Source organism: Setaria viridis, chromosome 9 (assembly GCF_005286985.2).
Source record: "Setaria viridis chromosome 9, Setaria_viridis_v4.0, whole genome shotgun sequence".
NCBI classification, from domain to species: domain Eukaryota; kingdom Viridiplantae; phylum Streptophyta; class Magnoliopsida; order Poales; family Poaceae; genus Setaria; species Setaria viridis.
Window position 1 is genome coordinate 37899909 of NC_048271.2, and position 56139 is coordinate 37956047.

Consider the following 56139-nt stretch of genomic DNA (forward strand, 5'->3'; position numbering starts at 1 on the left):
AAGTTGAATATAATGTTTTTCTGGAATTAATATGTTGTATGACTTAGTTCCATCTGGTTGCTCAAAAATGTTTTATTCACCTAGAACGGTTAGGCAAAAACCAATCTCAAATAAAATAATAAAATTAATGGTCCACTAATAGTAAGCTTTCCTGGAAAATGTAAGTAAACTATTACACCATAAAGCTATCATACAGTATTTTAAATCTACCTACATTGGTTAGTCGGGTCAATTTTGCTAAGTACCCTCGTACTCAGGGGATCCCTTGTTGTTGTTTTCAGAAGCGCAGCAATGGTCAACTAAAGAGGAAGGCCCAAAGAACTAGGGTATTTTACAAGTCTCAAAGTACCCTAGAGTTAAACTTAGATGTATAATTACTTTACCCCTTGAACTTTGTTTTATGTTCGAAACTCTTAGAAATGGTCTAACTTGCATTGTTAAGTTTGTTTCAATCTATGGTTTGTAATAATTCGTACCTCCTGTATGTATGTAAAAATGTAATATTTGTTGATGCTTTCCCTTCGTGGAAGCAATTCTGATGTATGGCTATGATTCAAGTCATGGATGATTCAAGGCGTCCTAGGCACACTCGACGGACTGCCGGACTTACACTGTTTTAAGTGCATTTAGTACAATTGCTATTCCGACAGCGATTAGGCACACTTAAGCCAGTTTAAGACGGATGGTTCCATGACAAGATCCCCTTATCAGATCCGTAGTAGGGCCTGGTAATCACATCTACTCCACAAGGCAGATTCGTCTACTGGCCCGACATAAAGCCATCTGTTCTCGTCAAGGATGACGAGTCACGCCTTGTCGCGTACCTCGATACTCTCCCTTACTAGGAGGGTACTCCTCTGTCTCCTATCTACGAAGAAGATGGCCCTACAGAGATTGTCACGTCAAGCTCGGCTAGTTTTTCCCTAGACCAGGAACTACTCGCCATCGTCACTCCTCAAGGGGCCAACGGCGACGGAGCAGAACAACTTGAAAGGCATCCGCGAAGCGAGCGTCATCCAGACGACGTATCGCAGGATGAGCTCACCGCCAATGTAGAAGGAGAAGAGACAGAAAGTAAAAGGACACATCGATCAGCAAGGAACACGTCGCGAGAAGATCGTCGATGCCACCTTACAAATGATCCACCCATCATGAATTTGGATCACGCATTTGAAGCGGTTCAATCATGTCATCATCACACTCCTCTTGCCACCATCGCATCCATTAACCTGCTCACTCGTGCAATGGCACAAGACAAGTACATTAGACAACTGGCTCTACTAGTGGAGCATGTGCATGAGCAACTCGATCGACAGAACCCGATCAGCTCGGTCCGGCGCACCTCTTCCCACCATGGCAGCAGTAGCAAGCATACAAGTCACCTCAAAGCCACCAGAAACAAGGTTTCCAGAATTGAGAACCCCAAAACAAGTCAACATAGACCAGAAGGTAGTCGGATGGGTCCCGAAGGGTTCCCCGCCTTTTCAAGATGAGTATGCAAGATGGTTCTACCCGACAAGTTTAAACTTTCGGGTATTAACAAATACGACGGCAAGCAGGAGATGCTGCATGCTAACAGTCCAAGCAGCGGGAGGAAATGATGATACCAAAGTCATCTATTTTCCCATCTGCATGGAGGCTGGGCTGCTCACTTGGCTCGAGTGTGTAGAAAGGAACTCGATCGACACGTGGAGTCAACTAAAGGCGGCATTCACAAACAACTTGCCGGAGCAATGCAACGCCCTGGCAACAGGATCGACTTGTCGCAAGTCAAACAACAAGAAGGCAAAACCCTGCGTAGTTACCTATGCCACTTCTTCAACAAGAAGGCCACTATCACGGATATCACAGAGAAGGATGCCATAGAGTGCTTCCAGAACGATCTCTATGACTGCTGGATGTTCCAAGACTTTGGCAGAAGATGCCCGAAAGACATCAAGTCCCTCAAGATTATGACCCAAGCCTGGGCAGACGAAGAAGACAAAGAGATCGAGCTGTTCGAATCTAGTCGTAACAAAGGCCAGAACAACAACAATCAGAGCAATGGCCAAAGTAACAGCAAGAATTGCAATGATCGCCCCAACGACAACTGAGGCAACTACTCAGGAGGTCAAAACCGCAAGAGGAAGCCAGACAATACTATCACAGTGTTGTTCCAGTCCTCCAAGAAGAGTGATGGAAACCAAGAGAGGACTTCGCTCAAGGAGCTCCTAAAGAAGCAGTGCCCGTGGCATCCACACTCTAAACACTCTGCGATGGATTGCTATAGCCTTCACAGAGTCATGAAAGATCTGCCGGAACCTTCTGGGGCAAAGGAGAAGGGAAAGGTCAAAGAAGACGAAGACGAGGATGACAACGGGAAATTCCAGAACCCGTCCAACACCATCAAAGTCATATTCAGCGGCACCCGGGTACTGCTACCAAGCGGTCCTAGAAACTAACCCTTCGGGAAATCATGTCCATTGAACCAGCCACACCTACGTTCCTCAAGTGGTCCGAGGTGCCAATTACCTTTTCAAGAAAAGACCAGTGGACTAGTTTCTCTGACCCAGGACACTAACCTCTCATCCTGGATCCAGTAGTCGTAGGCTCTCGACTCACAAAAGTACTCATCAATGGTGGCAGTAGCCTCAACATGCTCTTCGCCAAGACTTTGAGGAAGATGGGCCTCGACGTTACGAATATGCTCACCCCAACGAATTCTCCATTCTACGGGATTGTCCTAGATAACACGGTTGTACCCCTTGATCAGGTGGTCTTGCCAGTTACTTTCGAGACCAAGGATCACTAGCGGACCGAGTACGTTCGGTTCGAGGTGGCTGACTTCGAAACATCGTATCATGCCATCCTTGGAAGACCAGCACCGGCCAAGTTCTTGGCTATCCCGCATTATGTGTACCTAGTACTCAAAATGACGGGACCCTACGACTGCGACACAGAAGCTGTGGAATTGGCAGCGACTACTCAGGTGCCAAACTCAATGATGCAAGTCTTTGCTACCTCAAAGAAACTATCCTCAACAGAACTCAAGATCCCAGAGAAGAAGTCGGGGGCAACCAAGGTCAAGCCAGCAGGGGAAGTCGATATCAAAGCTATCAACCTTGAGATCGGCAACAGTTCCATGACAACTCTGATTGGCTTAGGGTTGGATCCCAAATAGGAAGACACGCTTGTCAGTTTCATCTGGGCCAACTAAGACATCTTCGCATGAAAGTCATCTGATATGCCAGGGTTGCCCAGGGAGTTGATCGAGCACTCACTAAATGTGGGTCCCAAAGCTACGCCCAAGCAACAACGACTACGTCGATTCGCCCAAGATAGGAGAGAAGCCATCAAAAAAGAGTAGGCTAAACTACTCGCGTCTGGCTTCATGAAAGAAGTCTATCATCCAGAGTGGCTGGCCAACCCCGTCTTGGTACAAAAGAAAAACAACAACGAGTGGAGGATGTGTGTCGACTACACGAACCTCAACAAACACTATCCAAAGGATCCCTTCGGGCTCCCTAGGATTGATCAAGTCATTAACTCGATGGCTGGGTGCGCTCTACTCTGTTTCCTTGACTGCTACTTGGGGTATAACCAGATAGTTCTCAAGGAAGAAGACCAAATCAAGACTGCGTTCATCAACCCGTACGGGGCTTTCTGTTACACCGCAATGTCCTTTGGGTTGAAGAACGCAGGCGCCACATATCAACGAGCCATCCAGGAGTGCTTCAAGAACTAGCTACACCACAACGTAGAGGCGTACGTGGATGACGTGGTCATAAAGATTAGAAATCATGACGACCTGATTGTTGATCTCGAAGAAACCTTCGCAAGCTTGCGAGCATGCCGGTGGAAACTGGACCCAAGAAAATGTGTGTTCGGTGTACCCTTTGGAAAACTACTCGGGTTCATCAACAGTCATCAAGGAATCAAGGCTAATCCTGAGAAGATTGCTGCCATCACCAACTTGCACGCTCCATCATGCATCAAGGACGTCCAGAAGCTGACCGGATACATGGCGGCCCTCAACAGATTCATCTCAAGACTTGGAGAAAGGGGTCTACCCTTCTTCAAACTACACAAGGGGCAAGACAAATTCCAATGGGCCAAGGAGGCAGAACAAACTTTTCAACAGTTGAAGGACTTCCTATCAAAGCTACCGGTCTTCAAACCACCTACTCCCAATGAAGACTTGCTGCTCTATATCGCCGCGACTACTAATGTCGTCATCACGGTGATCGTGGTCGAAAGACCAGAACCAGGCCATATATACAAAGTATAGAGGCCTGTCTACTTCATCATCGAGGTGTTGTTAGACTCCAAAACTAGGTATCCGCAGGTATAAAAGTTGCTATACACAATACTACTCACCTTGTGGAAGCTACGACACTACTTCCAGGACCACAACATCTCCGTCATCACAGACTTCCCCTTGGGAGACATACTCCATAACAGAGATGCAACATGAAGAATCTCCAAGTGGGCAGTAGAACTCGGAGCCTTGTCTCTGGAATTCAAGCCAAGGACTGCCATCAAGTCGTAAGCACTATTTGATTTCATGGCAGAATGGTGGGAAAACCTAGTACCCGCATCGGTAGAACACCAATAACATTGGGTCATGTACTTCGACGGATCACTCAAGCTTGAAGGCGTAGGCACAGGAGTACTCTTAATCTCTCCCAAAGGTGAATAACTCAAGTATGTGTTGCAAATCTTCTAGGAGATATCCAACAATGAAGCAGAATACGAAGCGCTTCTGCACAGGCTCTGACTGACAGTTTCGCTGGGAATCAAGCGACTGTTGGTCTACGGCGACTCACTAGTAGTCATCAACCAAGTCAATGACAAGTGGGATCGCCACAAGGACAACATGGACATGTATTGCCTTGAAGTATGCAAGCAATGAACAAGTTCTCTGGTCTGGAGTTCCATCATGTGGCTCGTGACAACAACATAGCCGCAGACGTCTTGTCCAAGCTCGGATCTACTCGTGCCTAAGTCCCAGCTCGGGTCTTCATCCACGAACTATACAAGCTATCCATAGTGGAGCTGGCACCATCTAAAACCATTGATCGCGTCAATGATGCGCCGGACCGGGAAGTTATGATGATCGACGTAGATTGGAGAACCCCCTTCATCTACTACATCAAGGAGCACAAGTTACCTCTAGATAAGACAGAAGTAGAGCAAGTCTCATGGCACGACTAAAACTACGTTCTAGTTGGGGATAAGCTCTCTAGACAAGACGCATCATCAGGAGTACTCAAGAAGTGCGTCTCACATGAAGATGGCAAGGACATACTAGAGGAGATTTACAAAGGCATCTGCGGCAACCATGCATCTTCAAGAATGATCGTGGAAAAAGCTTTCAAAGCAGGCTTCTATTGGCCTATAGCTCTCAAGGACGCTGAAGAACTAGTCCGCCAGTGCCAAGGTTGTCAATTCTTCACCAAACAACATCACGTCCCTGCCTACAAGTTGATCACCGTACCGCCCTCTTGGCCCTTCACATGCTGGGGGCTAGATATGATCGGCCCTATACCTACAATGCCAGGGAGCTTCAACTGAGTACTCATGGCGATCGACAAGTTCACCAAGTGGATTGAGGTAAAACCAGTAACCTGTCCCAAGGCAGACGGGTATTCGACTTCCTCGACGAGATCATCCATCGCTATGGCTTCCCCAATCGCATCATCGCAGACCTGGGCTCGAATTTCAACAATCGTGAGTTCTGGGAGTATTGCGAGAATAGAGGGATCAATGTCCAGTACATCTTCGTCGCTCATCCGTGGGCCAACGGCCAGGTTGAGCGCGCCAATGGGATGGTGCTAGAAGCTCTCAAGAAAAGACCACATGACATTGGCAACACCAAAGGTGGCATGTGGCTCAAGGAGCTACCCAATATCCTCTGGGGGCTTCGCACACAGCCGTGCAAGCCTACAGGGTACTCACCCTACTTCCTAGTCTACGGATCAGAAGCCATCGTCCCCACCGATGTCATGTGGAAATCTTCAGTAGTTGAGCGGTACGAGGATGATGCGGTTGAAGAAACAAGACGTCTAGACTTAGACAGCCTTGTCGAAGCTCACTGTGCAGCACTCATCTAGTCAGAAAGATACCTTGAAGGAATTCGCCGCTATCACGATCGCAACGTCAAAGAACATTCGTTCAACACAAGCGATACGGTCCTCAAGGGTATTCAAGACATCAAAGGGCTGCACAAGCTAAACTTGCCTTGGGAGGGTACTTTCATTGTCTCCAAGATCACTGGACCTAGGTCGTATAGGCTCCAAACTCTCACTGGCGAAGAAATTGACAACTCGTGGAACATTGAACACTTGTGTCGATTCTACCCATAGTCTACATACTCTTGTAATTTGGCCATCGGCCTTAGTTGTATAATCACAATTCAATAGAGCAGAGTTATTTTTTGTCACAAAAAGACTACTCTCTCTCTCTATTTGTGGCTTACAAAAAAGCACTGTTTACTGAGCTATTCAGCTCCTCCGGGTACGATCACCCAACTCACGGCTTGTATTCACAAGTCCGCAAAATAATCTATCAGGCTATTCAACTCGTTGGATAGCAGCAACTTGCACAATGCAAGCTTGCGCACACAATCTTGACCTAATCAGCTCCTTGGACAAATCTATCCATGGATGGCCTTCACAAAAAGAAATCGTCAAGCAACTTGAGAGTTATCTATACTACCCAAATACCTAACTAGACAATTATGTCTAGTCGCGGCTTGTAAGAACAAGTTTGCAGTTTCAGGTCTTTGGAGCACAACCCAGAGAGATTGCAAAAGTAGGCTCTAGATGATGAAGTCTTGAAGAGTCTACTCGCCTGAAGAGTTTGACTACCTAGATACACGAGTATTGGCGTTCCACAAAAAGGAGTTAAATCCAAAAGGTACTCTACATAGTGTATCTGAAGAGGCTCACACGAGTAGCCTTGTGCGTAGACACTCACGGCTACCACATGAGCAAACATCAGAGTAGCTCATGAGATGCACTAAACCAAAAAGATTTACACAAGTCGACAAGCAAACAAAAATTGTGACAAAACTTCAAAATAATTTACATTTCATATTTATGACTTGTTTATATTACAAACAATTATTTTTTGTAGATTACTCAAGGTCTATTTGATCGGCTACTTCTTGAGCAATAGGAGCCATCTCCTCCAGATACTGCTGGAACTGCTCATGAGAGCAGTCCTCGGCAATGCCTTCTGCCATAGGGGCCAAGTTGGCTTGTGGGTAGAATGACTTCACCATCGCCAGCAGCTACTTGGAGACAGACTCTGCCGTCTTCTTGATGTAGCCGATGATCTTGTCGGGTACTTCCCTGAGTATTTCTGCCAAGGGACGGGGCTCCACGCCTTGCTCTGGTGGCTCCACCATGTCAGCAACGGGATGAGTGGCTTTTTTAGCTCCTTGAGAGCAAGATATTTGGCTGCCAACTCAGGTTGCTGCGCTCAGAGTTTCTCCATCAAGTCAACAAGATGGAACTCCCCATCGACGCACAACTTTTTCTCCTTCTCGAGCTTGTGCTCCAGGGTCTCATACTTCGAGGTCAGCTTGTCATATTCATTAGTAACTCGTTAGTACGCGTTATGCCAGTCCATGGTGCTACTCTGGAGATCTTTATTCTCCTTGGTGAGCTCTGCAAGGACAAAGACAAGGAGCAATTAGCATCACCAAGGACACACCAGTACTCGAAGACAACGGAGGATCACAGCCTACCTTCATTTCGATTCCTCAGGCCTTTGTTGAGTTTCTAGAGTCAGTCCTTTTCTTCATCAGCTTTCTGCACAAGGTTCCGATACTCGGTGGCCTAGCCATCATACTTCATAAGAAGCCGGGAGGAATACTGCTTCTCCTCAGGTAGTTTCTGCTCCAGCGCCTCAGCCCGTAGGATGATGTAACCATACCCTTGGATCATCTCTGATTTCTCGCGAGAGCGCTTGATCAGTTTCTACAAATTAGAGCAATTACTCGTATCAGTATCGAGTACCACTTTCCAAGTCAACAATGAAGGCAGGAACATTGCTTACCTGCATGAATTCGCCTATACGGCAATGCATCTTTATCACCATGGCCTCCATCTCCATGGTGGACAGAGGGTCCGCTAGCAGCTGAATCTTCTCTAGGATCACCACGGGAGGAAGCAGAGTATCATCCACATGCTCCTCGGTATCCGGTGCATCGAGAGGGACCAGCGCCTGGCTAGTCGATGGACCAGCCTCTGAAGGCAAGGAGGAGGTCACCCCAAGACTAGTCGACGGCCCCACCTTGGATGACGGGACAACTGGCAACACTTGCAGCACCCCTGCAGACTCCACATCAGTCTCTGGCTCGGGGGCTACAAGTGCAGCCTTGACTTCACCAGTGGTCGCCACTTCCACCTCAGCCTCTGGCTCCATCTCGGCCTCTGGATCCAGCATCAGGCTCACCAACTCCGTCACCACCGTGGCAGTACTCTTCGTGATAGGCTCGGCCTCTGGCAGCACGGGGGCTGGTACTGTAGACATGTTAAGCGATGACAACACATCGTGCATAAGAGCTGCAACAAGGGATACCGCATCTGGCACAATTTCGAGCATGGACTGCTCCTCCGGTAGTGGAACTGCAGGCTCCAAGGCGAGCTCGGAGGCTGAGCGGCTACTGCCATCAGCACCAGACTTCGAACTTGGTGTAACAACCCTAGTTTTAATTAATCTTGTCAAAGCTTAAGTAGAGTGTTTAGAAGTTAACCTAGCACTTAAAAGGACCAAAATGCCCTTTAAAAGCTTAATTTGGAGGCAATTCGTAATTTTAAAATTTTATATAACAACTTCAATTTTTGCCAATATAAGAGTTGTAAAACTTTTTAAAAAAGACCAACTTTGCTTATTTGAGCTTTTGCTATATTAGAGTGGAAGACATTCAAAAATCAGTTTGAAGTTTAATGTTGATTCAAAACCCTTTTCAATTCACTAAATCCTTAAGAACATGCCTGATACGGAAGTTTGAATTTTGTTATCTCTAATTCCAGACCTGGTTTGAAATTAAAGACTTTATAGGATTTGTAGAATAAACTTTAGAGAACAACTTTATTAATTTGAGCTTGGACCAGTTCGCACTAGAACCTTTTCAAATTCGAGTCCAAGATCAGCTCCAGCTCCATTTCAGCTCTAACTGCTCTAAGTTCCAAAACAGTGAATGTCTTCCACTTTGGCGTGTGAATTTCTACAAAATCTAAAACTAACCTGGACCTGATCCTTTTCTAAGAGTTCTAGTGTGAAGTGTGTACTACAATATTGTCCTTTTGACCTTGGTTTAAGTCAAAGCCGAACCCTTTCAAAACCTGAGTTAAAGTTCAGCTAAACTATTAAGTACAGCTTCATTTCAAATTTCTGCTAAGTCCCTGAGAACGGCGTTCCACCAAAGTTCACATTTCTTTTTCTCTAAATCCAACCAAGATTTGATCCTAGAGTCTTTATAGAAGTTGCAGGGCATAGTTCATTCTGCAAGTTTTGTATTCGAACCTTTCAACATTTGAATTCAAAAAGTTTCGCAAAGCTGGCTTGAAGCCTACTGCTTCACACACCGCCGCGCTGCCCACGTGCTCACGATCTGGTGATCGCGCATGGCGTGGCGTGCTGCGCCGCGTGCCAGGGCAGTGCCGTCGGTCAATCGCCGCCGCGACACGACCAGACGTCGCAGTGGTTTGCCCAACCAGCGCCTAGGCACATCCCGCCCTTCCTTGCCGCATCCCGCACGCCCAATAGCTGCGTCGTATCTCGCCGCCCGCGCACGCCACGCCCGACACATCGCCACTGGCCACCGGCCAAACCGCTCCGCCACTCCTCGCTGCAATGGGATGAGACGCGCTCCGCTGCTAGCCAACACATGCGTGAGGCAAAGCGGATCCCCCACGTGAGCTATCCCGCGCAGCCAATACCGGCATCCCCGGAACGTGCACACACACCACCGCTGCCCCGCCGGCCAATGCCGCACCGCGTAGAGCTCTGCCAACGACCGCCCGGCCATATCCCCCCAGCCGCAGCTCGAGTGCCCACGCTCGCCCTTATCCTCTCGCACCCGCCTAGCCTATAAAAGGCACCCCGAAGGCCTCACTAGAGTTTCCCCACGCCATTCTCACTCCACCACTCTACTCCACGCCGCCGTGACACCTCCACCGTCGAGCGCCCGTTTCCGCACCCCACCCCTACCACCAGAGCCTTCCCAAGCACCACCCACATCTCACTGAAGGAGCCCGAGCCACCCCCGAGCTCTTCTGGCCGACAAGCTCACCGGCGCAGCACCTCCGCCCCGCCGGTTTCGTCCCCACCTCCGTCTGCCGCCGTCAAGCCGCCTCCGCCTTCAACCCCTTAAGTGCAAAACACCCCGGTGAGCTCCCCATCCCGCCTAAGCCCTTTCCCGACCCTCTCCCCGCCAAACCTCGCCGGATTTAGGCCGGACTCACCGCCGACGAGGGAAGGACTACATTGTGATGATTAAGTTCTTTCCAAGGTCTTAAGCGCTAAAGAGTAGGACTGTTCCGTAGGAGTTTAAAACTTCCAGGGGCCTGAGTGTAAAGCATGTTTTCCTTTTTCTATTTTGAAGTGGATTTAAATAGGCTGAACTTTGAAAATGCAGATGTAAATGTAGAAAATGGATAAAAATACAAAACCAACTTGGTTAGAATCCTTGAGATGTGTAGTTTCATAGAAAAATAATGTTGGCCATGTTACTAATACAAATATTTATCTAGGATTTTATTTAAAGTTTAAGCCTTTAAATGCTTGGTAAATCACATAAAATTGGTAAAATAGCAAAAACCACCTCTGTTAGCCTTGGTACCATGAACTTGTGCTAAGAAAAATAGTTGTGACCCTTGTTTAGATGTTTTACACACTGTTTTAGGGTTAACTTTGAGATCTATGGTGAAATCTTACTTTTTGCTTAGTAAATAGGAGAAGATAGAGAAAAATATGAAACCAATTTTGTTGTGTCACAAATGCACCACACTCACAAGGTAAAATAAGGATCACTGCATGAAACTAAATAAAACATGCTTAAACTTTTGTACAAGATGAAATGAAGGGAAAATATGGAAAATAGATGTCCTTCACCATAAATCTTGGGAAAAAAATCACAGAAGCCTCTGTCACACTAGTGTAACCTCCTATAAAATATTAGAGCCAAACTGCTACTGGAACTTGAGTTAAAAATAGATCCCTATAATGTGCCTTAGGGTACTATTTTAATTTTAATTAATTTTGTAGAAGTCCAATGCATCCCAAAATTTTACAGTAGCTCACTGATGTGATTAGAAAGCCTCTGTAAAAGTTTTAGAACCATATCCTATCAGAAGCTACCAGAAACATTTATGGAAGTTAAACTAAGAAAAAGGAATAAAAGCAATTAGTTAATGAGAAGGGCAAAATGGTAAATGCACAAAGGTATAGAAAAACATTCAGAAACAAGATAACTTTTCAAATGAACCTTGAGCAACCCAAGAGTGACCCCACCTTTCTTTTGTGAAGTCTAAGTTGTAAAACCTTATATGTGTACAGAATCACCATCAAAGTCAACCCCGGGTTTTATATCACAACACACCTTACTTCATGAAGATAATGAAAGTTTAGACACTTGTTTAGGTGAATGTAGTCAAAATGCAATTTACCCTTCAGAAATAATTCATGTTTTGCATCCTGCATGTGAAACCATGGAAACTTGAACTATTGCATATGCATCTCGTGTAGAAGCGAATCTCGCAGACGAAATGTACGAACTGCTCCCGACGATCGAGGAAGTACCTACCAAGCTACATCACGTCGAGGCTGAGCAGGAGATCAACGAAGCATCCAACAAGCTCCCCACTAACTTAGAATAGGAAGGCAAGCCCCGGAGCATAACCCAGTTTTCTAAATTTATGCACTACTTATGTTGCTTATGTGTGTGCATTTAAGTTCATAGGAGTTGATTGAAACCTTAGTTGCATGATCCAGGTACCAATGTGCTGAATACTAGTATGTTAAGATGAGTAGTTGCAATGCTTAATAGGGACCCGATAAAAGTTGAGTGATTTCCTCACTCGTGAGCTATAGGAGTTGCCTATTTACTTACGCTGCAACCATAAGGATGATGGACTGGGCCGGGCTTTGGTTCTATTTCGGTGGAATTTTGCCACGTCTGTCTAGGAAAAGATGTTAAGATCGAAATGTGTTTAGAGCTGTGGTCAAGTGTTTGAAAGTACTAATCTCATACCTAGTATAGGATAGGGAAGCCTAGTACCTGATTGAACTGGGACAAGGGCATACTCCCTGCTTTCTCTGAAACGGAGTTCCCCTGATGCATCATGTGGGTACAAGTGCAGTCATGGTACCGTGATGTTCTGGGACAATGGAGCCTTGTATCCAAGGGAAGTGGGCCCTGGCCACGTGCCTGGGCATTAATGGGGATGGCTGACATGTGTGGACCCGTTGTGGTACGCAATGTCGTGGGATTAGGTTCACCTTGCAAGGTTAAGAAACTCGATTCGAATTGTCTGCCTCTCACAGTTCGAGACTGCATGACCCACTTTTGCACTGAGTAAGAAGAGCAACAAGAATGAGGACCAATAGTGATGCTTGAATTAAATTGTTTGCTCAACTTGCTTGCTTAGACAAGTTGCTTACCTCAAATAAATAATCTACTAGAATTTGCTGCTAAAACTTGAAAGGACCTACTAGATGCTTTTGATAAAACAAACCCCTCAGCCAAAAAGCCTTACATGTCTAGAAGTCGATGGAGTAGTTGCCACCCGACGGGTAAGTCTTGTTGAGTATTAGTATACTCAGCCTTTCTTGTGGCTTTACTTTCAGGTAACTTGGATGTTAGTGCTTTTTCTCAAAGTGTGACTTGGCTGACCTAGCTCCCTCCGGGTTGGACGGTCGAGTAGGACACGTCCTCGGTCGGCGAGGACTATGGTAACTGACGTCATGGTTGGCTTCGCCATAATGTTTCTGCTTCGATGTTTAGTTGCCATCCTTTTTCCACTGCTTAAACTCTGAAACATTTTACTTTATTCACTTTTGAACTACTGTGATATAATAAATAAAGTGGGACCTATGTATTAAACTACTGGAATGTTGTAATCTCTGGACTCGCCTTCATGTGAGATGCTTTTCGTTTTGATCCGAGTCAAGTAGTTTATCGGGTATAACTCGACAGACTACCAAATTGGCTTGATTAAAGTGTCGGTTCGCATGTGAAGAGAAGATGAGAACACTTTAGCCAGGTTAATTTGGATGGTTCTACCACACTCTGGTCCTCAGCTTCCATGCTGGTGGATTTCCTACAACAAGAAAAGTGTTACAACACACTACTCGATGACATCAGGTTACACTCAGTACACAGATACTTATTGGGTGGACCTCTTTATATTTATGGAGGGCCCGGTTCCCAGACACAGTGCCTTGACGGTAAGCGACAACCTCTTTGGCACGGCTCATCGGATCATAGTTGGATCCTCACCAACCTTAGTTGCTGTCACACCCGGTTTCTGGATAAAACCGAATGCATCGCATATGTGTGCCAGGATCCGTTCTCACACATATGTTGACGTCATCAGTGAATACATCAAAGACAGTGCTCAAAAACGTACATAAACCAGTAGGAACTTTATTACACTCAGCGTGATAGACATGAAGGTCTTTAATCGTTCACCGATAACTTAACACGCACGCACACACAGCGCAGCTTCTCCACAGGCTTGACTGGTGGACCGCCTGCCTAGAACTCCTCGAAGTCGTCGAAGAACTCCCCGTCATCACAAGCTTCTGAACAGCGTTTGGGCAAGGGTGAGTACACTTATGATTGGTACTCAGCAGGTGGGGGAAACATGCAAGGCTCACAAGGAATGGCTCAAGGCTTTTAAGCGGTTAGCGTTTTAATTGGTCAAATTTTTATTAGCAGCACCTAATTACTAGATGTAAGTTTATACCAACCCAATTAAGCATATAACATTAACATAACCCAAAGGTAAAGGTAACACAGATTAATCTCATCTTTAGGTTCAATTATCATGTGAGGGTCCAAGCCGCTCCTAACCGTGAGCACGGCTGATATATCAGTTTTCACTCTGCAGAGGTCGTACACTTTACCCACAACTCGTGGTCCCCCGTGTCGCCCGGGTTTGCAAAGCCCTTAAACACTTCCTTTGGTGAGTGGCTGGGGGTCCACTATGAAGCCTTTACAAAGACACACAGATAACTGGTAGCCCGCTAGAGTTTCAGTAGCGATGCGGACTACAACCCGTTAATGAGACAGCACCTTAGCGAAGGCTACTGCTCTGGATCGTGCACCCAACACCTTCCCCCTCCTTGCCCTTTCGGTAAAGCCACTAGTTAACTACATGCCTAATTATTCGGCTAAGATCAGAGCCATGTGATGTTGTGGTTGTACTGTTTTCTTGGGTGGTTCTCCATGTTCCGATTAAAACAAGTGTTCTTGCAATTAAACATGTATAGAAACATAAATAAAACATGATTAACATTCTTCTCATTATTAAGACATTACCAACCCAAATTAAACGACTAGCAAGTCTACCCAACATGATTAAACAAGTTTTCAAGGAATAAGGATTAAAACTAGATAAGTCCTTAATAGGCATTCCCGTCAAATTTATGCACATACAAGAAATAAGTAAAGTGCTTAATCATGATATTATTGGGATAAAAAGAACATGCAGGGGGAGAAGGCCACTTTCCTTCCTCGGCAAACTGGGAGTACTCTTCTTCGAACGGTGGCTGCTCTTGGACTTGCTCCTCCGTGAACGTCACGTCGTCTACATGATCACACAAGGCAAACAAACAAAGAATAATTAAAACAGTACAACAAACATATGCAAAAGCTTACAACAAATTCCTAAATCTAACGTTCATGCAGAGACGATCGCGTGAGCGCGAGAATCGCTGAAATCGAATTTAAAACGAAGAAGATATGAGATAAACAAGTTTCAGGGGCTAAAACAGAATTAACTATATACTTCAGGGGCTAGCATGGAATTTTAGAAATATATACTGAACAGAACATGCGAAAATAGAGAAACATAGGGTTAGATCTACAAAATGACATGACTCGGGTTAAAATAAAAGAATACAGGAACTTCAGGGACTTCTCTGGAAAATTTACAAGACACAAGAATTAAGTAAAAGGAATAACAGAGAGTTCAGGGACTAGATCGCAAAAACTCCATCTTCTTCCTCCAACAGGCAACCAAGCACACAGGGGCATGGCCGACGGGGAGGGGGTCTTGCCGGCGTGGGAGGGAGGCCTCGCCGGCGGCGAGCTCGCCGGCGCGCGGGCGGCGGCGCCTCGGTGGGGGAGAGGAGGGAGAGAGAGAAAGGAAGGGGAGGGCCTCACCGGAGAAGAACAGAAGCTTCGCCGGTGACAATACGGTGACGGCGTGGCTTGGGCGGCGGCGCGGCGGTGCGAGAGAGTAGCGGGTGAGTAGCAAAACGAAAAGGGAAACTCCGGGCGAGGTCAATGGCGACCTTTATAGGCCTCGGGGAAGAGCGGAGGGGGCTTCCGGGAGAGATCAAGAGCCGACCGGCCATTAATGGCTTTGAAGCTTTGCGCGGCCGTTTCCGGGGAGAGGAAAGGAGGGGGCGACGGTTTGAGGCTAGGAGTGGGGGAGGGGAGACGTCGCGAGGTTGTGGAGGGGCTCGGGAGGCCAAGGGACACCGGGAGGCGAGGAGGCCCCGGCCGGCGGCGCACAGGGGGCGCACGGCACCCGTGCATGCGTCCCTGGCGCTTCAGGTGCTGGAGGTGGAAGAAGCAGGCCGGCTGGGCCGATTTGGGCCGGTCGGTGGGGAAGAAAGGAGAGGGAGGTGGCAGCCCAAAGAGAAAAGGAGAGTTGGGCCGGCGCAAGAAAGAGAGGGGGAAAAGGAGAGGGGAGGTGGCGGCCCAAGAGGAAAAAGGAGAGTTGGGCCTGCGTAGGGAGAAAAGAGGGGGAGAAAAGGAAAATGGGCCGGCTGGTGGAAAGGGCCCATTCGGTTGGGAGGGGGAAAGGGAAAGAAAATGCTTGTGGGCTGAAAGAGAGAGAAGAGATTTCGACCCAAGGAGAGGAAAGAGAGGTGGTGGGTTTTGAGAATTTAAATAGAGTTGAAGTTTTCAAAATCCAATTCAAATTCTTTTGAAATTCAAAAGCAAGCATTCAAACAAAAGCCAAAAGAAAAAAGAAAAGAAAAACTCTACCAAGCACTTATTGCTTCTAAAATTATTTCAAGTGCTCTTTAATTATTTAAAGACCGTAATTTAAATAAAGTAATTTATTTAATCCTTAGAGCACGAAAAACTAGACCGAGTTGCTTACATTATTTTCATGATGGAATTTTGGGTGTTACAGTTGCCGTCTCCTCCCTTTGGGTACTCGGCGTCGGGACTTCTTCTATAGTCGGCAGCCTCTGTTGCACGACTACTGTAGTCGGTTCTTCCACCTCTATCTCCACCTCAACTACCTGCAAATCAGCCATGTCAGGGTCAAAGTTGAGAGTAAAGCAAACAAGTCAGGAGTACTCGATCCTCAGGATTTTGTCAAACAAACTTAGGGGGTGTTTGGATACGAGGTGTTAAACTTTAACAGTGTCATATCGGATGTTCGGATGCTAATTAGGAGAACTAAACATGAGCTAATTATAAAACTAATTGCAGAACCCTGTGCTAATTCGCGAGACGAATCTATTAAGCCTAATTAATCCATCATTAGCAAATGGTTACTGTAGCACCACATTGTCAAATCATGGACTAATTAGGCTTAATAGATTCGTCTCGCGAATTACACTCCATCTGTGCAATTAGTTTTGTAATTAGCCTATGTTTAATACTCCTAATTAGCATCCAAACATCCGATGTGACGGGTGTTAAACTTTAACACCTTGTTGCCAAACAGGCCCTTACTAGAGGCAGGACTTCATTGGCCGATAACTTCTTCACCACCCATTTGATGGCAACAGTGCGTGCCTTCTTTGGGGGCGGCACCAATTCGATCTCCAGAATGTCCTTTTCTGCATGCTTGGACGTCCCAGATGACGACCCCGCCTTGTCGGAAAGACAGAGCTTGACAACATATTTTACAGCAGCATCTAATTCAGAGCTGCCGAAGGAGGACCAGTCCGGTGAATCCTCCCTTCCTTCTTCCTTCTCCTCCTCCTCCTTGACCGCCCTCTACACAGCCACAAGGAACTGCGTATAGGGCGTGACATTGGCACCAGGCGGAGAAGGGTTGAAGACATACAAGTTCAGTTCATCCTGCAACCAACAGACAAGTCAGCAAGGTGACAGATGCCAAATTAGTACTCAGGGGCTGCAGGCCACGGGTACTTACAGGATTTGGCGGGTTAGAGGCACAGTGCTCTCGCACGATCGCCAGGATACCCTTGACGCGTTTGAAGAAGCGTTTCAGATGCGCCATCACTTCGTCTGGGGACAACTCCTCTAACTTCATCCGCGATGGGTCATTGGGACCCAAGTAGTCGTACTCTGCCGTGCAACGTAGTTGCAAGGGCTGGACGCGCCTCCTCATGAAGCTAAAGGCCACACCGACACCGATCAGGCCATCCCTCTTGAGGCGGGCGATCTTTGCAATCAAATCTAGCAGCTGAAAGCCATCGGTAGTACTTGGCTCGTTCAGCAAGTGATTGTTCCACACTAGACGATGGTCGGTGACCTTGGGAAGACGGGGCTCATGATTTCCAATGTAGAACCACCATTGCTTCCAACTAGAATGGGAGTCTATGAGTTCATACTCAATGTACTGGCTCTTGAACTGCTCCCGAAGCTGGATCCCCACCCCTCCGACTACTTCTGTGTGGTCCATCTGGGGCTGGGGCTTCACTCTGAAGAACTTCCCAAACAACAGGAAGTAGGGCTGAATGCCAAAGAAGGCTTCACAGAGGTGCATGAAGATAGCAACGTGCAAAATAGAATTGGGGTTGAGGTGGACTAGCTCCAGATTGTAGTACCTCAAAAGACCCCTAAAGAAGTCGGACGATGGCAGAGCCAGCCCACGCTCAACGAAATGCGCGAATATGACTATCTCATCCGGGTAGCTCTCTAGAGGCCATGGATTGCCGACTGCATCTCTCCAATCGATGAATTCCTTCTCCTGGAGAAGATCCACATCCACCAGTACTTGGATGTCCGCCTCTTTCAAGATGGATTTCTTCCAGGCGTAGGTCTGATTTGGTGGCGCCGTCTGGTCGGTCTTCCCATACTTAGACGCTGGCAGTTGGATTTCCTTTTCCTTCTTTGTGGTCTTGCGCTTCTTGGTCTCCGTCGTCTTGCTTGAGGATGCTTTCTTGGGCGCCATTACTCCTAGAGTCTTCGTGCGCATAAGCACGGGGGCTGGGCAGTGGAGGAGGAGGGCGCACAAACTCAAGAATGGAAAGCAGCGGCACTAGGGCTACAATGTAGAAGATGAATGGGTGCAAGGCTCTAATGAAATGGAAGGGATAAGTTCCTTCGATATTTATAACCACGGCACAGTTAACCGAGAGGCGAGAATTACGGGGAATATTTTGTTTTTAAAGCCCTCAGTTATCGCTGTAACAGTTTTCAAGTTTTTTGGAAGAGATAAGATTTCTAAAGGTGAACGGTCACGTTGACCAGTGGTTGATGTTGGGATATGAGGTAGGCTATGCTAGTGCAAAACAAAATTTTCTACCGCATAAACTAGGAATAACTGTTGTTATAGATCACGGGATTACCACTCGATGCACAGGTGTGGAAGTTGTAGATACGTATCGGGGCAGCGAAGTTGAGCACACATCGACGCAGTGTAGTCGAACACGTCGACCTCGAGCAGCTCCTCAGCAGCTCGTCCACGTGCAGTGACTCCCTCCTCGTGCCGCGGCTCGTCAGGCTCGTCGTCGACTCGACAGGTTCCTCGTCGGAGCTCTCGTGCGGCGGCTCGTCCAAGTGCTGCAGATGCAACACCTCCAAGGTATTCACACGTGCGGGGAGGAAGCATCGCAAGCCGGACTGGTAGGTCCGTGAGTTGCAACAAGGCGAGGGTGTGGGATGCGTGGCTGTTGCTGGTGCGAAAGGGATTAAACCCTAGGGTGCCCCACCCCTCAATATATAGGGGTTCCTAACGGGCCTCTGGGTCCGAGGCCCATTAGTACTTCTAAACCTAGTCCAATTTAGATCACATCCGAATTGGACTTCCAGCCCTTTAAGTGTGTGACCCTATATGTTCATATACGTATAGACATGGCCCGAGTACTCCTACTCGGCCAATAGTTAGTAGCGGCCTCTGGCAAGACATACTAACTCCTATACGCACACGAAGATCATATTAGACGAACCATCACAACATCATGTACATGCTATTCCCTTTGCCTCACGATATTTGGTCTAGCTCCAAGCTGACCACTCTTTCTCGATGCTGTGATTCGGAATCCCTTTCTAGGTTAACTCTTAACCTCACATAGCATGGCCATGCATTTCCGGATCCAATCACTCAAGAGGCCTAGAGATATCTCTCTCAAATAGAGAGGGGCAAATTCCATCTTGACTGACCATGCCTCACAGCATGCTTCTTGACAAACTCGAAAGCTACCCTTATGACTACCTAGTTACGGTGTAGCGTTTGATAGCCCCTAAGTAAGTCGAAGTCTTGAATGAGATGAAATCTCCGCATTACGTGTTTGTTCTTCCGGTGATTCCTTGGCTCCTTTGCTTGCACAATAGCCCCATTGTTATCACAGTAGAGATTCAATGGGCTAGACGTATTCGGGAATACACCAAACTCAATAAGGAAATTCCTTATCCAAACACCCTCCTTCGTGGCTTCTAAAGCCATGATGTACTCGGCTTCTGTCGTAGAATCAACCACCGTCTCTTGCTTGGAACTCTTCCGGCTAACAGCACCACCGTTTAGCGTAAACACAAATCCTGATTGTGATTTTGAATCGTCTCTGTCGGTTTGGAAACTAGCATCGGTGTAACCTATTACAACAAGCTCCTCCTCACCTCCATCGACGAGGAACATATCTTTAGTCCTTCTGAAGTACTTAAGAATGTTTTCCACCGCCGTCTAGTGATTCTCACCCGGATCAGACTGGTGTCTGCTTGTCATACTTAGCGCATATGAAACATCTGAGCGAGTACCTATCATTGCATACATGATAGATCCGATAGTCGAAGCATATGGCACTCTACTCATGCGATCCCGCTCATCAGTAGTCGAAGGACACTGAGTCTTGCTAAGGTGTATGCCATGTGATATGGGTAAGAACCCTTTCTTTGCCTCTTCCATGTTGAACCATTTCAACACTTTGTCAATGTAAGTATCTTGGCTTAATCCTATAAGCCTTCTCGATCTATCTCTATAGATTTTGATGCCCAGAATATATGTTGCTTCCCTTAAATTCTTCATCGAAAAATTATCTTTCAGTGAAGTCTTTACGAACTCAAGCATAGAAATGTTGTTTCCAATCAGTAATATGTCATCCACATATAAGATTAGAAATACTACAGAGCTCCCACTAAACTTCTTGTAAACACAAGACTCTTCTTCGTTCTTAATGAAGCCAAACCCTTTGACCACTTCATCAAAACGAATGTTCCAACTCCTAGATGCTTGCTTCAACCCATAAATGGATTTCTGAAGTTTGCATACCTTTCCAGCATTGTTCGGATCGACACAACCCTCGGGCTGCATCATATACAAGTCCTCAGTTAGATTTCCATTCAGGAAAGCTGTCTTGACATCCATCTGTTATATCACATAATCGAAATATGCAGCTATAGCTAGAATAATCTTAATAGATTTAAGCATCACTACGGGCGAGAAGGTCTCGTTGTAGTCAACTCCTTGACCTTGTCGAAAACCTTTTGCGACAAGTCGTGCTTTATAGATGTGAACATTTCCATCCATATCTCTCTTCTTTTTATAGATCCATTTGCACTCTATGGCTTTAACACCATCAGGCGGGTCAACCAAGTTCCAAACTTGATTGTCTCCCATGGACTATGCATATATTATAGTTCTAGCTAGATGGTAAGCAAACATATGGTTCTCATTCAAAGCATCTTTAAACCACCACCTCCGGTCTGACTCCCGAGAACCCCCACCTTACACGGTGTCAAACCCCATCACGATCCCACCTATCAGTGCAGGCAGTCTAAGGGCATGAACATAAAGCACATGTCTAGCTGTTATGATAGATCAGGCATGCAATTCTAGTCACCATGACTAGAAGAACACCCTATGCAATCTACTACGTTAATAAATTGCAATAAACAAACTCATAACAGTAGAAATCATCAAATGAGGCATATGGATTGCTATCGAATCGGAACTCTTCTATTACTTCACCATGAATGATTGTTCATCATAAGATTTCCACTGAGGCCATACTCGCGCCTTGTGAATCCTAGCCCCAGAACTCTGGCATGGATCTTCATCGCAGGGTGATCACACCAGCTAGAGTCTAGCCTAAACTAGCCTTTACACAAATGCACAGCCCTCAACTCTCTGTAGATGGTTGTCCCTCAAGTCCTTTATGGGGGTGCCGATGGAGAATTGTGGTATTTATACCCTGTAGAGGTCGTAGTCCAAATGGGAATTCGAACGGGCGAGGGACAGGCCCAGGCCGATCGGCCTAGCCCTTCCTTTTATCCCCTCGCGTTCAACTTCATCGCCAAGTCTTCTCTAATGTTCTAGAATCTTATTTTCGCTTGCATGCAGGCTTGGCTCGACGATAACCTCAGGTTAAGGATGGATCTTGATAACCTTTCAAAGTGTTGCTTGCTTCATCTTGATTCCGAGATCAACTTGCAATATCTTCAGGAACATAGCCCCTAAGTCTTTTTGAAGGAATGCGCGCCGAAGATGAGCATGAATAGGCTCCATGGGATCCTAGGCTGATCAGCTTAGACTCCATAGGCCAATCAGCCTAGGCCCTTTCTAGGGCCTCTGGCATTCATCTTTCTGTGGGTGATTGTTGGTTCTGGCCTCATCCAATTATGCTCTAATATAGATCAATTTTCTACGAAAATAGAATATCCTCCAAAATGCAAGGCATATGCGAAAACGGCTCAATTATTAGGTATAATCAATGTAAATGGTGTCATTTGTATACCAATATTGAAGATAAACAGGGGTAAAAAGGTATCAATAACGAGCGCCAAAAGTCAGGTTATGCTCATTTTTTGCTATAGGACACGATGAATTTATGGTTTTGTCTCTAGGATAATATAGGTGGGAGAAATAACATGATGCCCTCAGCTTCATAGCTCCCTTATCTTTTTTCTACATGCATGTATAGATTATAACTCATTCTGAAATTTGTAGAATGATGCAATGCTATATTTCCCATGTGTGTATCTCCTTTTTCTTTCAAAATTTGCACGAAAATTTTGTAAGATGAGCAAGGGGCATAATGGCCTTTCCCCATGCTAGAGTGCCCTACAGACAAAACCATATATTTATAATGTTCTACAGCCAAAATCAAACATAATGGTATTTTGGAGGCAAAACCAAACTCTTTTAATGTCGTACGGACAAAATTTTGTTCTTTCTAGCTGAACATATGCAAAGCACATGATAAATGCTGATAGAGCCAATATAGGGCAACACTAATTAGAGCAACTCCAGCAATAGCTCTTAAATCAAAGCCTTCAAAGGTCAAATGGAGGTTCTCTCTATTTTTTAAGAGCCACAAAAATATCTCCAGCTCCAACAATAGCCCCATGGGTGGACGGCTCCCTAGAGACCCCTAGGAATGGAGGGTGGAGGGAGAAATTTGGAGGACTCCCCAAAATAGGGAGGCAAGTAGAGGGCCTACTGGAGTGTGTGTTTTTACTTAGCCCTCCAAACTTGAGTTAGGGGGCTGTTTAGAGAGTCTGCTAGAATTGCTCTAATCCGTTGGGGAGGCCTCTAGTGGTCCATTCTAACAACCCTGTATTTTTCATTTTTCGGAAATGTTTTATTTTCTGTAATTTTACATCTTTGATTTATAGACTTATATACATAATTTTTCAGTATGAGTTTTACCTACTAACTTATTAGAATATATTGTTAGAGAAGCTTCACACATAATTTTTTTACGTATAACATCTCCACATAACTTCTTAGGAAAACTCTTTGGTGGCAATTTTCAGCACAACTTCTCATGAACAAGGGCGGAGCATAGTGCTGGCCAAATAGCCCATGGCCCTTGCCTAGGAATTTTGCTTAGAGAGCGTTTAGGACCAGTTTGGTAAGGCTCCTGTGGCTCCAGCTGAAGCCCCACCAAATAGTTTGGTCATAAATAGCTCAACTCCTAGAGCATTAGAGGAGCCAGAGCCGTTTTATATGGAGAAGTCGGAGTAAAAAAAAAGTGACTCCGACTTCTTCTCATTTTAGAAGGAGCTGAAGCCCTACCAAATTGGCATTTAATTCTACCGCTTAAGCACAAACAAAATGATAATCTGGTCCCTCTACTGCGGTTAGGCCCCTATCGTTTTAGTTTACAAACCAAGCTCCGCCGCAGCACATGAGAATCCTATCTGAGAGATTATTCGCATAAAAGATAATTTCTGCAAACAATTTCTCAGCACAACTTCCCATGAGAATGCTAACAGGAAAGACCCTATAGCGATTGGCGTGTTTTTGGGAATTTCTCAGCACAACTTCTCATGAGAACGCTAACAGGAGAGAACCTATAGCAATTGGCGATGTATAAAATCTGTATCTTACTCTTTGCCCTTGTCAATCGAACAAGTTTATAGTTGATTTACAAGGAATGTAAGTGCAATGCATATTAACACTTATAAAAAAGCTTGGAACTGTGTGAAAAAGTTTGAGACTCTGCAAGCCTTGGCCTGGGATAAGGCCTCCTCCAACGGGGGCACAGCTAGCTGACGTTGGATTGCTGCCACCGTGGAGGAGAGAGAGCGCATGAAAATCTTGACGCTAGCGTTAGCTTGGAACAAGAGACTAGCTCAATCACACACACCGAGGCAAACTTGGGACCCACGCCCATTGATCCCTCTCGCTCTCCCGTGGCCACGGCCTGGGGGAAGGACGAGTGGGCGTCGACTGCCTGCTCGCTACCGGCCGAGGGAGCTGACGCCCACAGGCCACGGCAGCAAGACCGGACGGCCGGGTGGTGGCGCGACGCAGGCACGCAGCGGCCTGCGCGACGCCCACCAAGCGGCCGCGCGCGAAGGCCCGTGCCGGCGAGGAGCTTCGGGCGAGCGGCGCGCAGGCCTGCACGGGCAAAGCCACGGCGCCGTCGGGCGGTCGGTGGTAGAGCTCCTGGGCATTGGCACGCGGCACGAGCTGGGCGGCGGGCGGCTGGCACAACTGGGCGCGCCGGCGACCATGTGGCTACCCCATGAACGGCTCAGCGTGGCACCGAGAGGGGATGAGCGGATTATCGTGAGGAGGAAGAAGGGCCAAGAAAAAAATATTTTACCAGGTGGGATCCATATCTCGAGACGCGTGTTGCGTGTTATGAGTTAAACTGTTGAAGAAGTCTACTCTTACTGCTATCTCTTGTTGACATGGATCTGCCATGTAGACCTTTGAGCTAGCATGCCGACTTAACTGTTGGAGCTGGCCTAATAGTGATTAATAGCGAATTGCTTCCTTCCAAATTATTGAAATTTAATGTCATCGTGATTTCACTTGCACTGCAAATTCTCACAAAACATCACGTTGCAAGGGAGATTGGATTCACAAAGTTCTGCCAGAGCACCAGCGTTCGGGTCAAAACAAAGCAGCAACCAACCAGTATACACTATGAGCAGTCGTAGCAGATAGCAGAGCATGTTACAGACAGGAGATCCTGATCGCTCTACGTGCAAACCAACACAGTATAGCAATTCAACACACATTGATCCACTTCTCCAAACGGACTTCAACTCATCAAAAGGGAAGAAAAAAACAAAACAAAAGATCTTGAAACGAAAAATGCTAGCGTAATACACCGCGAAAACGAACGTACGGCGGCGATCGACCGGGCCAGCGGCGGGTAGTCATCATCAGTAGCCGCTGCTGCAGGCGGCGTCGTCGTCCTTGACGTCGCACCGCGGCAGGGTGTAGTAGTAGGGCCCAAGGGCGTAGGTGGCCCTGTCGGGGGAGAAGTGCGTGAGACGGGACGGCTTCTCGCCGGCTCTGCCGCCGTTGAAGTTGGTGGGGACGGCGCAGCCGGCGTCGCCCGAGGAGGCGAGGCGGACGAGGCACCGTGACGCGGTGAGGTCGCAGCCGTTCACCTTGCTGGGCACCTCGACGTTGAATACGCCCTGGCCGTCCGTCGCGTCCGAGCCGTGGTACACCACCCGCCCCCTGTCGTCCACGCACGTGATGCCCACCACGCTGCCTGCACACGTACGTCGATCGGTGTTAGCCGGGGTCGTCGGATCAATAGATCGTATCAGCATTCAGCGGCATGTTCTAGGCATGGGGAACGAAGGTGAACGAACCGGGGATTGGCCTGGCGTTGTAGGCGTAGGCGTTCCAGTTCTTGGTGCAGTCCTGGCACTGGACTTGGCCCGTCACCGTGAACGTCGACGGGTGGTAGTCCGGCACCCGCGCCTCGGCGCGCGCCGCCGCCGCGATGACCACGGCGGCCGCCAACAGCGCGAGCATGGGCATGCCCCTGATCCGCGCCATCCGATCCTTGCTGCGCTCGCGTTGAACCTTTGGCGCGTGCCCCGGGAGAAGATCAGACAGGTGTTTTGGTTGCCGAGCTAGAGCGCGTGGTTGGTAACTGAGCCAGGCTACGCAGCCGTCGCTTTTTATCGGGTAGGAGTTCTCTCTCCTGGCGCACGACGTGAGCCCAACTCTTCCATGGATTCGGCCATCGACGTGCGCGCCAGCTTCTGTCGTTGTCATTTGATTGCTAGCCTCAGGCGCGGAGGCGCGGCCACCCAATCCGTCCGTCGTGGAGGCCACCCACGTCGGGAGCGCGGCCTCAGGCACCGCGGCGCTCGTTAGTCGCGAGCACGCGACGCCAACAGGCACCGCGGCGGGCCGGCGCGCACGGCCCCAACCGACATGTTGACCAGCACCGAACATATACAATACAGCCCCGAGAGGTCAGCGGCAATCATGGGGCCGGGACGCACACGTGTCACGGCCCCAACGCTGGTCTTCGTCTTCTCCCAACCTCGAGAGACAAGTCGAGTGGACGAACTCCAAATTAAAGGTCAAAACCACCACAGCGATCTTCGGGTTCACGGAGAGACCGCGCGCTTCCGCCATGGCTGATGAGTGCCGGAGTGGCACCCGACGCTTGGCGCCCGCGCCACCGGGGCCATGCGCGACGCGGCCTGAGGGGCTCGACCTGTTCTAGTGCCCGCGTCTACGTGTCCTGCAACTTTGCCACGGGCACGGGGCTCCCCTCGCTAGCGCACTCCCGGGGGCCGCTCGCCGAGGGCATTTGCGCTCTCGTCGGCGCCGGGATGCCATTCTGGAACCGTTCCGGCGGTGGCCGTGCTGGCCACGTCTTCGTCGCGTCACTACGAGCGCGAGTTCGGCGCCTGCTTCCATCTCATGGTGAGCAGCTCAATACTAGTAGCTCAGAGCAGCTTCAGTTCAATCTATCGCTGTGGTTGCCTTGGAGCCTGGTACAAAAAATCCAATCTGGCAATGTTGACTGCTTGTGTTATTGGCCATGAACAAGGGGGTTGGCTGTGTTGCGTGATTGCGTCCATTTATTCTTGCGAAAAGAGAACCTAGTAAGTTGACTGCTTGATGCTGCTACTTCAGCCACTATTTAAGCCGATCATCACAAAGCCTCCAACCTCTAGTTCAGCCAACTTTACCCGTTTCCATTTCCTGTTATTCTTCAATGACCAGAAAAAAATACACTAACCTGACGACAAGGTGGCCGAGGGACACCAGACAATCCATCTCCATGAAACATGTCGTGGCAACCAACCTGACGACATTAAAGAGATACAGACTATTTGTGGGACCCCGTGAAACCGAAAGCATTGGTTCTTAACCGTTGGATCCAGAAGGGGGGATGCCATGTGGTAGATACTGAAGGAGCTTGCAGTGAACTAGGCCGGTTGCAACAGCAGAAGGGAAGAACTGGCACCCTGCAGCCTGCACTTCGATGGAAAACTTAAGTACTGAACTGCAGTCATGCCATCAACCCAAAATTTTTGTGGGAAGCTACAAATGCGACTGACCCGATTGATCATCGTCGGCAGGCACCAGGCAGTTTCAGAATGCAGGTCATGCTCATGCCTTGATGTGCCTTAAACCTGCAGAAAAACCATATTCCTTGGCCTCCTAACGGTTGGGTACTGGCACTTTCCTGGGGATGCTGATTGTGTCAGCAGACAGTGGCTTGAGAAGCTTTAGAGTTTGGATGCAAACCATTCTGTCGGAATGCAAACCAATTCTGTCGGATTTGCAATCCGATGGAGGATTGTTAAATTCTTTCTAAAAATGAATGACTTTGGTCTACTTGCTCCGCTGAAGACCAACCGACATGATTGACTGTTTTGCTCTTGACTTATTCAGAGACATCTAATTGCGTGTTGTACCTCGGTAATTTGTTGTTGTCCAGGCTTAACTTGAGAGTGCAGTGCGATCATCATGAACTAAGATTTTGGAAGTGTGCAACTTCCACAGAGTACGCCACGCCATCATGAAGACATGAACTACTTAGAATATTCGAAGTGCATAATAGACATGCCGAATTGTCAACGCGAATACTACCTGTTGCAAACATGTCCTTAGTAACAACTAACCCAATCCACTGCAGCAATATTTACAGAACAAAGCCCTGAACCGGAATATAGTTCTGAACTAAGTAGTCCTACTCAACAAGCAGAAATAGATTTCAGATCCCAATTTTGAGCGTTCAGGGTACTACTTAGCTTCTTCCTCTCCATTGCTTGTTCGATGGAAGCTGCAACAAAGGAAGGCTTGTAAATTCAGAGCGGAGTACGAGCACATGAAGATAATAAGTTCTAGTAAATCACAGGAGGAAATTTCTTTATGCATTCTTTTGTTTGGGCGGGTAGAACAGAACAGAGTAACAGAGCAATGCATTTTGAGCACGATGACAACAAATCTGTACAAGGAAAAACGATGAACAGCCGGGCCTGTTAAGTGTTAACTGAAGAATGAAAGCAGATTACTGTCTGGTGTATGAAAAGAAAATGATGCATGTGCATTAGAACAGCACAATTGGATAAGAAATGAAATCAAACATAACTGATATTCAAGAGTTGAACAAAACTGAACTGAAGTGGCATTCCCCATCACTGTCCAAACAATCGGCATTTGAGAGGCAACACTAGCATGGCAATGGCAGCACGAAATTACAGAGCTAATAAAAAGAAATCTATCAGATAATTCATGCATAGAGGGGATGTTCCAAAGAGAGGATTTATGCATGCAAAACGAAGAACAAGAGCAAGATGATCAGCTTACAGAAGACACGCATCCATGCCGATGAGTCAGGGTCACTGATCTGCGGGCGCTTGACGAAGAGGAAATCCCGGAGGGACGGAGCCAGCTGTTAGCGCCTCGGGCGTCAGCCGCGCGGGGTCGATGCTCGGGTAGAGGATGATCGCGAAGTCCCTCATGGCCCTCAACCCCGCGGCGTACCTCTTGCTCAGCATCTCGTCGATCCCGGTGCTGCTCGTGTGCTCCGCGTTGATGACCTTGAGCTGGCACTCGGCCCTGACGGCTTTCACCTTGGCCGCGTGCTCTGCTTCCGCCGCGTGAAGATCCTCGGTGAGCTGGTGGACCTTGGCCATGCGCTTCTCTTTCTCCGCCTGGAGCTCATCCTTCAGTCGGCCGACCACGGTGGCGTGCTCGGCTTTGGCCGCCTCAAGATTCTCCCAAAGCACCTTCGACTCAGCTCTCTCCTGCCCAAGGACTCCAAGCGTCTTGGCGTGCTCTGCTTCCGCTGCCTGGAGCTTCTCCTTGAGTTGGGCAGCGTCGGCCGTGTGCTCGGCTTTGGCGGCCCCAAGCGCCTCCTCCATCTGGGCGGCATGGGCGGTGTGCTTGGCTCTCTCCTTCCGTAACTCGTCCTTGGCATTGTGGAGCTCCTCCTCGGTCCTCTGCACCGCCTTGTACGCATCCATCAGTATCCGCGACGCGGAGTAGTGCTCGCCGCCATCGCCATGAGACGGTCTCTCGGGAGTGACCAAGTCCGGTGGTGGCGATGATTCCGTGGCGATGGCCAGCTGCTCTGGAGGTGGAGAGGTGATGGCGCCCAGGGATCTGAACTTCTTCTTCGGCGGGGGCATGCTCGCGGCAGCGTCAGCGTTGGGCTCCGCTTTGTGGAGGAGCTCCATGAGAGAAACGTTCCACTTCTCTTTCTCGGACTCCAGTCTTTCTATAGCCTTCTTCTCGGCATCCGTGGGCTCGGGATCGGCGAAGCTGGCCGGCTCGGGCGTCCCCCATTTCTCCGGGCAGCGCCAAGGCAAGCCAGACGACAGGGACTCGAGGAAGAAGAACTTCTTCTTCCACCCTTCGTTAGAGGGAAGATGGGCGTCGGGCTTGAAGAGGCGGCGGCTCGGGGAAGCTACGATGTAGTACCACCCGTTGGGGCACATCTTGAAGTTGAAGTAGTGCTGGAACACGGCCACCGTCGGCGGGACGCCGACGCCATCGCACAGCTGCACGAAGCCGACGAGGTAGCGCCACGCGTTCGGGGTGAGCTGGCTCGGCGCGATGCTGTAGTGGCGAAGGTAGTTGACATAGAAGTCGTGGAGAGGGAACTGCACGCCGACCTCGAGCATGCTGTCGAACACGCATATGATGTTGGAGCCCTCCGGCATCGTCTTCCAGGGCACCCACCCGTCCTTGGCGAGGAGCGGCTTGTAGTCCTCCCCGACGCCGTAGTTGCGGCACAGGCTCAGGAGCATCTCCTCACTGTCGTGCGAGGACTTCATCCCCCCAACCTCCTCCGCCCAGCAAGGGATGCCCGCGCCGCCGCCGGCGTCCGATGTGGCGGCAGGGTCATGCGGCTCCGGCGATGGCGCATCAACCTCCATGGCGTCGTGCTGGGTGGGGAGGAGCCGAGGAGAGGGGAGGGGCCAGCAGCGGAGCAGGTTGAGTAACTAAGGCCCTCTTTGGCACGGCTTATTTCGGCTTTAGCTTCATCTATTTCACGCAAATCGAGACACTGTAGCGTGAAGCCGTTTTGTAAGCCGGGACTAAAATGAACTAGAAGCCGGGTGAAGCCAGTTTTTTTGGCTCACCGGCTTTGGCTTCACCGGTGAAGCCGTTTTGGGATGAGCCGTGCCAAAGGGGGCCTAAAAGGGTGTTCTGTTCTCTGAGTTCTCTCACTCACCACTCTACCAGAGGCCAGATCGCTCGCCGCAATCTGGAATTGCTCTCACGCTGATGTGCTTTTACGAGTAAAATATATTCTAAGCAGTAAAAAAGGTACTCCTGATATTTATTTGTCCTAATAGGGAGCCAAATTTTGATTTGTTTTTTCTCCCTTCTTAATCTTCCCTCAGATTCATGATTGCATTATATATGTGTGACCTTTATGAGAAATTTTAGATTTTATCTACTTTATAGCATGACTTGCTTGAGAATTTAACATGTAAGCTGTGAGCCAATATTTGGATACATCCTTCATGGAAATATCTACACTAGTTATATTATACCTACGCGATGCTAGCATTTGTGTGCAGTAGCCTATGGTAATTGCGTCACGGCATCATCATTTTTGTTGCTGCTCTCGTTTCGTGCAGAGCTACATTTGCCACCCGCCACATTTTCTAGTTCAAGTAAAGGAGAAGAGCAACTGGAGAGCTAGCATGGAATCTCACAATAAGGAGTACGGCTGATGAGGCAGAGATCCAGGACCAAAGAGGATTCATGATCAGCATCGAGCCCTCCTGGTTTATTTATATATGAAAAATGATTCACGATACATTCTGTATAAACCAGAACACCTGGAAAGTGAAAACTGACTGGCTGACCCTATTTGGGGTCCCAACTAAACTTTAACCCGGTTTGTTTGGGCTTCCCAAACACCGAGCTTTTCAGTTCGGCTTTTCAGCTTCGAAAAGCTCCCGAAAGCCCATCCCATATGGGAAGCCCGAAAGCCAACCAAAACGAGTTTCCAACGGTAACTTCGTTAAAATTACAGCCCATGCCACCGCCAAGTGTGAACCGTTATTTTTCTTTTCTATCTCGTCTCCTTCGTCTGGCCCATCCACCCCCGACTCCCGTGACCGTGAGCACCGAGCGAGATCCAGCAGCAAGGAGGTGCCGCTCCCGGCCGGCGGACTGCTCCCGGACTGCCGACAGCGCGCGGCCCCTCCTTAGCCTCGCCGAAGGCCGCCCTGCCACTGCCGCCGCGGCGCCCCTCCTCAGACCCGGGGGCGGGCGAGCTCCAGGCGGCGGCTTCCGGCTGGAGGAGCGGGGGAGGGGACGACGGCGGGGCGACCTGTAGGCGGCGGCTTCCGGCCGGCGCGAAGGAGCGCGGGGGAGGGGACGGCGGCAGGGCGGGGAGCGCGCCATGGGAGGCGGAGGCGTGGAGCAGCTTGGCCAGACGAGAGAGGGTCGAAGATAAGCCTGATATGTGGATCCACAGAACATATATCTTCGAAAAGCTAGCCAAACAACCCAGCAAAAGCCAGCAACAAACAGCAAAAGCCAGCTTTTAGGAACCTGCCGCTCAAACGAACAGCCCCTTAGTTAGCTAAAAGTTAGGTCTAGGAGCTTCAAATGGGTGGACTAAGGGCTTGTTTAGTTCCAAGTTCTTAAAATTTTAGCTACTAAAAATTTTTAGGCAGCTTTCTAAAAGCTCCTAAAAAACTGTTTGGTTCCACCTCCTAAAACTGACTAAAGGCAATAAATGCTATGGCAAAAGGACCATGATACCCTCCCCATGCCCTGCTCCTTCTCTGCCTGGGGCCTCTTCTTCACTACGCTCTTTCTCGCCAGCGCCGTTTGGGAGTGAGGCGAAGCCGGCAGGCCCAACCTCACTTCAACATCCTCAGCTCCAGCGGCGGCGGCCCAGCTCCACGCCGTCCGCGGCCTGCACCTCTCCCTAAGCCATCCGACGAGTCGTGGAGCAGGAGGAGGGAAGCGGCTTGGCGATGGCACCAGAGGTGAAGATGGCTCTAGAGATCACGCCTCCCGCTAGCCGCGCACTCTCCCACGCGCCGACCGCGCTCCTCCCCCGTGGGGCCCAAACGGCTGCTGCTGCGGGTGCCTGCCCCTAGCGCCTCGGCCTTCGCGTTGCCCTCCTCGAGGGGGAACGAGCGGCCGCCGGTCAAGAGGTGGGAGTGGGAGCGCCGCGGTCGGCCCGTGCGGCAACACGAGGGAGCGGGGGCGGCGGATCCGGTGGGGGATGGCGTGGCCGCCGGTGAGAGGCCGCGGGTGCTGGCGTGGAGGAGGGAGGGAGCGGTGGCGGGGTTGGGGAGGGAATCGAGCGGCGGTGTGCCTACGGGCTGTAGCAGCGTGGGGGAGCATGCGGTCTGGAGGTGGGTGCGGGGGCAGTGGCGGGCGGTGGGAGGGACGCCGGCGGCAGGCGGAATGGCGACGAGGGGCTGGGCCGGAGGGAGGGAGGGTAGGAGAGAGAGGAGGGGCAATAAACGAGGGGCAGTGGGGGTTCAGGATGGGCTTTAGGAGGTTTTAGGAGGGACGGCGGCGGGGCGAGCTGTAGGCGGCGGCTTCCGGCCGGCGCGGAGGAGCACGGCGGTGGGGCAGGGAGCGCGCCATGGGAGGCGGAGGCGTGGAGGAGCTTGGCCAGACAAGAGAGGGTTGAAGATAAGCCTGATATGTGGATCCCACATAACATATATCTTCAAAAATCTAGCCAAACAACCCAGCAAAAGCCAGAACAGATATCTTTAAAAAGCTAGCCAAACAACCCAGCAAAAGCCAGCAACAAATAGCAAAAGCCAGCTTTTAGGAACCTGCCGCTCAAATGAACAGCCCCTTTGTTAGCTAAAAGTTAGGTCTAGGAGCTCCAAATGGGTGGACTAAGGGCCTGTTTGGTTCCAAGTTCTTAAAATTTTAGCTACTAAAAACTTTTAGGCAGCTTTCTAAAAGCTCCTAAAAAACTGTTTAGTTCCACCTCCTAAAACTGACTAAAGGCAATAAATGCTGTGTCAAAAGGACCATGATACCCTCCCCATGCCCCTGCTCCTTCTCTACCTAGGGCCTCTTCTTCACTACGCTCTTCCTCGCCAGCGCCGATTCCTCGCCAGCACCATTTGGGAGTGAGGCGAAGCCGGCGGAGCCCAGCCTCACTTCAACATCCTCAGCTCCAGCAGCGGCGGCCCAGCTCCACGCCGTCCGTGGCTGGCACCTCTCTCTAAGCCATCCGACGAGTCGCGGAGCAGGAGGAGGGAAGCGGCTTGGCAATGGCGCTAGAGGTGAAGATGGCTCCGGAGATCACGCCTCCCGCCAGCCGCGCACTCTCCCACGCGCCGGCCGCGCTCCTCCCCCGTGGGGCCCAAACGGCAGCTGCTGCGGGGTGCCTGCCCCTGGCGCCTCGGCCTCCGCGTTGCCCTCCTCGAGGGGGAGCGAGCGGCCGCCGGTCAGGAGGTGGGAGTAGGGGCGCCGCGGTCGGCCCGTGCGGCAACGCGAGGGAGCGGGGGTGGCGGATCCGGTAGGGGATGACGTGGCCGCCGGTGAGAGGCCGCGGGCGCTGGCGTGGAGGAGGGAGGGAGCGGTGGCGGGGTTGGGTAGGGAATCGAGCGGCGGTGGGCCTGCGGGCTCTAGCGGCATGCCTGCGGGCTGTAGCGGCGTGGGGGAGCATGCGGTCTGGAGGTGGGTGCGGGGGTAGTGGCGGGCGGCGGGAGGGACGCCGGCGGCGGGCGGAATGGCGACGAGGGGCTGGGCGGGCGGGAGGGAGGGTAGGAAAGAGAGAGGGGGCAATAAATGAGGGGTAGTGGGAGTCCAGGATGGGCTTTAGGAGATTTTAGGAGGGGGTGGAGCTCCTAAAACTTTTTTGAAGCTTTTAGATGTGTTTGATTCTTTAGACATATTTTAGTCACCTTTTAGCTCGTAAAGATTTTAGGAGGTGGAACCAAACAGAGCCTAAAAGGTGGAGTAAACTTTAGTTGCATCACAAATAAAGTTTAGTTCACTAGTCCACCAAACCCATCTAATTCCAGCTAAAAGTAGCTAACATGTAGCAAAAGTCACTTTTGCCCACCCCCACCAACCCACCCCTCCCCCTTCCTATTTCCTCTCCCACCTAAGGGGGTGTTTGGATGCACCCTGTTTATTACTTTGTCACATCAGATGTTTGATACTAATTAGGAGTATTAAATATAGTCTAATTACAAAACTAATTGCACAGATGGAGTCTAATTCACGAGACGAATCTATTAAGCCTAAATAGTCCATGATTTGACAATGTGGTGCTACAGTAACTGTTTGCTAATGATGGATTAATTAGGCTTAATAGATTCGTCTCGTGAATTAGTATAGGGGTTCTGCAGTTAGTTTTATAATTAGCTCATGTTTAGTCCTCCTAATTAGCGTCCGAACATCTGATGTGACCCTCCTAAAGTTAACCTCGTATCCAAAGACCCCCTAAGGGTAAAATGGATTTTAACATCTCCTAATTGCCTTTTAGTCCTAGGATCCAACTCACTTTTAGCCAATTAAACTTTAATCCCAACTAAAAATCAGTGTTAGACGATCCAAACAGGGAATTTTATACTCTCCCACCCAAGGGTAAAATGGATTTTATACATCTCCTAATTGCCTTTTAGTCATAGGATCCAACTCACTCTTAGCCAATTAAACTTTAATCCCAACTAAAAATTAGTGTTAGACGATCCAAACAAGGCCTTAGTTGACAGGTGAATTCCTGACTGGCACCTGGCATTGAGAATTTGTTCATAGCATAGAGCGGAGCAGATATGCAGACGGCGGCAATCTTCAACTCTCAGAGCAACCCAAAGCTGGTGATTCCTTTGCAAGGAAAGAAACAGCCAAACGATTCAATCGGAAAGTATAGCATTTTTTTCTGACAGATTCAATCCAGGTCCAAGCAATAACAAGCAATCAGCGCAAGCAGCTGCACAGCACGTCGTTACGAAGACATCCAACCATCGAGCATTTTGCACCGACAGAGCTTCCTCAATACGGAGGGGGAGATTTTGTTGGGATACGAGGTAGGCTACACTAGCGCAAATCAAAATTTCTACCGCGTAAACCAGGAGAACTGCCGTATAAGGATCATGGGATTACCACTCGACGCACTACTGGTGCGGAAGATGTAGATTCGCGTCGATGCAGCGAAGTCGATCAACGTAGTCGTACGTAGTCGATCACGTCAACGTCCAGCAGCTCCTCAGCAGCTCGTCCACGTGCAGCAAGATCGCCCTCGTGCCGCGGCTCGTCGTGGCTCGTTGGCGGCTCGTCCAAGTGCTGCAGGCGCAACACCTCCAAGGTATCCACACGTACAGGGAGGAAGCGTCGCAAGCCGGACTGCTAGATCCGTGAGTTGCAACAGGCGAGGGCGTGGGAGGCGCGGCAGATGTATTTCGCCAAAAGGGTGTGAACCCTAGGGCGCCCCCACCCCTCTATTTCTAGAGGTTCCTAACGGGCCTCTGGGTCCGAGGCCCATTAGTACTTCTAAACCTAATCCAACTCGGATCACATCCGAATTGGGCTTCCAGCCCCTTAAGTGTGTGACCGTATGGGTTCGGATACATATAGACATGGTCCGAGTACTCCCACTCGGCCCAATAGTCGGTAGCGGCCTCTAGCAAGACGTGCCAACTCCTATATGCACACGAAGATCATATCAGACGAACCATCACAACATCATGTACATACTATTCCCTTTGCCTCACGATATTTGATCTAGCTTCAAACCGACCGCTCTTTCTTGATCCTGTGATTCGAAATCTCTTTGTAGGTCAACTTTTAACCGTACGTAGCATGGCCATGCATTTTCGGATCCGATCACTCGAGGGACCCAGAGATATCACTCTCAATCAGAGAGGGACAAATCCCATCTTGATTGACCATGTCTCATAGCATGCTTCTTGACAAACCCGAAAGCTACCTTTATAACTACCCTGTTACGGCATAGCGTTTAATAGCCCCTAAGTAGGTCGATCCACATCTTGAATACATGCGACAATCTCAGGTCTAAGGACAAAGCGTATATGTTGTTTGAAGAGAGAACTACTTCTCGTGTTGGGTCAGTCCTAGCACATGTCTCCACATGTGCCCACATTATTAGTTCAACATCTTCATGTCCATGACTTGTGAAACATAGTCATCAACTAATACATGTGCTAGTCTAATATTCATGTGTGTCCTCACATGAACTCCGACTAGGGACAACTTTATGAACTCCGACTAGGGACAACTTTAGAATAACCATACAAGTAAAAGAGTTTCACACACAATTCACATAATTGCAAATCAATTCAAGTAGCCTTTAATGGATATTCAAGGAACACAATATAAATCATGGATACAAATGAAATATCATCTCTATGATTACCTTTAGGGCATACCTTCAACAGATTTCACCCCTTTGTTATCTGTGTTGTGCTCTGTTTTCCAATGAAATAAAATTTAGAAATATCAAGAGAAAACAAATATGTATGCATGAGGAACTCAGAATGTGGTGCTGCTAAAACATCAACAGATATCCAAAGTAAACAATAACAACAACTAAAAGCCATCTGAACTCAATCTTCAATAGGGTGCAAGCTGGAGACTAGGCATTTGGGACCAAACTACAAGCCAGGATCACTGCACTTGTATTTCCGGAATCCGGACAGCATCCCAGTAGCAGTTCTTGTAAGATAAGACAAATATTTCTTTAGACAGCCAAATCCTCATTTAACCATTCCTCAAATAATTTTACCATGTGCGGTGCAATCAAGTGATGGACATTGGAGAACATAACCTAGCAGGTTATTTGGATACTATCTTCACAAGGCCTAGATACTGTGCACATCTTTTCCGAAAACAAAAACAAATGCCATCGATATCCAAAAATAATAGACATGACCAAAACTGAGAAACTTCACAAGCATATAATCATTAAAAGCAGATTGCTGTCTGCTAAACTTTTCCACAATATAGACACTTTATCTTTTAATCAGTATCATTCCATATATCGACAAACAAGTGCTGTTCCTTAGCAGCAAAAAGAGCCTAGTGTCATTGGTTACCACCTATATGGGCACGTAAAGCCTTCATTCCCACAACATTAAAATTGTATTTGCACAGGTGTTCAAGTCCAAACGATCTTTCAAGTGACAGGTCATATGCTCAGAACTTAAAATCAGGTTTCAGTCTGCATACTAGTCAATGTCAGGGCATATATTGGACGAGGGGTTCAAGTTAAGATTTAGTTGTGTTTTTTTTCTGTTCAAGCGCTAAAAGGACATCAAGATATATTTGCATAGAGTGAACTTTGCAACTTGAGAATAGAGTCAAATGACAGCAACTGAAGCTAATTAAGTAAAACACAAACACACCAGAGATCGAACAATACATAACCAATATGAACCCAATAGAAACTAAACCACATGCCTATTAACACCAACAGAACTGGGTACTTGGATCCCACTACAAAACCTCCAAGAATACACAATAAAAATTCATATTACTCGATGGGAGGAGTATACTGATAATATTTAAAAAAGAATAAATATAGCCATGTTCAATCATCAGTTCTGTATCCCCTAAAAAACTGCCTTATCCCCAGGCCAAATATACTACAATCACAATAGTTTGAATTGAATCCTGCTGCAGATATCTCCCAATTCCAGTGGGGAATCAAATTAAAGTCTACTACTCGCATATAAGATCTACTAGTAAATCAATAGTAACTCATTCCAAGGAGTATATCAATAGCATTACTTCAAAACAGAACAAATGACATCGAGATTCAAAAGTAATAAACACAACCTCCACTGAGAAACTTCACAAGCAATAATTGAAAGCAGATTCTGTCTGCCCAACTTATGAACAGCCATTCCAAAATATAGATACTTGTATATTTTAATCAGTATAGATGATGTTCCTTAGCAGCAAAGAGAGCCTAATGGCATTGGTTACAACCTAGATCAGCAGTTAAAATTTTGCATTTGCACTGCACAGGTTTTCAAATCCAAAATCTTTCAAGTGAAACAGGTGATACCAGACCAGCCACTAGTCCCATTTTTTCTCATAACTGCTGATCCTGTACAATTTAAATTACTCACATGTAGTTTGTGATGTTAAAATGTTCAACATAACTTCTTTGGGCAGCAGTAGTGCTCAGGGAAGCAAACACAAGATATGTTAATAAATAACCGTTTCAAAATTGGAGCTTAATCAATTAAACAATATTAAAATCCTTACTGCTGTCCAGTATTCTCAACTTGAGAAACAGAAGTAATATGTTTAATTAGTGAGAAAGAGAGCAATATGTACATATATACACGATACACGGCATGGCTATCACCTGATAATTTTCACAAGCTTTTCTGCACTAAAAATAGAGCTCCAGTTAGCTGATTCAGCTACCATACACTAAATCCTAGGGATTGTACCACTTCCATCTATCACGTGGTCATAACTCAAAATCAGGTTTGACTTTTCATACTAGCCAATGTCAGGGCATATTTTTGGGTGAGGGGTTTGGGCTGAGATTTAGATTGTCTTGAACCGCTAAAATAGCATCAAGACATAATTATAGAGTGAACTTTGCAACTTGAGAATGGACTCAAATCAAGACAGCAACTAAATCTAATTAAGTGAAACACAAACACACCAGGGATCAAACAATACATAACCAATATGAATTCACTCGAAACTAAACCACATCTATCAAGATAAACGGAATTGGGTACTTGGTTCCCATAAAAAAACCCCAAGAACTACACAGTAAAAAAACCCATATTACTCAATGGAAGGAGTATACCGATAATATTATTTTGTTTAAAAAAGAATACATATAGCATCTGTTCAATCATCCACTTAAATTATCCCTCTAACAAAAACTGCCTTGTCCCCAGGCCAAAAATACTACAATTACAATAGCTTAATTGCGCTGCAGATATCTCCCAATTCCAGTGGGAAATCGAATTCAGATCTACTTATTCCTCACACATAAGAACTAGTAAATCAATAGTATTACTCAGCGAAAGGAGTATACCAATAGCATTACTTTAGAAGGAATCCGTATAGCTGTGTCCAATCATGATCTGTCATTATTCCCCTAACAAAAATTGCCTGATCCCCGGCTCACAATACTACAATCACATCAGCTTAGAATCAAATCGAATCACGCCGCAGACATCCCTCAGCTCCGTTGTGAAATCAAATTCAAATCTACCTACGCCTGATGACTCACACTTAAGATCAGTAAATCTCAAACCGTAAGGCAGACAAAATCTTACGAGGTTGCCTTTGCTCCCTCCGCCGCGGCCGCTACAGTCGTCACCTGAGCGGCGGCCGCCTTGGCATCGGCCTCGAGCTGCTTCTTGTTTCGCTCGAGCGCCTCGGCGACCTCCTTGGGCATGTACTTCTCGTCGTGCTTGGCGAGCACCTCGGTGCCGCGCAGGAAGCACGCGCACTCCCGCGCCTTCTCGGCCACCTTCCTCCCGTCGTCGCGGCGGAGGTCGTCGGTGAAGGGCTTGAGGAACCCCTCGACGACGACGGAGTGGCCCTCGCGGAAGAGGTCGGGCAGGGCGCCGTCGTAGCGGACGAGCACGTCGGTGATGAGGTCCGTGACGACGAACTCGATCTCGGGGGAGGACGGCGAGGGGTGCGCAACGGAGCCCTCGAGGACGAGCCCACCGAGGCGGACGCGAGACTTGGAGGGATCGGCGGTGAACTTGGCGAGCGCGTCGGTGGGCGTGACGTAGAAGACGAGCTGGTCCTGGAACGTGGCGAGCACGGCCACCACGAACCCGCCCGCGCAGGCGAAGGCGAGCCCGTAGGACCAGAGGCGGCGGGTCTGGAGCTGCCGCGCGCGCGCCCCGATGTCCACGGCGCGGGGGCGGGAGGAGGGCCCCGCCCGCCGCGTCGCGGAGGCGAAGGAGCGGAAGGGGGCGAGCGGGGTGGAGGTCGGGGTGCCGGTGGCGGCGTGGGGGGTGGGGATGGGGCCCGGGGTGTGGAGGAGGGCGGAGAGGAGGCGGGTGCGGGAGGGGAGGAGCCGCGAGAAGGCCATGGGTTCGGGTCGGGTCGGGGACTGGTGGGATCTGGAGCGTGCGGAGGCGGAAGGGGAAAGGCGTGGCCGGGATGGTCGGCTGCCGATCGGCTTGTTGCGCACGGCACGGCGCACGCCGGCGTGGGCCGCGCCGGGCTGGGGTCTCTGTCTCGCAGTCGTGTGGTCAGCGGCTGCTCCGAGCGAGCCCAGCACGCGCCCCCCGTCGGTCTTCGGGGAGACGAGAGGGGAATTCAAGTTGTTTCATGTAGATGTCAGGGGTAGAGAAAGAGATTTTTTTGGGTGCATTTTGGTACTGCACGCCGAAAGTTTATGTTAAGTTTGTTCGACATTCCCTTGTAAAATTCTTGTAACATTTCTTTGGTGATGAGAAGTGTTGAATTTCGGATCTTAAAAGGTGGGCAACCGACCAGAGTATGGCGGTGAAAGAGTTGGGCTGTGACTGAGAAAGTCAGTGTTGCGGTAAACAATTTGATGCACAGAACTACAGGGCACAGGCAGAAACATAATAACAGTATCATCTTTGCAGCCAATCTGAAATGAATCAGTACCGTGGAGTGTTTGTATCTGACAGTACAGTGGTAGTTAAGCAACGAAGTTTCCACAAAATAGCATTGCCAGTTAACCCAATGAACTCTCGTGTAACGAGGCGATGTGAGCGAGAGCAGAAACGGAGACCATGCTGATCGTTGATTGTGAAGGCCTGACATGGAACTCGTGTGTTCATGAGCACGTCCCTTTGCAAGGAGCGTCGGTGCAGCGGCAAACAGGCTGCCCTGAAACCTCCCATCCGTTAAACCCGAGCTCCAGTACCATGATGTTCTTTATCTCTGAATCCTCCTTGGTCTCCGATAGATAGTCAGAGAACATCCGAGCACATGTTGGACCTCGCACCTGGAGTGCAGTGATACAACAGTTAGGAAGGGGAAAAAACTATTTTATTTACATATAATCCCTGCACTGGACTGAAAGATAAGATTTGGATATAAAATGAAGACTATAAGAATAAAAGAACACAGATAAAACAGAGGAAACAGGACTTGCTGCATTGCTGTTCCTGCCATCAGATACTCCATCCGTCCCAAATTACTATTCGTTTTGGCTCTTCTAGATACATAACTTTTGCTATGTACCTAGACATAATATATATCTAGGTGCATGTCAAAGGCTATGTATCTAGAAAAACCAAAACGAATAGTAATTTGGGACGGTGGGAGTAATAGCGATGCTGCTGCCAAACTAACACAGTTTGGGATACTAACAGCGCATGAGATATGAGCATCACTATTCATTAGAGAGTAAAATTGTAAAAGGTCTCTGCTCCAGAAGAAATATCGAGTGGGTACAACTCCTAGCTATCAACTACAGGTGGAAGTAGAGCTAGATGATGAGATTTAGATAAGACTGTTCAATTGGTCATCTATTTCATCAGATAATGTTTGGAAGTTAATGGATGTTTAAGCGTTTAGCAAAACCAAAGCCATGGGCATAATAATCAGCAATAACATCATAGGCCTTGCATTCTCTATAGAAGTTAAAACAGCATCACAGCGTATATTTCATTAAAGTCAAAAGCAAGCTGTTATCTGCAATTTCACACACATTTCTTAATAAGCAAAAAAAGAAGTTACAATTGGATGTGACATGTTAATTCTAACTTCCTGTGTGGCTTGTCAATAAAACAAAACAAACTCCCTTTGTGCTTTTCCCCAAGGGAAAGATTTATTGCGTCATTTGCAACAACCATCCAGTGGAAAAGGAAAGGAATGCCTCTGGATAGCAATTTTTTCTTAGATACCTCCCACAAGGAAGATTCTGAATCCTGAACTTGTATCATTATTCCTAGCTAAAGCTAAGGCATCCTAAACTTTTTTGTTTCATACTAAAGTTTGACCCAAACATGAAAACCTGAACAGAGCATTACATATACAAGTCTAATATGCAGGACAGAGCAGTGCATATACAGGTCTACTATGCAGGCCACCAGTATGATCAAGCTAACGAAATTACAAGGGTAGGGCAGTTAATTTAATCAGAGGAAGGTACATGTGGAGACCACGCTCAAAAACAAATTGGCATCACCAAAGCTGTTGTTGGCTTAACAATTGCATAGTCTAGTGGACATCTTAACAGTCAAATGCTAATATGATGTGCATTGTGCAAATTATCAGTTTCCACAGGAAGATGAAGATCAACACCTCTACTGAGCTGACAATCATCTGTGCCTCAAACCAACACATATATGTTTCCATTTGCAAAAGCGAATCAAGCCAACGGACGTGCGATAGTTCCTAGAACAGCATTATCCGGGGAGAATCAGATTCCCCTGTATGTATAGGGAACGGGGCAGAGTAGTTGCAGGGTGCGGAGCTTCGGATAGAAGTGAGAGAAACGAGGACGGCGGATCTGGGACCTGGCTGAGAGCGCAGTGGAAGACGAGGGTGTCCTTGCCGCTGGCGGCCTGCACCAGCTCCGGCATCCGCGCCGCGAAGCTGCCGCTGGCGAAGTGGTGTGACCCCGCGATGTGCGCCTGGTAGCTCCTCTCCTCGTCCCTTCCGTTTCCAATCGAATTCCCCAGCAACACACGGAGAGGGCAAAATCAGAATTCTACGCTCCGATTTCCAAATCGGCGCGGCGTAGGGCAGCGCAGCACAGGCATCGGCCCGCGGACGTACGTACCTGACGTCGATGATGGCGACGCGGGGATTGCCGCGCGCCATAGACACCAGCTTCGCCGCCGACACGTACGACACGCTCCGCGCCATCCCGCTCGCGGCTCGCCTCCCCTCGCCGTGCGTCGTCTGCGGCGGCTGTGATTTTGTTCAGGTGAAGAATCAGAGAAGACGTGGTCCTCAGATTTTTGGCAGGCAGGGATGCCGCGTGGATACGTAGGCTATTTCTGCGGCCCATGAGGAAAGCCCAGCTATAAACTTAAAACCTGATCCATTCGTAAATATAAACTTATAACAAGGCCCAAATAAACTATTAACGTAAAGTGGACAAAAGTTTAATTTCAGGAATTGGCGGGGGCCGCGCGAACGCGTACCCCCTCTGCCACAAATTATGACGTCCACTCTCCCACTTGGGGAGATGGTAAGCCAACGCACCCACAAAGTGCAATGTGGGCCATTGACCTAGGCCACGGGCCTTCTTGATCGCCCGTCGACCCCGTCCAGGTAAGTATGTTGCAACGAGGGCAGGGGCGCTGGTTATGTAGCCTCCTCCGTCGTCCCACCCTGCGTGAGGCAGCGTGGTGGTACTAAACGAAACGTGGCCTCACCCTGCGCGAGCGCTGGTGCTGCGTCGATTCGTTATTTCCGTGGGCTAATTCCGCGGCCCATGAGGAGAGCCCATAAAATTTTCGGACTCGTGCGCGCGCCAACCTTTCCGGGCTCTCCGCTTCCAAAATTTCCCCACCTCATTTCCCCTTTCATTCACGCTGCCGCTCTCCCATCCGGTCTCGGCGAAGCTCGGCCACCCAATGCTGTCGGGGTCGGGCTCCCGGGGCAGGCGGGCGGGGGAGGCGGCTGCTCCACCTGTGGTACAAGTGAGCTCGTCCGGCTCGGGTGAGGAAGAGGGCCCGTCGGAGGAAGAGGAGGAGGAGGAGAGCGAGGGATCCAGTGAGGGGGCGAGGAGGCGGGATGGTGGCGGTGGGAAGGCTAGGGTTTCGGCGACCGAGGGTGAGGCAGCGGCGAGCGGAGGCGACGCGGAGGGGCCGAACCTTCCCAGCTGCCCCATTTGTATGATCGCGTGGACCGCCGACGGCGCGCATCGCGTGAGGTGAGGACGAATTGCACAGTACACTAATTTTGTGGGTTTGTGAACAAGCTCGCTGGCTTGCGTGGTCCTGAACCTCTCATAATTCGCTGATCTTATACCACTGTAGGTTAGCTGAAACCATAATTTCCGGAATTGGCTTGCTGTAGCTTCTAATCAGTTGTAATTTATGCTTTATCTGGCGATTTTTTTGCTAGTGGCCACTTTTGGATCATGAGTTCTGCAATTGGGTGTAGTATGAGAGGATTTCTATGAATGTATGATTGCTATGTGTTTAGAAATCTCTGGATGTCTGGATCTGAGTATAAGTGCATTGATTCGCTGGGAATTACTTGACCTTGTCATCTTCCTGATATGCAAATTGATTGAACGCTAGGAATTATGACAAAAGAAATAACATTAATTTTACGATCCGTAATAGTAAGTGTTATGCCAGAAAAGGGTAAGTATATGTATATGGCTGCTAGTATGGAACCGTATGTTCCTGGGTCCATTAGTCCACCAGCCTCTGATTTATGGTTAAGGGCCATGGATTTGATTATTATTTTCGTATCGTTATTGCATTTAGAAAATTGTTAAGGATCCAAAAGGTGCACTTATTATGTGTTGGGATTTTGCACTTTTGCTTATTTGGTGGCACATACCTGCTTATTTTCAAATCGTTATGATTGGAGGATCTTAAATTGCTAACTGTTTGATATCCCGCATCTAGTTGCATTCCCTGTGGGCATGTCTATGGCAGATATTGCCTAGAGAGGTGGCTACAACAGTGCGGCAAGAAAAAAGCACAGGTATGCTGACTATTTAATTGTATATCAGAATAATAGTGTTATTTGGTTGAATCCTTCTGATTGATTGGATCTGTTATTTTATACTTACTCAGTGTCCTCAATGTGGCAAGAGGTACAAACAAAACAACATTATCAACCTCTATGTACCAGAGATTGCTGTTCCCAATAATGATCTTGAAAAGGTTAGTTATGCTTCTATACTTTTTGTTGGAAGTATATGTGACCATCTTGTGATGCTTATTTGATTTATGCAGCAAGTATTGTTGTTGAGAGAGAAAAATGACTCTCTTGAGAAGCAAGTAAGCTCCCTTTTTTATACAATCTGCATTTTTACTTGAACCTGATATTAGTATGACTCTGTCCCAAAGCAAATACCACGAGCTGCATATTCTTTTCCCAAAGCTTATGCATTCTTTATGTTTCCACGCAGCAAGCAAAATTACTTGAGGAGATAAAAGAGCATAAGGTACTTGCACAAATGAACTATTTGTTTTCGCTAACCAAATTGATTTTTTGAGGAAAAATATGGTTACCCTTACTGATGTATTTTATAGATTAAATTGAGCAATATTTTCTGTGCATAAACCTTTTACACGCTCAATAGAGTGCCATAATTAATCCTTTTATGTTTCTTTACATTACCTGCAGAGGCAGATTATGTTGCAACAAAATGTGATATATGAATCAAGCTCGAAGAGACAGGTAGAGCCCTAGTTTTGCTAATTTTAATGATTAGTCATAGTAATGAAAGCTTCGATGTTTACATTTTTTACAATCAATTGTGAAGAAAATGACAGAGCAGACATCAAATGGAATGCCAGATGCAGAGCCAATTGCCTCAGTTACAGAGGACATTGATCGTAGAAATCTGTGCAGTTTTGTTCTCCAGGTATGTTTTTAGTGCTATCTGATTACCACTTTCTGTTATACTTGTTCTTGCTATGATGAGATTTATTTCCTGGTTCCATTTGGTTGTGCGGCCTAGTTTAGCAATAGCTGTGTACCATTACTTATGACGCATACCACTTGTCATGCCAACTTCAATCACACAGGCTATAAATGTAGAATTATGAAGGGACCTTATCATTCACTGACTCACAATCAACAGCTATGTTTTGTAGAACGAATTTTTGGTTGAAGGAGCTCGAGTCATGGGCATAGATGCATCCAGCCAGATTATATTCACTTCTGGAAGGGGACCTGGAGTTGGTGCTGAACACATCCTTACAAAGGTACATGTCTAAACAGATGCTTTTGCTTGACCACTTCAGTGTAGTTATGCTTTACTGCAAATTTGGTTGCTTATTGACCTTTTGCAATTTGATTCTTTATTTCAACAGATCAACATGTTTGCTAGACAGAGAATGCAGAAAATCCACCTCCCTCCTGATACTAAAGCTATTAGGGACATCTGTATACTGCCTGGGGGTTGCGCTGTTTTTGCATCACTAGGCAGGAAGTTGTCTCTTTTCAGGTCTGTAAAGAATGTGTGCTAGTTTTATTTCTCAATATGGTCCCTGTAACATTTAGTCTGATATCTGATCTTTGTGCTTATGTTTTACTATATCCCAGCATGGCAACCAACAATGTTGTCCTTCAATACGATCTGCCGGTGATTCTTTGACCTTGCAATTTCACAAAACTTTCAAGTACTTTTATGCTCTTCATGCATTGATTCAGAAACCACTACCAAAATTTGTTCCTGCATATATTTCTTCCTAAAGTATTTAAATACTGCACATGGTCCTTTCTGTTACTGAGGGCTGGGTATCTGCAAGTCCTTTTTATTTTGTTCTCTTGGTGTAGCTCTAGCTCTTGGATATTGGAAAATCACTTTACATTCAGTTCAGCATACGCTTTAACCTTAGAAGATTAAAAGGTGCTTGGTAATCAATCACTTGCTTTTGGCCGAGACATGCATATTTTTCTTTAAATTAAACTATGGAAAATGGAAATCTCTCAAGTAGGCGAATCAGTGAAAATGCGAAATTGTTTATGCTGACCTGCTAATCTTCTGTGTTTCAATATCTTGCAGGCTCCTGGCTGGTCCTGTTCAGGAGATCATACTAGTCCGACTCACCTTTATGCTGGATTACAGGTTGACTTTGCAGTATGCCTTGTGATTCTTATTAAGTTTTTTCTGCACTTTAGTGGGTTTGTTAATTGAAATTCTTCTATAAAAATGTTCAGAATGGCATGATATTGGTCTTTGATATTCGTCAAACTTCAGCACCTTTGCATTCTATGACGGGTTTATCGACACACCCAGTCCATACAATCCACTCTGCTGTAGATGGCACTGGTTCCAGAATGGTTTTTTCTGCTTCTTCTATAGGACCCTGCATTTGGGATGTTGATGGCAGTGAAGACAGGTATGCTGTAGTTTGAAAAGTTCCTACACAGTTCCTATTGATGTGCTTCTCAGTGTCTTTGAAATGTTGAATTTGGTTATTTGTAGTTCCCATGTTCTAGTTTGGGCTCTTTTTTCAGGCCGAATTTGCTAAGCGGGATGGAAAACCAAGGGGTCTGCATTTCTCTTGCGTGCGCCCCTCCATCAAGTGATCTCCTTGTGGCTTCCTACCGCCCGAAAGTTGAGCTGCAGGATGATAGCGCCACACCTCAAGCGATTACACCACAATCACCAGCACCCACTGGTTCAGGAAAGCTAGGACGCCACACACTCCTGAGGAGGACCGCCACAACCTCCTTTGCCAAGGACCAAACCTGCAGCGGTAACGTAAGCGACTTGCGAATGTCGAAGTCTGCAATCATACCATGTGGAGGCAATCAGCATCTCTTTGCCTATGGTGATGAGTCTCTGTACGGAGTCCGGACTTGGCGGCTGCCCTCGTTTCAGACATACACCGATCTCAGGCCCCACAGACAACCAATCCTTGATCTAAGGTTTGCTGAAAGTCCAACTGGGGAGAGGTACCTTGGGTGCTTAAGCGCTGAGAAGCTGCAGGTTTTCACAGTTAGGTAGCACAACAGAGAGAACCATTGACTTCATTCTTTAGCTTTGTTTCTGGTAGCTGTGCATGCTAATAGTTCACAGTTAGTGCTTCACTAACTTTGTTGTACAAGTACAGAGCACATTGTTCGGTACAGTTTTCACTAAATGGTGTGTAAAACCATGTTGTGCATTTTCATAAGAGGCTTCAATAAATTCACTGGTTGAGTGCAGGATTGCAGAGTTCTGCTGATGCTGCATTGTGTCATAAAACAAGGAAACAAATGGGTAGCAATCTGTCACACTTTATATGCTTTCTGCTATGCTTTGTTCACTCACTGATATTTTCCGTTTCTACCAGTATCATCATTGCACATCGCTAGAACACGTAACTTCTGGCATTTACTTGTTCTTCTTGATAATTCTTTCGACCAAATTCATGTTTCGTTTTCTTAGACCATAACTTATTAATTTCTTTCGCATTCAAGCAATTTTCCATCCTTTTCAACTATCCTTTTCCTTCTAAGTTGCGCCCAAACACGCGTTTCGTTTGGATTGGGAGTTGCAAGGAGTTGCAATTGCATATTGCAACGACCCTCAGTGCAGCAGTGCAGTGGTTTCAGGCTTTCAGCACTCGGGGTAGAGCGCGCGGTCCCTGGACGAGTCGAGGCAGTAGTAGTACACCATGGAGTTCCGCTGCGCCCACCGCATGGCGGCCTCCTGCTGCGGGCTGAGCGCCGCCCCCGACGGCGACGCCGGCACGGGGCGGCATCCCTGGGGCGGCGCGTCCGCGGCGCACCCGCCGATCTTGAGGTCGGCGAACCGCGACACGAACGGCTGGTAGCGGTAGTCGGCGCGGTAGCGGCCGCCGTCGGTGGCCCAGTCGGAGGCGTCCCAGATGGAGCCGTACGCCCACATCTCCCGGTCCGGGAACGTGGCCTCCGTCTTCCTCTCGTACCGCCGGATCGGCACGTCGTCCACCAGGAACCTGCGCGACAGGGAAGAACAACCATGAATCGTACGTCCAGCCTGCAGAGCTCATGCGATGACTGTGCAAAAAGAGCTCCAGAGTGTGACTTACAGGATCTGGTCGGGGTTCCAGATGATGGCGTAGTGGTGGAAGTCGGCGGTGGGGTCGAACCAGAGGTGGAACCTCATCTCCCGGCCGACGATGGTGCCGTCGCCGCTGCCGCGCACGTACACGTTGGTCTGCAGCGTGTACGGCTCCCCCGGCACCGTCCCCAGCAGCTCCATGTCGATCTCGTCGTGGTGCCCCGGGTACTCCTCGCTGTTCGACAGCTGCATCACCAGCCATGCATTGCCTTGCATCATCAGTTCATCACCATACCTAAGCAGAGCAGAGCAACAAGGCACCACCAATAGACTCCACTGATCCACTCACGTAGAAGGCGGTGTTGACGCCGGCGGTGTAGCCCGGCTGCACCCTGACCGAGGCGCCGAAGTAGCCGCTCCGGTACGCCCGCGCCGACTTGAACCCGCTGCCGGAGCTGCGGTCCATCCACAGCGTCAGGGACCTGCCGTCCGGCGAGAGGGTCTGGTGCTGCGGGCCCCACAGGGTGCGGTAGGCCTCGGAGAAGGCCAGCGACCTGAGCGTGGCGCTTGGGTAGTAGCCGGGAGAGGGAGGCTGCTGGGCGGCGCAGGGCTGCAGCGGCAGCGTAAGCAGAGGAGCAAGCGCGCATGCCAGGAGGAGAGCAGTTGCCTGCCGCACCGGCACATCACCAGGCCTTGCCATCTGCTGATCAGTTGGTGATACACTGACAGTGTTAGATGTGTCTAGTGAATCGTGATCTTGTCTTTGTGTATTGCGTGTGATCAAATTGATGAAATTTCGGTTTGCGAGAGGTTTCTTTATAGGCGAGATCAGGCCTGTATGGCAATGGTCCCGCAGAGTAGGAAAAGGTTGTTAAGAATTCATTTTTAAGAGTAGAGTAGGGACAGATTTGTAAGGTTAGGGGCCCAGGACGAGCAACAGGGCAAGTGAAGCGTGCTACGAGCCTACGAGTGAACACGATCTCTTGGCCCCAAAAGCAAATGCAAAGGACTTGGATACTGTCACCTCTCCCACACGGAATGTGTATCCTACACTTTTTGGCTCGAGTTATTCGCAAAATCTGATCGTGTGAATACCGAATAACTAGAACATGTAACAGTAACATTTGGTTGCAAACGCCGCCATGTTCCTTGTTTATTCTTCTCATTGGCGGCCAAGTATGCCATGCCACCGCGCTTTGGATTTATTACCCGCCAGCAGCAAAGAATAAAAGAGATGGCACTGATTATCTAGTAAATTTTTGCCACACCTTTCTTTTGACCCAAGTAAAACATGTTCTTTCCTGCATTAACCAGACTTGGCATTTCGGCCCCTGTCGGTCCAAAATATCGGGCAATTGCACACCAATTCGGCGAGAGCGATTGTACAGTCTGTATAAAAGACAGTTTCATAAAAAAAAACTTAATTTGTTGAAAAAACACGCAATACCATGTTCGGTACAATTTAAACCATACATATGGCTGCTCTTCACCATCACTGCCCACACACACGCTTTGACAAACTGAAAATGATGCACCACTGATCGCCTATAGGCTTTGAATGATGATCTTCCTTTTTTGTGGCAGCTCACATCTTGGATCATCATTTTGGTAATCAGTAAGCTCACCAGTAGCAAATGCAAAATTTCAAAGATATGATTTGCACCAGCTAAATCCTTGCCAGTGTATAAGTTGGACTGATGCTGAGATAGATTGTGCTGAAAGCGGCAGAACTTAAAGACGAGGACAAACTCTTGAAGCTCAACTGTTGACAAGCATCTGCACGGCTGCTACATTGTGTCATCCTCATCGTCACAGGCAGCACAGGAGGGGGCAATCATTAGATTCAGAGCTCATCGTCACAAGCGCCGGTTCTGAGATGCTGTGACGAGCTGCACAGAAAATTGTCTTTCTGAACTCTGAAGGCGAATGATCAGCTTCAGTTTATGACTGTTCAACTCGATGCAATTGCCTGAATTCCTCAGACGCAACTGGTGTTTAGTTGGTCTTTAAAACTGGATTGAATATCGGTCGTACGTATATCTATAGGCCCATGTATATCTATAGGCCCATCAGAAGGTTTGAACAGTCTTACGCTGGACACCGAGACGTATCAGATATGGAGATTACGGTGCATGACGGCGTAGTCCACGTGGCAAGACGGGAACTAGTAGAGGATTAGGAAAACTACTCGTAGCAATTAGAGTAGGACTCGCCTAGCCGAATCTGACTAGTATTCTTGCCCATGTTAATATAAGGCGAGGCAGGGACCCCCTCCAAAGTAATTCAATTCAACCAACACACAGGACGTAGGGTATTACGCAATCTAACAGCCCGAACCTATCTAAATCATGTGTCTGTGTTCACCTTCGAGTTCCTGATTTCAACGAGCCCCACGCACTAAACACTACCTCGGGCACCCCCTCAGTAGGTTGTCGGATCTAAACACTGACAGCTGGCGCGCCAGGTAGGGGCTCTCGTTGAGAATCCACTGGTGAACTCGATGGTCCGAGTCATCATCAAGCTAATTGTCACGTTTGAAGTGGGCGTGAAGTTCATCTTCGGCTCCTGTGTTTGCATCACAGACGGCGCTGGAAACTTCCTCCGCCATATTGCGCCGGCCCCGGAGAAGAAGCAGCAAGCCATGAAGCTCCAGCGTCAAGCTTTGGAGGATCTCGTCAAGAATTTCCGCGAAATTTCAATTTCTGACTTAGTCAGAGGCTAGGGGGATGAGTCCGAGTACAACTCGACTTCTCACACTAGTCGGACTAATTTTCACAAGCCGGTGCTTAAACCATCGTGCGAATCGGACTACAACCGAAGTTGACTCCCGTTCGGACTCCGAAACATGGTTGCTATTTACCAAGCTAACCTGTCCAGATCACAATCCGACACGGATACGATCGATGACCTCAACTACTACTCAGACCCGGACAAGGAGACCCCTTTATCAGATCCGCAGCAGGGCCTGGTAAGCATATCGACTCCACAAGGTAGATTCGTCTACTGGCCCAGCATGAAGCCACCTACTCTCGCCAAGAATGACGACTCACGCCTTATCGCCTACCTTAACACCTTTCCGTACCAGGAGGAAGCTCCTCTATCGCCCATCTACGAAGAAGAGGACACCACCGAGGGCATCACGTCAAACTCGGGAAGCTACTCTCCGGAACAAGAACTCTTCACTCTCATTGCTGGATAGGAGGGTGAAGACGAAGAGCAACCAGAAAGAAATCCGCGACATGAACATCACCCAGATGATGTCTCGCAGGATGAGGTCACCGCCAACGTTGCTAGAGAAGAAACTGAAGCTCAAAGAACTCTACGACGAGACGACGAGCAAGAAATGTAGCAAGGGCAGAGCGCCATCGCCGCTTTGCAGCAGACTTGCCAATCATGAACTTGGATAACATGTTTGAAGCAGTTTAATCACGTCAACATCATACTCCACATACCACCATCGCGTCCATTGATCTTATTACCCGCGCAATACCACAGACAAGTACACTAGGCAATTGGCTGAACTGGCGGAGCGTGCGTACAAACAACTCGATTAACAAAAACCGATACATTCAATTCAACGCACCCTATCCCAGCGTAGTCAGCATGGCAATAGCCATAGGCGCACTCCATCTAGATCAAATCAAATTGGAGGCACCAGACCAAGCTAAGTTGGAGCAAAGGGTAGTCGGGCGGGACCCTCGGGAGGCCGTGGCCATCGTGAGGCTAACCCAGAACCTGAACGTCTAGTTCAGGATCTCCGTAACAAGATCAACGCCGGTCATGATGCCCGTACAATCATCGACGGACACCGCCGCGAGCGCGAGCAAGAAGTCGAGTACCCAGGAGAGAATTCTGATAGTTCCCCCGCCTTCTCAAGACATGTGCGGAGAACAATTTTACCCGAGAAATTCAAACCTCCGGGTAACACCAAGCACGATGGCAAGCAGAACCCAGTCCAATGACTGTGGTGCTATTCACTGTCAATACAGGCAGCAGAGGGGAATGACGACACCAAGGTCATCTTCTTCCCCATCTGCATGGAAGCGGTGCCACTCACATGGCTCCAGTCATTAGACAAGAACTCCATCGACACGTGGAAGGACCTCAAGGTAGCGTTCACCAACAACTACGCAGGGGCGATGCAGCGTCCTGGCAACATGATTGACTTTTCTCAAGTCAAACAACAAGAAGTCGAGACCCTGCACAGTTACTTACATTGCTTCTTCGACAAGAAGGCCACAATCGTGGATATCACAGAGCGCGACATCATAGACTGCTTCCAAAATGGTCTCTACGACCGCCAGATGTTCCAGGATTTTAGGAGAAGACGCCCTGGTGATGTCAAATCTCTTAAGACCATGGTACAGGCGTGGGCAGATGAAGAAGATAGAGAGATCGAGAGGCTCGAGTCTAATTGCAACAAATGCTAAAACAACAACAATCAGAATAATGGCTAACACAACGATAAGAACCGCAACGATCGCCCCAACAATGACAACTGAAATAACTACTCAGGAGGTCAGAACCGCAAGTGGAAGCCAGACAATACTGTCGTGGCAATGTCACGGTCGTCCAAGAAAGGTGGCAGCAGAAATCAAGATAGGACCCCATTCGGCGAGCTCCTGAAGAAACAGTGCCCATGGCACCCGTACCATAAGTACTATGCGATGGATTGTTATAGTCTACGCAGAGTCATGAAAAACCTGCCGGAACCAACTGGTATTAAAGACAAGGGCAAGGCCAAGATGAAGACGATGGTGACAATGGCAAATTTCAGAACCCTTCCAACACCATCAACGTCATCTTCGACGGCCCACCGGGTACTACTACTAAGCGATCCCAGAAGCTCGCCCTCCGAGAGATCATGTCCATTGAACCAGCAACACCAACATTCCTAAGATGGTCTGAGGTGCCAATTACCTTCTGTAGGAAGGACCAATGGACTAGTTTCTCAGACCCAGGATGATATCCTGTTGTCCTGGATCCAGTAGTCGCTGGCTCCAAACTCACCAAAGTACTCATGAATGGCGGTAGCAGCCTCAATGTACTCTTCGTCAAGACACTAAAGAAGATGGGCCTCAACATTATTGACATGCTCACCCCCAACGAACTCTTTGTTCTATAGGATTGTCTCGGGAAACGCGGTTGTACCCCTTGGATAGGTGGTTTTGCCAGTTACCTTTGGGACCAAAGAATACTATCGGACAGAGTACATCCGATTTGAGGTGGCAGACTTCGAAACTTCGTACAACACCATCTTCGGAAGACCAACACTAGTCAAGTTCATGGCCATCCCACACTATGTGTACCTAGTACTCAAGATGTCGGGACCCAAGGGAGTACTCTCCCTGCGCGGGGACTTGAGGAGATCCTACGACTACGCCACGGAAGCTGTGGAGCTAGTAGCAACTATACAAGTACCAAATTCGATGATGCAAGTCTTCACCACATCGAAAAAACTATCCCCGTCAGAACTCGAGATCCCAGAAAAAAAGTTGGGGGCAACCAAGGTCAAGCCGGCAAGTGAAGTAGACATCAAAGCCATTGAGCTTGAGACTGGTGATAGTGACAAGATAGCCTTGATTGGCTCAGGGCTAGATCCTAAATAGGAAAGCGCGCTCGTCAGCTTCCTCCGGACCAACCGTGACATCTTCGTGTGGAAGCCATCGAATATGCCAGGGGTGCCCAGGGTGTTGATCGAGCACTCACTGAATGTGGATCCAAAAGCTACACCAAAAAGACAATGCTTACGCCGTTTCGCCCAAGATAGAAGGGAAGCCATCAAGAAGGAGATGGCCAAACTACTTGCAGCGGGCTTCATAAAATATATCTATCATCTAGAGTGGCTTGTCAATCCTATCCTGGTGCGAAAGAAAAACAACAACAAGTGAAGGATGTGTGTCGACTACACAAACCTCAACAAGCACTATCCAAAGGATCCCTTCGGGCTCCCTAGGATTGATCAAGTCATCGACTCAACAGCTGGATGCGCCCTACTCTGTTTCCTTGATTGCTACTCGCGGTATTACCATATAGCTCTCAGGGAAGAAGATCAAATCAAAACTGCATTTATCACCCCCATACGGAGCTTTCTGCTACACAACAATGTCCTTTGGGTTGAAGAACGTAGGTGCCACCTATCAACGGACTATCCAGGAGTGCTTCAAGCAACAGCTACACTGCAACGTAGAAGCGTACGTGTACGACGTGGTCATAAAGACCAGAAATCCGGATGACTTGATTGCAGATTTAGAAAAAAGCTTCGCAAGCTTACGAGAATTCCGGTGGAAACTAAATCCAACAAAGTGCGTTTTTGGCACACCCTCCGGAAAACCCATCGAGAAATTAAAGCTAACCCCGAGAAGATCTCTGCCATCACCGACATGCACGCCCCATCGTGCATCAAGGGTGTCCAGAAACTGATTGGATGCATAGCGACCCTCAATAGATTTATCTCAAGGCTTGGAAACGGGGACTACCCTTCTTCAAACTACTCAAGCGGCAAGACAAATTCCAGTGGACTAAGGAAGAAGATGAAGCCCTGCAACAGTTAAAGGACTTCTTATCAAAACCACCAGTCCTTACGGCGCCAAATCCCAATGAAAACTTGCTACTATACATCATCGTGACTACTAATGTCATCAATATGGCAATCGTGGTCGAAAGACTGGAATCAGGCCATGTATACAAAGTATAGAGGCCCATCTACTTCGTTAGCGAGGTGCTATTAGATTTCAAAGCCAAATACCTGCCACTTTAGAAATTACTATACGCAATACTACTCACCTCGTGGAAGCTTCGACTCTACTTCCAGGAGAACAACATCTTCGTCATCACAAACTTCCCTCTAGGAGAAATCCTCCACAATCGGGATGCAACAGGAAGAATATCCAAGTGGGCGGTGGAACTCGGAGCATTGTTCCTGGAATTCAAGTCGAGGACTGCGATTAAGTCCCAAGCACTAGTCGATTTCATGGCAGAGTGGTGGGAAAATCAACTACCAACTCCAGCAGAGCGTCCAGAGCATTGGGTTATGTATTTTGATGGATTACTCAAGCTCGAGGGCGCCGGCGTAGGAGTACTCTTAATATCCCCAAAAGCAAACAACTTAAATATGTCTTACAAATCTTCTAGGAAGTATCCAACAATGAAGCTGAATACGAAGTACTCCTGCACGGCCTCCGCCTAGCAGTTTTACTGGGAATCAAGCGATTGTTGGTCTACAGCGACTCACTGGTGGTAATCAATCAAGTCAACGACAAGTGGAACCGCCATAAGGACTACATGGATGCATACTACCTGGAGGTACGCAAGCTCGAGAACAAGTTCTCCGGTCTCGAATTCCATCACGTAGCTCACGACAACAACGTTGTCGCGGACGTCCTATCCAAGCTTGGATCTACTTGTGCTCAAGTTCCAGCTGGGATCTTCATCCACAAGCTACACAAGCCATCCATAACAGAGCCGGCG

The 56139-nt window shown here is 48.2% G+C and overlaps 5 protein-coding genes and 1 non-coding gene across 6 annotated transcripts; 1 reads left to right on the plus strand and 5 right to left on the minus strand.

Annotated features, from left to right (window-relative positions):
• Positions 1-24650: 24650 nt before the first annotated feature.
• LOC117839829 (pistil-specific extensin-like protein) lies at positions 24651-25732 on the minus strand. Its single transcript, XM_034720256.2, has 2 exons — positions 25436-25732; positions 24651-25332 (listed from the first exon to the last, which is right to left on the minus strand). The coding sequence occupies exons 1-2, from the start codon at positions 25623-25625 to the stop codon at positions 24995-24997; spliced, it is 528 nt and encodes a 175-aa protein (XP_034576147.1). The 5' UTR covers positions 25626-25732; the 3' UTR covers positions 24651-24994.
• Positions 25733-38828: 13096 nt separating this feature from the next.
• Positions 38829-40209, minus strand: LOC117839360 (cytochrome c-type biogenesis protein CcmE homolog, mitochondrial). Its single transcript, XM_034719672.2, has one exon. The coding sequence runs from the start codon at positions 40099-40101 to the stop codon at positions 39325-39327; it is 777 nt and encodes a 258-aa protein (XP_034575563.1). The 5' UTR covers positions 40102-40209; the 3' UTR covers positions 38829-39324.
• A 389-nt stretch (positions 40210-40598) lies between these two features.
• LOC117839361 (arsenate reductase 2.1) lies at positions 40599-42962 on the minus strand. The gene is made up of 3 exons (XM_034719673.2): positions 42778-42962; positions 42512-42650; positions 40599-40992 (listed from the first exon to the last, which is right to left on the minus strand). The coding sequence occupies exons 1-3, from the start codon at positions 42861-42863 to the stop codon at positions 40822-40824; spliced, it is 396 nt and encodes a 131-aa protein (XP_034575564.1). The 5' UTR covers positions 42864-42962; the 3' UTR covers positions 40599-40821.
• A 159-nt stretch (positions 42963-43121) lies between these two features.
• LOC117841211 (U1 spliceosomal RNA) lies at positions 43122-43282 on the minus strand. Its single transcript, XR_004637235.1, has one exon. It is a non-coding gene; the product is annotated as a U1 spliceosomal RNA (small nuclear RNA).
• Positions 43283-43504: 222 nt separating this feature from the next.
• On the plus strand, positions 43505-47849 carry LOC117840005 (uncharacterized). The gene is made up of 13 exons (XM_034720458.2): positions 43505-43878; positions 44588-44666; positions 44759-44848; positions 44921-44965; positions 45097-45132; positions 45315-45368; positions 45454-45555; positions 45788-45898; positions 46007-46140; positions 46239-46278; positions 46702-46764; positions 46857-47038; positions 47157-47849. Exons 1-13 carry the CDS (start codon positions 43580-43582, stop codon positions 47647-47649), a joined length of 1728 nt encoding a protein of 575 aa, XP_034576349.1. The 5' UTR covers positions 43505-43579; the 3' UTR covers positions 47650-47849.
• A 52-nt stretch (positions 47850-47901) lies between these two features.
• LOC117840007 (xyloglucan endotransglucosylase/hydrolase protein 31) lies at positions 47902-49532 on the minus strand. Its single transcript, XM_034720459.2, has 3 exons — positions 49019-49532; positions 48698-48915; positions 47902-48604 (listed from the first exon to the last, which is right to left on the minus strand). The coding sequence occupies exons 1-3, from the start codon at positions 49367-49369 to the stop codon at positions 48244-48246; spliced, it is 930 nt and encodes a 309-aa protein (XP_034576350.1). The 5' UTR covers positions 49370-49532; the 3' UTR covers positions 47902-48243.
• Between the last annotated feature and the right edge of the window lie 6607 nt (positions 49533-56139).

Excerpts from the sequence above, each read along its gene's own strand:
- LOC117839360 (XM_034719672.2), bottom strand. The coding sequence starts at position 40,101 with ATGGCCTTCTCGCGGCTCCTCCCCTCCCGCACCCGCCTCCTCTCCGCC.
- LOC117840005 (XM_034720458.2), top strand. The coding sequence starts at position 43,580 with ATGCTGTCGGGGTCGGGCTCCCGGGGCAGGCGGGCGGGGGAGGCGGCT. Across the intron at positions 44,966-45,096 it reads ATGACTCTCTTGAGAAGCAA|CAAGCAAAATTACTTGAGGA; the intron begins GTAAGCTCCCTT and ends GTTTCCACGCAG. Across the intron at positions 47,039-47,156 it reads GTTGATGGCAGTGAAGACAG|GCCGAATTTGCTAAGCGGGA; the intron begins GTATGCTGTAGT and ends CTCTTTTTTCAG.
- LOC117839361 (XM_034719673.2), bottom strand. The coding sequence starts at position 42,863 with ATGGCGCGGAGCGTGTCGTACGTGTCGGCGGCGAAGCTGGTGTCTATG. Across the intron at positions 42,651-42,777 it reads GTCGCCATCATCGACGTCAG|GGACGAGGAGAGGAGCTACC; the intron begins GTACGTACGTCC and ends TGGAAACGGAAG. Across the intron at positions 40,993-42,511 it reads TCCACTGCGCTCTCAGCCAG|GTGCGAGGTCCAACATGTGC; the intron begins GTCCCAGATCCG and ends ACTGCACTCCAG.
- LOC117839829 (XM_034720256.2), bottom strand. The coding sequence starts at position 25,625 with ATGGCGCGGATCAGGGGCATGCCCATGCTCGCGCTGTTGGCGGCCGCC. Across the intron at positions 25,333-25,435 it reads CAACGCCAGGCCAATCCCCG|GCAGCGTGGTGGGCATCACG; the intron begins GTTCGTTCACCT and ends GTACGTGTGCAG.
- LOC117840007 (XM_034720459.2), bottom strand. The coding sequence starts at position 49,369 with ATGGCAAGGCCTGGTGATGTGCCGGTGCGGCAGGCAACTGCTCTCCTC. Across the intron at positions 48,916-49,018 it reads GCGTCAACACCGCCTTCTAC|CTGTCGAACAGCGAGGAGTA; the intron begins GTGAGTGGATCA and ends CTGGTGATGCAG. Across the intron at positions 48,605-48,697 it reads TGGAACCCCGACCAGATCCT|GTTCCTGGTGGACGACGTGC; the intron begins GTAAGTCACACT and ends CCTGTCGCGCAG.